Raw genomic sequence first — 72,089 nt, forward strand, 5'->3', positions numbered from 1 at the left:
AAATGTTGGATCAGGTGACGGGGGAGGACGCTGGACAGACCCGGTGCGCCTAAACGTGTAGTGAGGGTGTGCTGGGAACATCTAGTAGAAGCTCCAGTCCATGAGATCTTCAATGCACACCTCCGGCGGAGCTTCAACAGCATTCCGAGGGAGACTGGGGACATTGAGTCCAAATGGACCATGTTCAGCGCCTCCATTGCCGAAGCTGCTGCATTGAGCTGCAGCCACAAGGTGGTTGGTGCCTGCCGTGGTGGTAATCCCCGAACCAAATGGTGGACACCAGAGGTGAAGGGAGCCACCAGGCTGAAGAAGGAGTGCTATCGTGCTTGGTTAGCCTGTGGGACTTTGGAGGCAGCTGACAGGTACCGACAGGCTCGGGCAGTAGCTGAAGCAAAAACTCGGGTGTGGGAGGAGTTCGGAGAGGCCATGGAAAAAGACTTTTGGACCGCCTCGAACAGATTCTGGCAAACCGTCAGGCTTCTCAGGAGGGGAAAGCGGTGCTCTACCTGCACTGTGTATAGTGCTGGCGGAGCGCTGCTGACGTCGACTGAGAAAATTGTCGGGCGGTGGAAGGAATACTTCAAGGACCTCCTTAATCCCACTGACACGTCTTCCGAGGAGGAAGCAGAGTCTGGGAATGAGGGTGATGACCCGCCAATTTCTGGGGGCGAGGTCACTGAGACAGTTAAACAACTCCTTGGTGGCAGAGCCCCTGGTGTTGATGAGGTCCGCCCCGAGTTCCTGAAGGCTCTGGACGTTGTAGGGCTGTTCTGGTTGACACGCCTCTACAGTGTTGCATGGAGATCAGGGGCATTAGTCCAGTGTTTCATGGCCCAGGCAAGACTTTCTTACTGCAATTCGTCCTGTCAGACCTGTAGCTCGAAGTCTTCTCTTCACAGTTGAAACTGACACTTGCTTACTACAATCTTGAAGCTGTGGTCCTGAGCCTCCTATCACGCAAGTTGTTAACTCTCAGAAACTCCTCCTCTGTAGGAAAGACCTACATCTTTAAGTGTTATGGTGGTCTGTCTATCTTCCATTGTTAATTGCTTTTCTCACCATTTTTGTTGATACAAAAAAGCAACACTACTTTCTGCAGTACAATACTGATGCTGATGAGGGTATGGTATCACAGTGTGTTCCAACACTGCTTTTATGCAGACAGAGGGGGTGTAAAAAACACCAGAAAAGTTGAAACAACTGTACGAGTTAGTTGTACCAGCTTCCAAGGCTTCCAAGGATCAAACTCTATTGCTGCAGAAAAGCTTTAGATTGTTTGTGTTCCCTGAAAAAAGGCCTTTTTGTATAACATTCTGAAATGTACATTATTTTTTAGTTTTGGGTGACCTTACCTCTTTTTTTAACATCTGGCAGTTCACCACTTACCTTTGTGCCATTTCTCAAGCTATTCATTGGACTTAAATGACTTGAGACTTAAATGCTTTGCATTATTGAGGCCCCGAGATTTTGATGGATAGTGAAATAAAACTATTGTAGAGTCTGGCTGTCCCGGTCCTGATGTTGCAAAACCTGTTTCCAGGAGAGCAGGTATGAGAGCAGGGTAGTCTTAGATGATATTACAGGTTTTGCTGAGACAGCGTTTCAGCAAACGGTGTCTCAGCAAGGGAAGTGATCTCTTCCATCATCAACTTCTCTTCCTGGGAGAAGGAAGAGAAGTTTATGCAAGGTAGGCCTGGAGGAAGTTAAATACCTTGATTTAAGGAAGATGGTTTGAAACCAGATCAGAGCAAGATAGAGGCAGTAAAAAAATGCCTACACCAGAGTGCAAAAAAGATGTGGAGCGATTTCTGGGTATGGTGACATACCTAGCAAAGTTTATTCCAAACATGTCACAACACACAGAGCCATTACGCGGCCTTACCAGAGATGATGCTGCATGGCAGTGGGAAGGTGAGCATCAGCACGCGTTCAACAAATTGAAAACAATTCTTACTGAAGCTCCTGTGCTCAGATACTATGATGTACAGCTTCCAGTAACACTATCTGTCGATGCTTCTAAAAGTGGACTCGATGCTGTCTTACTACAAGATGGCAAGCCAGTTGCTTATGCATCACGCTCATTAACAGAGACTGAACAGTGTTATGCACAAATAGAAAAAGAGATGTTGCCGATTGTGTTTGGTGCAGAGCATTTCCATCAGTATGTATATGGAAGAGAAGTGAATGTGGAGTCAGATCACAAACCAATAGAAGTGATAATGAAAAAGCCGTTGAGCAGTGCTCCAGCAAGAATACAGAGACTCCTAATGAGACTGCAAAAATATCAGGTACAAGTACAGTACAAGCCAGGAAGTGAAACGTACATCGCAGACACACTATCCAGAGCATATTTGCCAGTGACCAGCTCATCTGATAATGAGATAGAAGACCAGGTGCACATGGTAATTTCCAACTTACCTGCGACAAGTGCAAAACTAGAGGAATTCAGAAGGGAAACAAGGAATGATATAAGACTGACTAAACTTACAGAGACAGTTCTGGATGGTTGGTGACACTGTCAGAATGTGACAACAGGGTGTATGGCATCCAGCTCAGGTGACAGGTTTATCTGAACATCCAAGATCTTATGTCGTTCAGATGCCTGATGGACAGACATATAGAAGGAACAGAAAGTTTCTAAGGCTGGGAAAACAATTGATCCTAATCTGATGACAGCAGTTTTTGGCGTACTCCCAAACCAACACGGGATAACTTCTTATCAAATGAATGCAGTGGCTTTCTCATCTCTCCTGGCACGCAGGCTAATTCTTCTTAAATGGAAGGATTCAGGTCCGCCAGTGTTTGTTCAGTGGGTGAGAGAGGTGATGAGGTGTTTGCAGATAGAGCATCTGAGATACAGTTTGAGAAGGTCTCAAAGTAAATACTACAAAACCTGGTCATCCTTTGTTGAATATGTGGAGAAGTTGTCATTTACTGAAGTATGATGTAATACTGCTTTTATCTGTGTTTGGGTTTTTTTTCTCTTTCTTTCTTTAAAGCCACCTGCTATCTGTAGCAAGCCAAAAAGAACTGCGCACAATGCAGCCCCCCCCCCCTTTTATTTATGTATTTATTTTATTCTATTTTTGTTTGTTTTTGTTTTTTTCTGTTTGTTTGTTTGTTTGTTTTTTGCCTTGTTCACGTGATAGTACTTTTTTTTGTATGTGCCCATAGATTACACATTTTTCTGCATCCAACTGGTTTGCCACTGTGTGGCGTAACCAGTTTCACAATGGCAGTGTTTGTAATCGCAATTCGAGTTATATTTTTCTTTACTTTTGTCATATTGGAAAATTATATATAAAGTTGTCAAAAACAAAAAAGTTTCTAAGGCAGTCAAGGGACAATCAAAACGTGACACAGCAAAATGAGTGTGATAAAACACAGGGACAAAGTGAGATGGACATGCAAAGTAAAAATGTCATTCCTACAGAGTTTCCAAGTTCCCCACCGAAAACAGCGAGTGGACATATTGCTGCCAAGCCCAGAAGGCTTATTGAGAAATAAAATGAACATTATGTTTTGAGTATATGCTTTGACTTTAAAAAAAAAACATGGGAAGAAAAAATATGTTCACAAGAGAGAAATGTGAGTATGCCAAGAAGCATTTTTTTCTCCCTTTCTTTTATTACTGGTCATGGGCCTTGGGTCGTGTTGTGAGTTACTTTGTTGTTTGCACCTGTTGTTAAAAAAAAAAAAAGGGGGGGGGGGTGTCATGATATGCGTGAGCAGTTGTTGTTTAAGGTGCAGTTCATGTGGAAGCCACAGGAGGGTGGTGTTGAGCGCATAATAAATAGTGATGGCAAAACCTAAAAGACGGTGTCATGTCTACTCCCTGAAGTAATATCGTAACACCGTGTACCTCTTTGCAACTGTGAAACGCAACAGCAAGGGGTTTTATGGCCAGATCAAAAAGCCGGGGGCTGAGAGGAAATCCCTGGCATGTGCCTCTGTGAAGTTTGAAAGGTTTTGAGAATTGGAGGTTAGCTCGTATTGTAGCAGGTGGTTGAGAGTAGAGTAATTTAATCCATGAGGTAAATTTTGTTCCAAAGCCAAATCTATCAAGGACTGCAAAGAGATAGTGGAACTCAACTCGATCAAAGGCCTTTTCAGCGTCAAGAGAGACTACACATTCATCAGAATATGTGTGGCTGGAGTAGACTATATTAAATAGCCTCCTTACGTTAAAATATGGTAAATGGACTGGTTCTTATATAGCGCTTTTCTACTCTGTCTGAGCACTCAAAGCACTTTATACAGCTAATTCATTCACCCAATCACACAAGCACTTCTAAGTTTAAGTGCTAAGTATCTAACATTCACACTCCGATGGATGCATCGGAGAGCAACATGGGGTTAGTATCTTGCCCAAGGATATTTGGACTGGAGCAGCCTGGGATTGAACCACCGACCTTCTGGTTAGTGGCTGATCCGCTCTGCCACCTGAGCTACAGCCACAATATGAATGACAATCTTTAATGAAGTCTGTCTGGTCTTTTGAAATAATTTTTGGAAGAACTATTTCTAGTCTACGGGCAAGTATCTTGGCTAGTATTTTAGCATCTGTGTTCATTAGAGAAATGGGTCTATAGGAGGCACATTCCAACGGATCTTTTCCTTTCTTTGTAATAAGTGTAATACAGGCTTCATAGAATGACTGAGGAAGAGATCCCTGTCTGATGCAGTCTGTGAGGGTAATGAAGAGAAGTGTTTGAAAAATTCTGACGGAAAGCCATCTGGACCTGCACACTTCCCAGATTGCATTGAAGCTACAGCTAAGGAAACTTCTAACTGAGAGATGGGTTCATCCAGCCTTGCTCTATGTTCTGGTGGAATTTCAGGAATGTCAAGTTTAGCTAAGAAGTCATTCGTTGAATTGCAGACAGTTTGGGACTCTGAGGTGTAAAAATCCCTGAAGACTTCATTGATTTTTTCATGATCTGTGACTATGTTGCCGTCTTGTTGTCGAATTTTAAGAATACTTTGCCTTACCCTAGAACCTTTTAGAAGGCTCACCAGTAATTTATCAGGTTTGTCACCATGCATATAAAATTTTGATTTCTCATGTAAGAGTAAACGTTCAGTTGAGTACGTTGTGAGTAGGTCAAGTCTTGTTTTAAGTTCAACACGCCTTTTAAATATTTCATGACTCCATTTAAGAGCATACTGTTCATCGGCCTTCTTAATTTGTTGCATTAACTTATTTCTTTCATGGGTGGACTGTTTTTTTAATTCTTGCTAAATAACCAATAATCTGGCCTCTGATATACGCCTTAAAGGCATCCCATACGACAAGGCTGGAAGTCTCTGGGGAAGAGTTGGTGGCAAAGTAAAAGCGTATCTCATCCTGGATAAACTTTACAAAATTTTCATCAGACAGAATGGTTGAATTGAAGCGCCACTGTGCAGCTTTAACAGGAAGATGTGGAAGAGACAGAGACAGAGTAAGAGGGGCGTGATCTGAAATAACTACGCTATTGTAGGCACAGAGTGGACCTGCTGCAGACAATTAGTGTCAATGATAAAGTAATCAATTCTTGAATATGTATGGTGCACATGTGAAAAATAGGAGTAATCTCTTTTATGAGGATTTAGGGTACGCCAAACATCACACATTCCCTATTCTGATAGAAAGGCATGAATGACAGATGCAGATTTGCTTAGAACATTACTCTTAGTGGATGAGCGATCCGGGGCTGGGTCTAACCAGCAGTTAAAATCACCCCCCAGAAAAAGAGAGTAGATGTTTAAGTCGGGTAGAGAGAAGAATAGTTGTTTAAAGAAATTCTCGTCATTTATATTAGGAGCACATTTACACATTTACTAGGGCAACAACTGTTATACAGTTTCCCACTGACTATGACATATCTGCCATATTTGTCTGCTACGACATTGTGGGCCTCAAAGGGAATGTTCTGCCTGACCAATGTAGAGACCCCACGTGCCCTAGCTTGGAAAAGTGAGTGAGAACACTGCCCCCTCCAACTTGACAAGAGACAGACATTATCAGAAGCCCTGACGTGGGTCTCCTGCAGGAAAGCCACGTCAGTGTTATGTTGTTTAACATGTAAGAAAACCTTTCTTCTCTTGACTGGATGATTTAGATCACTAACATTCCAGCTTAGAAAGTTTAACTGCAGACTCGTCTGATTTATAGAGCAAAGACAATATGCACACTGGCATTTAAATGATAAGAACAGAATAACTGTACAGTGGGTGGAAATTCATTCAGAACAGGTGAAAAAAAGGAACCAAGTCAGTGTATGAGGTTTATAGCAGTGGCCCTAACCCTCCCCAAACCCTCCCCTTAACAAAAAAATGGCTGTCAAAAAAAAGAACAAGAACAAGCAGCTTGTTTTTTCCTCAATAGTTTCGTCACGTTTACTGTCTAAGGACAGTGCTAGCAAGCACTCTCTGCTTATGACCAGAAAATGAAAAACAAAACAAAAAACAGCCCGCTGGTGTTGGTGTAAAAATGCACCATGTCGACCAATCAAAAAATGATATGGCAACATGACATTTGGTTGTTTAGGGAGAGGGGGAAGTTTTAGGAGTGACGGCGAGAGAGAGAGAGAGAAAGACTGCAGAAAAAGAGAGAGAGCGAGTTTTAAAATGTGAGAGATTTGTGACGTTTAGCGTGTTTGGAGTGTGTAGTTAATGTGTTGTCTTGTGTGGTTAGTGTGTAGTGTTGTGGATTGTGTGTCAGAACAATGAGGTGACTGCTGTCTCCAGGTAGAAACAGGAGGAGTGATACACCTGGTGCTGTCAGACCTGCAGGTATCAGGCTGTGATGTTCAGTGGCGTGTCTAGAAAATTTTTGTTGGGGGGGCCAGGTAGGGGCACAGATTTGGAGAAGGGTGGCAGATGTAATTGGCAGATAATGTTAAAAGCAATTCTACCAACCGTTAACCATAATTCAATAATAGTTTAATTATTTATAATTCAATAACCCTATAAACCTAATAACCGAATGCGCTTTTAACTCTTATTAGAATGAGATTTTAACCACTACGGTGCAAAGTTTTTAGATACTGCGTCGATAAAGTACAAGAGATACAATCAGTCAGTGTTTATTCAGCCTTCAAGGACAGCAATGTTTGCATAGTATTTTTACTGACATATAGTGCACATATGTTTTGTGCAAAAACATTTTTGAATATTAAAATACGAACATTTTTAACATACAATTGGCAAATTAGCCAATGCAAAACTTTATCTGCCTATTAAAAAAAAGAAGATAATCTTCTCACAAACTGGTGTTTGATTTTGAAACAGGAAAAAAGTGGGGAAACAACTGAAAAGACTAGCATTTGGATGAAACCTGAAAGCAAGTAAATACCTTCTATGCTGCCTTATGGTAAACTTTGGTAATATTGATGTATAAAGAACAACACTGGCTGATGATGAAATGCAGTCAGCTGGCACGGTGACACTGCCAGTATTAACCTATTAACACTTTAGCTAAAGTTATTAAGTTAGCTAAAGAGTTGGGATGCTGTGTAAGACATAAACAAAGCTAAAACACAAAGGTTTGGACACCGTTTTGCATGTTTCCCTACTGTAGGGGTCTCTGCAAGCATACAGGGCTCTGAGAGGGTCCAAGATGACAACTTTGGAATTATAATAGAAACAGTCGATCATATTTGTTTGTCAAAGCTGAATCCAGGGCAAACTATGCTAAATTAGCGTTTTTAGCTAACAGCTACAATAAGCATAAAAGTTACTGTACGGCTATCATTTGTTAACATGGTGCTTGTTCTTATACATGTAATACATTTATTACCAACCTGCGAGTTTATCCGCTGGTCATTCGGCATGACGAATGACTTCTGAAGTCTTAATTCAGCTCAAGACGCTGTAGATTCCCATCAGTAACACTTTTGGTCCGCTAGTAAAACGTAGTTCTATTAATCTGAGCTCGATTAGTCTTGAACCGGAATTTTGGATGGTGAGAAGTGAATCTGAAATTATTCGAGCGCTAAATTGTTAAAGGATAAAATACGATTTAAAAGCAAATGAATTCATTATCAAAATATAAAATTCAATTTCAATTCAGTGATGATCATTTTCAAACCAATAAACTGAATTTCAAATTAGGATAATTCATATTCAGTTTTTAAAAGCATTTATTCAAGTTACAATTCAGATTTAATCCGAGCAATTCAAATTCAGATTTAACTTTTTCAAATTCAGTTTCTGATGGCACAGATTTCTGCCCATAGGAAACATAGGACACGGTACACTTGTTCACTGGTAGCAGTTCACACTTATTGAGGTTTAGGAAGAGGCCCGATGCTCTGGAGAAAGACTCAAGGGTGCTGATTGCAACTGAAACCTGAGAAACATCTTTAAGGAAGAGCACTGTGTCATCTGCCAGCTGACTGATAAAAATCTCTCTTCCTGAGGTCTGAGTCCAGCTTTGCAACTCCAGCCAGGTCACATGACACAGGGGTGTGCTCTGATGTCAGCAGGCAGGTCAGTGGAGCCCTGGTGATGGATATATGGCAGTGAAACAGGAGGAGGCCTGAGAACAGACAGCAGGCTTAACTAGCAGGACAAAGTAGCATGTAGCACTTGAAGGAGTCATCACAGCCAATCAGCTCTCAGGAAAATGGAACATCACATAAATATTTCTCTTCTTTGATTTTCATCAATGTATTTCCTTTGATATATTTTCTGTCAATACTTCTGCCTGATTAGAAGCTCATAGGCAGTTCCTGTCACTACAATAAAATAATGTAAAGGCTGCCCTCTCTGCCCTCCCACTAGCTGACCTAGCTGACACAAGTAAACTGTGCTAAGATACCCTACATGGACTAAGGTTCTTGGCCACATACATATAGATTTGCTTGGCTGTAGAAATCATGCCATGAAGCTCCCAGCGCACATTTTTGATGCTTCTGTTTGTGGTGTGACACACTAATGTGTGATCCCATTAGAAGTAGTACTTGTTATAAAAAAAATGAGAGATTTGCCACCGAAGTGAACTATGTGTAATGAGGTAGTTGCACCCCCCAGCCTCTGGGTGGCGCATTGCTCAGTGAGACAGAATAGCGAGGTCATAGGTCCTCCTCTCCAATATGGCAGAAGCGAGGCAAAGAGAAACTTCACCAGTCGCCTCTGTCTCATCATTTCCCTGTTTTGCAGGAACATTTAATCTGTTTTACCGGCCCAAACTCTGGGTCGGTTACAGATTCTTGGTGGCCCGTATGGGGATTGGTTCCACATCATCAATGGAGCTGATCCTCACACATCCATAAGACCTGCTGCGGAGCTGATGGTCCAAGGAGAGTTGGTGTAAAGCGGAGGAGCTGCTGTCCACTACAGAGGGAAGATCCAGTTTAGAATTGCCCATTGCAGAGCAACGAGGAGGACATCATGGCTGACGGCGTAAGGAAGAGCCTGGTGTGGGACATCAGGAAGGGCCTTTTCGCGCTGACGCCGGATCAGCTTTTTGAGATTGCTGCAAAGGTGGGTCCAGTACCAGGCAAGGATCTGTCAGAGCTGTCAAGTGATGACGCAGAAGGAAGCTTCGAGTACATCAACTCCTTCATCTACAGCGAGGCAATGTTAGAAGCTGAGGACAGTGGGATGGGGGAATTGTTAGCGCTAAAGGACATGGTAGGTGAACTTCTGAATCCTACCGACAACCAGACCAGTGCCGTGGAGACAGATGTGGAAACACGGACGCCAGAGCGTGCACCTCCCCCTACCTCAGAGCCCAGCCAGTTCAATACAGCTCAAGTAAACATGGATCAGTCTAACTCTAGCCTTAACATCCCACAAGAAGAACTCCTTAAAATGATTTCGGACTACGAGAAGGTTGGTAGGACATTGCAAGGTTTAGTAAAAACTCCTGCACTACAACAAGCCCAAGAACAACTCACCCCACAAAGTAATGTTAGACCTCCCCCCAGCCCTGTAGTCTCCCTCAAAGACCTACCTTATCTTCCGAGACGTGAGTTTAAGGTTCAGGGAGGCCAAGTAGGAGATCACATGTCAGACATCAGCTACAACAGTGTGTGTAGACAGATAGAGGAGGGTCTAAAAGAGAATTTTACAGAATCTGAGATTGTTAGAGGGGTGTTAAAAATAATTAAACCAGGCAGTTTCAAGGACATGTTAGTTAATAAAGATGACATGACAGTTGCTGGGTTAAAAGGATTCCTGCAGTCCCATCTTGGAGAAAGGAGTAGTACAGAGCTGTTCCAAGAGCTGATTTGTGCCAAACAGAGAGAAAATGAAACAACACAACAATTTCTCTACCGCATAATTGGCCTAAAACAAAGAGTTCTTTTTGAGTCCAAAAAGACTGATTCTGAGATTAAATATACCCCAGAAACAGTTCAAGGTGTCTTCTTGTACACAGTTTATCAGGGGATCGGACATAAGGACAATGATATTAGAAGAGAGCTGAAGCCCTTGCTGGCGAATCAGTCAGTGACAGATGAGATGATTCTGAAACATGCAATGAAAGTGACCAGTGAAGAATCTGAGCGTCACCGGAGATTAGGTTCCACACCCCGAGCAAAACAGTTCAGTGCTCATGTTGCCCATGTGGATGAAGGGAAAGCCAAACTAACAAAGAGAGAGGTTGCAGACCAAAAGTCAACAGCCGACACAGTAAAGCAACTGGAAGAGAAGATTGATGCACTCACTAGAGTAGTAGATTCACTCGCAGAAAAAATGAAGAAAGAGTCTTCTAGCAGTACAGCTAGACCAGCTGCAACAAAGACTGAGAGACTTTATGCATGTTCTACATGTTCACAGGTGGGCTCTAAAAACTGTAACCACTGCTTCTCATGCGGCGAAGAAGGCCATAGAGCAATTGGCTGCCTCAAACGTCCAAAGCAGCCGGGAAACGAGGGCCGGTTGCTGCGGAGGGACCAGCTGTGACCGGGACAACATCTGAGTCCCACCCTGACACAGAGACTGAATCATGTGACAACACAAAAGTGCACCAAGCTAAACTCAAGAGACAGAAATCCAAGAAGAGCAAAAATGAGCCACTAAAAACCACTGTAAGCAACAGAGAGCCAATAGTAAGACTAATAGGGAAAAAAGCAACAACAAAATGCCTTCTTAATGGGTTAACTGTGACCGCTCTTGTAGATACAGGGGCTCAGGTTAGCTTGATAGACCGAGCTTGGAAAAATAAATACATTCCAGATGTTAATGTTCGTCCGATAGCAGAGCTCATAGAGTTAACTGACTATGGGAAAGTGCCAAAGATTTATGCAGTTAATGGAGAATCTCTTCCATTTGATGGGTGGGTAATATTAACAGTAAATTTACCAGGCAATGAAGACCCAGAGCTTTCCATGAACGTGCCGTTTCTAATTAGCTCAGTGCCCTTAGACACACCACTCATAGGGTTCAATGTGGTGGAAGTGTTAATCCAGGGAAGCCCAGCACAGGCTGCTTCTAACTTAGCTAAGCTACTTGGGGGTGCACTGTCTATTCCAGTCGATGAAGCACAGGGAATGGTACATTTCATCCAGACACACCAGGAGAACACAGCTCAGGGGCGCCTGAGGGTGGGTTACAGAGACACAGTAATTCCTGCTGGCAGCACAACCTGGGTAAAGTGTAAAGTCCCACCACAGCTTGACCCAAGTGAACGTTTAGTCTTGTTTGAGCCTGAAGAAAGTTCTGTCCAGTTGCAGGAGTTAGGACTAGGAGAGGGACTCTTAGAGATCCAGCCCAGTAAACTACCTTATGTAGCTGTGCCTGTAGAAAACCACACTAGACATGACATTGTTCTAACAAGAAAGACTGCTATTGGTAGCATCCAGGCAATTAAGAAGGTGATAGAGACAGATTCACCCATTGAAAGCAACGCTAAAGTAGAGGCAACTACTGTTTGTCAGGCAGAGACAGGTTCCCCTAGAACTTTGTGGCAGCCACCAGTAGATCTAGGCCATCTTGAGAAACAGCAGCAAGACATTGTGGAAAAGATGTTATGGGAGGAGTCAGGAGCTTTCGCTAAAGATGCTCATGACATTGGTTGTATTCCTAGTTTGCACATGTCACTCAACCTCAAAGATGACATCCCAGTGCAGAGAGCCTACTCCTCTGTCCCAAAGCCTTTGTTCTCCGAAGTGAAGGAGTACATTCAGGACCTCCTGGCCAAGGGGTGGATTGTTAAATCCAGGTCCCCGTATGCTGCTCCAGTCGTCTGTGTCCGAAAAAAAGACGGCTCGCTACGCCTTTGAATAGACTACCGTCTGCTGAATCAGAAGACCATTCCGGATAAACACCCTCTTCCTCGGATCCAAGACCTTACCGACACTCTGGGGGGGCATTCATGGTTCAGTATCCTTGATCAGGGAAAGGGGTACCACCAGGGCTTCATGGCGGAGGGCTCACGTCACCTCACAGCCTTCGTCACCCCCTGGGGCCTTTATGAGTGGGTACGAATACCCTTCGGCCTCTCCAATGCACCTGCGGCTTTTCAAAGAAGCATGGAGGAGATGTTAGATTCACTCAGGGACAATTGTTGTATCCCATACCTGGACGACATCTTATGCTATGCACCAACATTTGAAGAGTATGTTGAGGGTGTGAGACAAGTTTTAAGAGCACTTCAGAGGCACGGAGTAAAACTAAGACCCGAAAAATGCGAACTGTTTCGCAAAGAAGTAAGGTATGTTGGCCGCCTTGTATCTGCAGAAGGGGTAAGGATTGACCCAAAGGACTTAGAGGCAGTAGAATCCCTAAAAACTAAGACACCTCAAACAGTTGGTGATATAAGGCGTCTACTTGGCTTCTTAAGCTACTACAGAAGCTACGTCCAAGACTTTTCGAGGATTGCAAAACCTATCTATGAACTGTTAAAAGTTAAACCGGACATGCCAACCTTCCCATCACGCCAACTGAAGACTAAAGGTCCAAAGTTGTCATCCAGGGCCCCCGTTGAATGGACTAGTGAACACCAGCATGTACTTGAACAGCTAATTAACATGCTTACGAGTCCCCCAGTTTTGGCCTACCCAGATTTTAACTCACCGTTCTGCCTCCACACAGATGCCTCAGAACAGGGCCTCGGTGCTGTTCTCTACCAGCGCCAGGATGGAAAATTACGGGTAATAGCGTATGGGTCCAGGACATTGTCACCAGTAGAAAAGAATTATCGTCTCCACAGCGGCAAACTAGAATTTCTGGCACTTAAGTGGGCAGTGTGTGAGCGTTTTAGAGACTATCTGTATTATGCTCCACACTTTACTGTCTATACAGACAATAATCCATTGACCTACGTGATGAGTACTGCCAAGCTTAATGCCATGGGCCATCGCTGGGTCGGGGAACTGTCAGACTTTCACTTTGAGATCAAATGATGCTGACACATTGTCCCGTCTGCCCCTTAACATTGACATGTATGTGGGTGAGTGCACTGAAGAGTTATCACCTGAGGTGGTCCAAGCAGCCTGGGGTGGGGCTAGAGCAGCTCGAGAAAGGGATGTTGCATGGATTGCTGCCCTAACTCTCGCTGAAAATGCAGCCCGGGAGCCACATCCAGTTTTTCCAGCAATTGACCAAGATGAGCTAGCTCAAGCACAAAGAGAAGACAAAACGGTTGGAGAAATAATGAGGCTAAAGGAGAAAATGACAGTCTTAACAAATGACATCAGAAACACAGTGACTAAAACAACAAGGAAAATGTTGCAGGAGTGGAACAAATTACATTTCAAAAACGGACTAATGTATAGACAGACAGGTGAAAGGCAACAACTAATCCTCCCCGCCAAGTACAAAGAGATGGTGTTAAAGCACCTGCATGACAACATGGGACATATTGGCACAGAGAGAGTACTGGCACTGGTGAGAGAGAGGTTCTACTGGCCGTACATGAAACAGGACATAGAAAGCTATGTTACCAGGAAGTGCCGATGTATCATTAGCAAGAAACCAACAACCCAAGTACGTGCTCCAATGGGCACCATCACATCCACCTCGCCTTTGGACCTGGTCTGCATCGACTATCTCCACCTGGACCCCAGCCGGGGGGGATATGAATACATTCTTGTCGTCGTGGACCACTTCACCAGGTTTGCCCAGGCGTACCCAACCAAAAACAAGTCTGGGAAGACAGCAGCTGAGCGAATCTTTGGAGAGTACATTCCGCGCTTTGGGTACCCATCACGACTCCATCACGACCAAGGGCGCGAGTTTGAAAATGAACTTTTCAAGACACTGAGGGAGAAATCAGGTACTGGACACTCGAGAACATCCCCATATCATCCTCAAGGTAATCCTGCCGAGAGGTTTAACAGGACGCTTTTACAAATGTTAAGAACGCTATGTGAAAAATAAAAGGGGAATTGGAAGGATCATTTGCCACACATAGTTCACGCTTACAACTGTATGCGCCATGAATCCACAGGCTTTTCCCCCCCATTTTCTACTGTTTGGCCATCACCCGCGCCTTCCTGTAGACATTTTATTTGGTCTAGTTGGGGAGAAGCAGATAATGTCACACAAAAGCTACACAGACAGGTGGGCAAAAAGAATGACAGAAGCGTACAGGATAGCCAGTGAGAAAAGTAGATTGTCTAGTATCAAAAACAAGTCTTTCTATGATAAAAAGCTGAGGGGTGTAGTTTTACAGCTTGGTGATAGGGTCCTTGTAAGAAACTGCAGTGAACGTGGAGGACCAGGGAAGCTGCGATCTTACTGGGAGAAAACCATTTATTTGGTTAAAGGGCAAATAGGTGATAATCCAGTTTATGCAGTCTATTCGGAGGGCAGTGATGGAAGTAAGACCAGGGTCCTACACCGTAACCTCCTATTACTGGTTAACAACCTCCCAGTTGAGGCTCCGCCTCTGAGATCTGAGCAGGCACCTGAGAAACCAATTAGACAGAGAGAAGCTAAGTTAAGCAAACAAAACAGACAGAAAGGCGATTCTAGTGACTCAGAATCTGATGAGGATGCAGGGGGGTACTGGTTTAGGTTCCCCAGAGAGGCTGGACATGTTGAAAGAGACATCCATTATAGTCAGTCTGGCGTACCCCCGACAAGCCAAAGCCCTGAGGACCAAAGGAACCGCTTCCGGTTACCAACTAGAGACAGGGAAAGAGCGAGAACCTCCAGCGAACATGAACAGACAGAAAGAGACAGTCAGATGCCCCCTGTCCCTGAGGTACAGGCACAGCCGAATTGTCTGGAAGAAGAAGGTGAAAGGTCCACTTTACCCGGGCAAGCGCTACCACAGATACCAGCAGGTGACCCACAGACTGAGTTAAGAAGGTCAGCCCGAGAAAGGAGACCAAGACAAGTGTTTACTTATGAGTCACTGGGAGAACCGGCTCTACAGCCACAAGCCATAGTATCTGCACTAGCTGCGCCATTCTTTCCATACCAGCCATGGACACCAACACCTTTTGTACCATTTAGCCCAGGGTTTGCATCTTGTGTGCCTTATCCAGTTGGGCCATATACCTACCACGATAGGGCGATCGTGGCTCAAGAGTTGGGAGTTTGCCTTGTAATCGGAAGGTTGCCGGTTCGAGCCCCGGCTCGGACAGTCTCGGTCGTTGTGTCCTTGGGCAAGACACTTCACCTACCGCCTACTGGTGTTGGCCAGAAGGGCCGATGGCGCGATATGGCAGCCTCGCTTCTGTCAGTCTGCCCCAGGGCAGCTGTGGCTACAACTGTAGCTTGCCTCCACCAGTGTGTGAATGTGAGAGTGAATGGGTGGATGACTGGACGTGTAAAAGCGCTTTGGGGTCCCTAGGTGGGACTAGTAAAAGCGCTATACAAATACAGGCCATTTACCATTTACCATTTACCCTGTACATATGCCATGTTGAGTATTTGACTGTATTATTTTTGAAAATGTTTGTATTTTTGAATGTCAGGAGCCATTTCCATTTGTCAGGGAGCGTGTGACACACTAATGTGTGATCCCATTAGAAGTAGTACTTGTTATAAAAAAAAAAATGAGAGATTTGTCACCGAAGTGAACTATGTGTAATGATGTGGTTGCACCCCCCAGCCTCCGGGTGGCGCATTGCTCAGTGAGACAGAATAGCGAGGTCATAGGTCCTCCTCTCCAATATGGCAGAAGCGAGGCAAAGAGAAACTTCACCAGTCGCCTCTGTCTCATCATTTCCCTGTTTTGCAGGTTTGTAACCGGTAAAACTATATTAAAACGGTTGTAAAATATTGATAAGGAACACCGCTAAATGTGGGGGTATAAATCAGTGGGTAAACCCTGTTATTTGTTACGTTTTATGAAGTAGAAGGACTGGAAAGATGCTAAAGCCTAGCCAGCCGCGGGCGCCATTTTGGTTTCCTTTTTCCACTTATTTCAGGTCGTTTTAGCTGAATAAGCTCCCTGTTGTGTCCTGATATTGTGAATATGAATGTTAATCGGCTGTTGGCAGTGAAGAACGACTGTTTACTGGTTCTGAAAAGTGATTTTGAGAATGTTAAAGCTAAAGCTAAGCCTGCCAGCATACACATGACTCTTATGTATTTGTGAGCTACTAAGCTAAATTGGTTTAAGACCAAGCACTGGTATGTTGGTTAAAACAATCAGAATACATAGGTATTTCGGTTAAAAGTTAAATAGAGGTAAAAATGTATTTGAACATGCATTTCATATTGTTTTGAATTGTCATTCAGAGAGAATAGCCAAGTAAATGATTTGATGGTCACTACACGTGAAGTATTCTTGTTTCCCATGTAAAGATCGTGGTATTGCAGCTTGAACATACAGATGGTTTTGTTATTTCTGTTGTATATGGAGAATGGTGATGCTGCAAATTAAAAATACATGTGATTGTATAAATAAATATGGCAGAAGCGTGGCAAAGAGAAACTTCACCAGTCGCCTCTGTCTCATCATTTCCCTGTTTTGCAGGAACATTTAATCTGTTTTACCGGCCCAAACGCTGGGTCAGTTACAGTGGCAGAGGAGGTTTGGAGCTCTGCAGAGCCTTGGTGACTTTTACTGACTATGCACCCCTACCCATTTATTATGAACAAACAGCACAACGGTTTTTGCTTTTTTTCTATAATACACATGTATGATTTAGATTTGTACTTATGCGGCTGCTATTTACTGACCTGACAAAGTTATTGGAAATAATTTTATGTCATGAATAACACAAGTTATTTCCCATGAAAACTGAAAGTGGGGAGATTCTCAAAAAATGAATGAGACGTGCATGACCCTCTATGACTCTGTGGTGGCCAGGTCTGGCAATGACGCCACTGTTTATGTTCCTATTTTCTTATTTTAGTTAGAAGACCCAAATGCCATGTTGCAATACTATACTGCTATGGTAGCCAATGTTTCAAATGCAGGTTTGAAAGGTTTGTGAGTGTACACTTTATCCAAAACCTAGTGACGGTTTACTCATCGCTGCCAGTGGATGGCTGTAGCTCAGGAGGTAGAGCAGGTCACCGACTGATTGGAAGGTTAGTGGTTTCATCCCTGACTCCTCCAGTCTACATGTCAAGAGCATGAATGTAGTTAGGCAGCACTCAATTTAGAGAAAGTGTGTGATATCGTGAATGTGGCATGTTGTATAGAGCACTTTGAGTAATCTGGAAGGCTAGAAAAGTGCTATATAAGAATCAGTCTGTTCACTGTCTGAACAGAGGTTTGCATATTCTGGCACATGTTGTTGTTACATGGCTTGATTAAGGTACACATTAGGCTGACATCTAGGGCCAGAGCTGAAACTGTTCTGGGCCAGCACAGGGTCAGGGTGTCTGCAACTGGCCCTGTGCTGCACACAACTTACACATGGCCCACATACCGCAAAGAATGACGGCCCTTTGGTGGCCCTGATCAGTTTTGCCAGAGGTAATCCACACACGGGCCAGTACAGGACCACCAGTGTATCTGCAACCGGCCTTGTGCTGGCCCATGTGTGGGCCACATCTGGCAAACGAGATCTGGGCCACCAAAGGGCCGTCATTCTTTGCGGTATGTGGGCCATGTGTAAGCACATTGTGTGGGCCATATCCGGGCCATACCAATTTTGCTATGTGGGGCACGACCATTAGAAAAGCCCCGACATCGCACAAATATTTTGGTGTTTAAGTGGCTCAGAGGATCAAGGAGCAGTGACAAGAGTTATCCTCTCATCACGGTGAATCGTGTGTGCCTTATACAACAGGACAGCAGGAGACAGCGGGACCATTTTTTGTGCCTAGTTATTTTGTGCAGGTGAAGCAATGAAAAACTCACAACTGCATTTCTTAGTCTGACAGGACAGGATGATCACCCTGAGGCACTTAAGAGAAGAAATCCAGAGCCTTTAACGTTCAAGGAAATTGTGACACATTAGTACAAACAAATAATCGTTAATAAATCAATATCAGTGACTTAAAATCACAGGAGATGCAGGATGAGTTATCCAGATTCATTTAATAATTAACCAACAAATTTAGATTGTCCAATTAATGTTGCTACTAATTCCCTGATTGATACATTTCTTTACATTTGACCCTTTTTTTGTTGATTCAGAAATAATTCATTGATCAAATTAAACTCCAATTCCTGCAAGCTTTGGCAAAGCTGAGCATGTTCGGTCTGTTGTGTATACAGTCGTGGCTCTAAATACAAACTGAAGTGGCAAAGTGCGCAAAAGCAAACTTTGTACCACTGACAAAACATTAGACCACAACTGTATTCATAACTCAGGCTGACTCAGGCTCTGTCAGAGCTTCTGCTCTGTAACCCTGTTTTGCTTGGCATCAATAAGTCATTTCAGCCAGGGATGATTCTGAAGTTCCTCTAGGGTGAGGCGGTCTTCATGGTTCTGACAGTAACAACCCAACAGAAAACACTTGCAGTCTGTTCAGAAATACAACAGAGGGGTTTGAGTTTATACGTTGGTGTTTATATAAGTCTGCGTGTGCATTAGTGATTCAGATAAAGACAGATAACACCGAAAACAGAATTCTCAAGCCTTGTAATGCGACAGATTAAAGAATTAACATTCAGCTTACCCTCTGAAATGTCAGTGTGCATCTCAGATGTGTTGTTGTCATCAGGGATGATGTGACGTACCAGCCAATCCATCACCGCACCCAGCTGCAAAACTGTGATGCAATCTGCTGTGGTGGCATTAAAGTCCTGCCAGTTTACAGCGGCTGATTTGGTCCCTAAAATCCAGAGAGTAATTATTCATGGTAAGGAATTCATGTGGACACTAAGCTTGTGGGCAGGCAAGGACATTTAAACAGTGAGGCTGACGACCTACCATTTCTTCGTGTGACTGCTTCTGGTCTGAAAGGGACTCCAATACCAAAATCGATGAATTTGACACATAGAAATGCTGGATGATCAGGCGATGTGTCAAACACAATGTTTTCTGGCTTAATGTCTCGATGGTAGACACCCTTGGATTGCATTTCAGCGGCTGCATGTACCAGCTGTCTCATTATGACCAGACAGACAAATGAAAAATACGTTCAAATAATCAGATTTACATTATCCATTAAAGTTTGCCATATATGTTATCTTGCCACTCGCTGACCTTAACCTCCCTCTCGTGCACAAAGGTTCTTCTGTTTGCCAGGTAGGCTTCCAAGTCTATGTTTTTTTGGCCTTTCAAAGACCATAATGAGTTCGTCTTCCAAGTCATACCAGTCGTTTTAAGCGGGCGTCACATTGCTGCTCGTAGCCTCTGGTCCTGCCCCCACTTTTATTAGCAATGCCACCTCCTTGGGAATTTCAGTCATTTTACCATTAAGAAGCTTGAGAAACAGAACATCAAGGTCAGTGTTCAAACATTAGGCTGTTTGAGGTACACGTTGGGGGAAAAAAACAGAAAAAGACAAACATTTCTTACCACTGGTAGGTAGCTGACTAAAAATTGAGCAACATGCTTAATCACCACCTGCATTACAGAGAAAATGTGTTTTAGAAAAAGAGAACAGGAGGAACTAGAAGAATTGTAAAGTGCACACATAAGAAGCCATCCTGGGAAATTGTCTTCTCTGCGTTTTCCAAAGAAGACAGTCCCAAAGCCTCCTTCACCCAGCTTATCCTGCTCTTCGTATTTTTCTTCAAAGTCCTCTACAGAGAGACAAAACAAATTGAATTTAACAGGTAAAGGAGACTTTACTCACCTAGATATTTACGCACACCCACAGCACGTGGTGTGGTAAAGGTCGGCCAAGATTTTGACCACATGTCAGAAAGTGGATCAAAATTGGACTAAACTCACTTGAACTCTGACTTTGTCTGCACTTAGAACTATCACAAGACATTAAAACAGAACATCGGGCATTGATGACATCACAGGAATCTAACATTCTAATCTATGCAAACTGTCTCCATGGCTACATAATATCAAATTAAATCATAGCAAAGGAGTAAAAAGCAGGATCAGTCTTAGGGTGTATGTTACATGTTTGCCAGTTTGGATGAGTGAGTGCAATACTTCATCGGCCTGTGTTGTAGCAACCTGTTGAACCTGCTGAGAAACTTTTCTTTGTCCACTCTGCCCCAAACTTCACATGCTCCATAAAAGTCGAGGCCTAGAGACCTCTGCATAGTTATTAGCATTAGGTTATCAGTATCATCTGATATATATGACATTTACAGTACAGTACTCACACATGACATAGGAGGAATAAATATGAACTTTTTGACATAAATTTGATGATATGAAATTGGATATTTTTAAAAATATGAAACTTTTTCCTTCCGTCATACTTCAGAAATATAATATATTAAGTTTTGAACATTTTAAAACATTTAAGTTTGCTCGTTGTATTTACAAGATCCTACATGGACGAGCTCCACAATCATTGGTCAGTCATGTTAAAATCCATTATCAGTGGAAAACAAACCTGATCCTCTACTAGAGGCGATTGTGCAATACCTTTTAGACATAACACTCAGCAAACAGTTATTATCAGTTAAAGTCAGTGAGATTTGGAGTGATACATGACACATGACGGAATAAGACACGCAGACTTAGCATGACGAACCGACGAGGAACACGTACACTGTAAATACATACAGAGGGAAAAGAGGACTAGAGATGAGACATGGACATAACTAAGCACAAACAGAACATGATGGCTGGGGGGAAAACACACGTGACAGAAGGAATGGGTCACAAGGGCAAAACATGTAAACGAGAGGAGGAGACGGGAGAAAAAGACATTACTGAAATACATGAAGGGCCAGGGCTGGGGCAGCCAACCAGTCACAGACAAACAGCCACATTTTTTACTGTGTCACCGCAAAGAGCCACATCATACACCTGGGCACACATGAACATCACCCATCCCTTCCTCTGTCCTGCGTTCAGTTTGGGGTATCAAACTCAGGACCCTAACCCCATCAGGCCGGGGTCTTTGTGTGGAGTCTGCATGTTCTCTCCAGCTTCCTCCCACAGTCTAGAGACATGCAGTCAGTGGGGGTCTTCTCGCCCCGTTCACATTCACACAGAGATGCATTGAAGATCACCTTGTGGTTAGTGCCTTCTATTCGATGTACAGACTGAATAATAACACCTTCTAATTAGTTCTGTCTCCTATTGGTGCTCTTCTACGAGTAATCAGTGCTTGATGGCTTACTAAGCTTAACGTTTTTCACAACATTGATAACAAACACACACAAAACAACAACAACATATATTATCTAAAAAAATCTTGATTGGACCACATTTTGATGTTCATCCTACATGTTTATTGAGATTGTCTAATGTCTGCGACGGTATCTTCTCCCACGTCTGCGGACACCCGAGGCCTTGTGGGCTCTCCTGCGTCTGCGAGCGGGGCGAGAAGCACGTTTGCGTCTATACCTGCGTTGTGGCATCGTCCAAAACGGCGGTACCTGCTCCACGTCACGGGTTCTATTTATGGACTCACCTGGCAAATTTAGTGATGTCACTGCTGATGTTGTGCCTCTACAGAAATAGCATCATAATTTCATATTTTGTCAGCACTTCCTAGCAGTATGTAACTACACAATAAATGTCAGGGTTTGCGTGTTGAGATATGAATGGAGGACCCAAGATGCAGGCACTGCTGATGTGAGTGAGCTTTATTTATGGAGAGTGACATACAAACAAAGGCGAGGGAGGCGAGAAACAAAACTAGGAAAACCTAAACTGGGAAAGCTGAGAACCAAATAAGAAACCTGGACACGAGGGAATGGAGTTAAAACACGATGACAAGCAGGAAAAACAGCATGGAGGAACACAGACGGACCAGTAACGCACACAAGAGGACGAATGCTATAAATTAGTGATGGCCCGCTTGAAGCTGACGCTCCGGCGCGTGTGTCGAAAACACCAACACACCGCTTCAGAAGCACTCTGTCGATGCTCGATTCGTTTGGCCACAGTCACGTGATCAGTGACGTCCAATTGTGAATTGTGAATTCCACTCTGCAGAGTGGGCAATCATAATGAAGCAGTTCAGTTTTTCTGTAGATTCAAGCTGCTCTTCATATTTTTGACCAGCAGATGTCACCACAGAGGACTGTGTTAAAAAGCTTCCAGTAATGAATCGTTTTTCAACACAAGCTTCAGAAAGCTTTGTTTGGCCATCACTACTATAAATACACACAGAGGGAAACGAGGAAACACAGGAGGGGGACACAGCTGAGCCTAATGAATCTGACGAGACGGGTCCTTCATGTACTGTACATGATGCGGGTAGATGCTGTACGTTTATGGGCTGCAGGAGAGACACAGATTTGTGCAGCTGAGGTTGTTTGGGGTGCCTGCGTGTTCGCCTGCTGGGCCTGAGCGAGCCTCTCCACATCTGTGGCCCGGCGGTCTCTTCTCTTGCTGAGGATCTTAACGTAGTTTGCTGGGACGAGCCGGTGGTCTCACCATCCACGCTGGCCAGGAGCCAGCCACGCACACGGGGCTGTAGCTCTAAACACGAGGGAGATAGTTGTAAACATGGGGCACGCTCACACAAAAGAAGAGCCCTCATCTGTTATTTCTAAGATAAGGAAAACAAAAATAGAAGGTTTTGGGTCAAAGCACTCAGAATCAAATGTCCTGCAGCCAGTAAAAAGCTCATCACCTTTAGGAGCGAGGTTGAGCATCTCTCCAGCTTGCATAGAAAGCTCCTCCTGAGAAGCAGCTGTAAAGTCATATTCTCCTCTGGCCACCACGTGGTCGTCCTCCTCGCTCGCCCAGTTAGTGTCTAAACCAAGCAAGGAAACTGAATGAAAGACATTCATCATTTTAACTGGTCTGAACCAAAAACAAGTCCTTCTGCTTTTCCTTACACTTGTAAAGTAACTAATGGCATATGGAGCTATGGTACCCAATTTATTTGCCACTGAGTTACACAAAGGCACATATGATGTCATACAAGCAGACTCATCTTTACACGTGTACTGCAGCCCTGAACATTACCAGCTTCAGATTCTATTATCAAACTTTGCAACAGCAGCCTTAATTACTTTGAACTCAAAACAATCAGCACCTGCAGCCACTGTCCTGTGTTGAGTACACCTCTCAAAACAACTAAATGTACTCATATGAATATGTGAGTGCTTCCTGTTCCATCTCTTCAGCCTGCTGCACAAACCTGCTGGGGGGACGTCCTCAAGGTGAGGTGTGTGTCTGTATCCTCCCAGGCTGTAGCCGCCACCGTAGCTGTAGCTGTAAGGCCTGTAGCCACCACAGATGGAGCTCCCATAGGGGCTGTAAGAGGGGAGAAGGAGCTGTTGGATGGACAGTAGGACTGCTGGACCTTATGAGGGGGCACCAGGGGCGCCATCCTGGGCAGGACAGAAGGGCTAGCAGGGGTAGAGGAGCCTGTAGCTAATCCTAAATCTGTAGATGTGTTTGGTGACAACATAAAGATAGAATATCAGTAAAATCCACCCATAATTCATTGCAACATTAATTGAGCAAAGCATTAGTTCAGAAACGTCATGGAGTCGAGCTAAACCACAAACTGAATGAACAGCTCATAGAGTGGCTCTCTTCCACAGCGTGTCCTTTGTCCTTTCTCCCTCCCCTCAACCCCAACCAGTCCTCAGAGGCTGCCCCTCCCTATACCTGCTTCTACTGGAAGTTTCTTCCAGTTAAAATGGTGTTTTTCCTTCCCACAGTCACCAAGTGCTCGCTCAAAAGGGCTTGTTTTGATCATTTCGTTTCCTCTGTATTACAATAGGGCCTCCACCTTGCAGTATAAAGTGTCTTGAGGTGACTGTTGTTGTGATTAACGCTATATAAATAAACTGAAATTGAATTGAGTCAACTCTTCCTCCTGCCTCATCTCCAGCTCTGCTACTCTTCATCTGTACAGACGGTGGAAACACACAATAAATTCACCATCAACCAGCAGCTAGCGGCAACTTTTAGCATGGGATGTTTTCTCACATGAGCTGACGTTATGAACCAGTCAACACACCTTAAATATCCTTAAATATCATTATCACAGCTCTGATTGTTCAGCTTCTCCAATCTGATGACCATATTCTCTTAACCTTAAAAAGATATGTTGATATGTCCAAAAAAGATAAAGATGTGTCAGATTTAATTCCATTTCCTCACTTAAAGTGGAAAAAAGTGTCAGGGTGGGGGGACTGATTGAACTGTGATTGTGGAATTTGCCTCACACAGGTGCGTTCACTGTTGCTTGTTTGAGAATACTGCTGTATATATACAAATGCTGACTGCATAAACAAACTGTTGTACAGATATTTTTAGAATGATCTGAATATATTAAGAAAAAGACAATAAAAAACAATGACTTGCAGCATCAAGCGGAGGACTTTAATCTTCTCTTGTTTACGAGTTTGGGGACAGGTGAGCAGAGGACTGACAGATGAAAAACACGAGCTTTCTCTAAGGGTGTTGCCTCTCCCTTAAAGACAGGCTGAGGAGTTCAGTTACTCAAAAGGGGCTCAGAGTAGAGCTGCTATTCCTACACGTTGAAGAGAGGCTGATGAGAAAAGGAGAAAGAGGCCCAGGGCAGACCTAGGACACTCTGGAGAGGCTATATCTCTCAGCTGGCCTGAGGATGTCTTGGTGTTATCCCAGAAGAAGTGGAGGAGGTGGCTGGGGAGAGGGAGATGTGGGCTTCTCTGCTTAGGCTGCTGCCCGGGTAAACCAGTCCTTGATAAGCAGAAGAAAATGGATGGATAACAATAATAAGCAGAAGAAGCTAAAAGACACAAATTTAAAATAAAACATTATCAGTTATGAATTGAAAGATATAATTATTCAGCTATATAATAACTCAGCTTATAAATATATATGTAGGCATTTTTTTGAAGTAAATTATCGGGCAAAGGAACTGAGTTTGTTGGCAAACAGCAGCTACATTTTCTTCTGAACTGACAGTTAGCAAGTACAGAACAAACAGAAATGCAATGAAAATATTTCTGCGGCTTTTATTAATTTCACTTATTAACCAGAACTGCACAAAACAAACAAAAAGGCTCAATTAACAGAAGAGAGAGAAATCTAGCGAGACACACTGACTAGGACACGGCCTCAGAGGAACAAACTAGCAGTCAGCCACTTGTACGGCTGTGCAGATAAATAATTAGTTGCTTTTTTATTCCTGGGACTTCTGATCCTCTCCAAATACACAGGGAAGTACCTGATGCAGCTAGTTTTGGGTACTACCATCACCAAGCATTTAAAAAATCTATTAGAGGATAATAAAGTGTTTTCACCAACCAGAAGAAAAACATATTTTAGCGTATAAAATAGCAGTCTCTTCCAAACAAGTCCTTTAGCATGCTGATGTTAAAAAAGATCATGTAGAGTAAGACAGGCATAGAGAACAGCACTGACTGGGAGAGGCTTTGAACAGATGACATACTCAGATCAATTCAACATATAAGACTTTAACAATGCACAAGCATCTATCAAAAACCTATTTAATCTATCATCTGTGATATTATTATATACAATTATAATGTATTGTTCATCTCCCTTAAATAAACAGGCAGCCTTAAGGTATGAAATATTCATTTGTCTACTGTTTCAGTGGCTGATAGTGCCCCACAGGCCTCAATGTGAGTTTGAAGCCATTATAATCTTCAAGTTGTTTAACGATAAACTGATTTTGAATGAAAGCCACGGAACTTCGGTAGCACAAAAAAGTCTATATTCTTTGTGTCCATATGGATCAGTCATATTACCATTATTTCCCCCTAAGGTTGCCAAAAGCACCAAGTTAATACTTGAAAAAACTGCAGCAATACACCAAAATAGAATCAATATTCTGTTTACTTGGTGACAACGCTGCTTTTAGCCTTCAATCAGAAAGCTTGAGTTGGCTAGTTTAGCATCGGGCTAACGTTTAAAGCTTTCACTTTGGGGAAGTAACTCGCATTACTGCTACTGCTGTGTAATCTTGGTTAAATTCACAGCATATTCCAGAAATTACCCTGCAATAACTAACTGTTAGAATAGCGGCACCGTATTGCATCACACTGAGTGCATTTCAATCATTTATCCCGCGAGTTTGCTAGCTAGCAAAATAATAAAAACGATTTTAAAAATTAGCATGTGTAACGTCCACACTGGAGAAAATGATTTACTAGGACTTACGCAAACTCCTCCACAGTGAAAACGTACAAATCCTTCTTGCAGACTCCTTCTTGTATTTTTCGTTTTCCAGCAAACACTCATTAAAACGGCCTCCAGCACGTTAGTGCGCTCACCCCCGACTTTTCGGGGAGGGGGGGTCACACATTGAAACAGACTGACGTGCAGAGGTACAAGGCAGCCCAGGCAGAGAAATGTTGCTTTTAGACTTTGCCATTTTATTTCTCTATCTGATAAGAAAACTATTCAATCAGATAGTTATTTGTGGTGAATGAAATACAGTTTCAAGACGTTTTAAGCACCAAATCCGAAATAGAAGCACTACAATATATCCAAGATTTTTCAAGGATTTCAAGCACCCGTACGAAACCTGCATATGCAGTTGATGATTGTTAAAATAAAATAGAACATTTTCATCAATTTCTTGTTTGCTCCGAAATCTACGACATGGCTATATACAGAAAAGCTCGACATGTTATGCAAAAGAAAAAAATACACGAACAAAAATTCTCGTAATTGTCAGTTTCGTAATTTCAAAATTCTCCAAAACTAACATTTTCTTTGATTGACTCATATTAAATTGACTACGGTCAAATTTAGTGTGAACAATATTACACAAACAAACATGTGTGTGTGCGCCTGCGCATACATCAGAATCACTTTGATCCCTTGTGACGCGGTAGCTTTGCTTCGATCCTTCATGACGTGGTAGCTTTGCTTTGATCCCAAAACCCATAATACGAGCGCTCACCCATCATACTTTATGGCATAACGGACGTTGACCTGACACCAACCCAAACCCTTTCCAGATGTTTTCAGAGCATTTTACAAAAGAAACCAAAACAAGTTCAGTTTTGTTTCTAACCAATTCACAGAGCAAACAGACACATCGTGGCTATTAAAGTCAACAAGAGCGACCCTGAAATTCTGCAACAGGTAAAACTGACCAAAGAACAATTTCAATACGAGACAGATTATCAATCCAAGGAAACTGGATATATAAAACCTAAGCGTTTCAATGACCTCGAACAACTACTGAAGGTTAGGCGAGCACCTGAAAATGGTCAACCATTATTTGTTAGTCTAATCAAACAGATGTTGGCCATGTTTCTGAGGTCGTTTTCTCCTTTTTTATGTTGTTCTTTCAGTTTTTCTCCTGAGATGAGGTATGAAGTGTCTGTGGTGCAGCTGGTCTGGTCTGTCTCGAGACAGTCCAGGCCGCACTCACCTGCAACAGGTGGAGACTCACCAGAACATTCAGACCTCACAAATTGTGTCTTTCTCAACTCTTCTATAAAGGGTTTCTCTCAGGAGGGGAAGGCAGTGAGGCCTGGAGGAGGTCCACCCCATCACGAGGGCTGGCTAGGCTTTCGCAGCCTGTGTAAGTGTATGTGTCTGCACGACCGTGTTTATTGTTTTATATATTTCAAAAAGACGCATGTCCTCACATCTGCAGTTTCTTTGGTGGATCTGGTCTCGTCTGTCTTGAGACGGTCCAGGTTGCATCCACCTGTAACAGGTGGAGACTCACCAGTACATTATGAACTCTGAATGTGTGTGCAGTGTGCGCAAAAGTTTCCATGTTCGGATTTCTTTGGGGGAGTTTTTCTCTGAATGTGTGCAGATGTATGTCCATTAATGTGTGCCTGCATGGAGATCTGACGTTGGCTGCTAGGATGGACCTCTGCGCATAATCACAAGTGTGTGAAAGCATTTCTGTGTTTGGATTTCTTTGGGGCGGTCCATTAATGTAAAGAGCGGTGAAGCGGCCCGCTCCCGGTTTTTCCTGCTTTCTTTCCCGCACCTGGAGGGCGTCGCAACCTCCTCATGAGGGCTGGCTAGTTTTTGGGAGTGTGTGTATGTGTCTGTACAACTGTGCTTATTGTTTTGTGTATTCCAAACTAACAGGATTATGACATCACATATATTTAGAATCTTACCACCAATTTGATCCTTTGATCCTTGAATCCATAAATAGGGGTGAGAAGCGATGACTTTTAGTCCATTAATCACAGCATTTATGTTCGCAGAATTGAAACGTTCACCAGAGAAGTATTTTGAAACATCTGGATCCTTTTCGGAGTAACTGTTTACAGATTCCAACATGTCTCAGAGAAAACAACCCTACAGATTTTTAAGGTAAGTTTTCTTACTGCTGGTCACGTGATGGTGTCAGACTGAGCGGAGGTCTTTCCCGTTGTCAGAGAAAAAGACAAAGATGAGACTGTTGCTGAGCATGCACCTGCAGCTAGCCCCTCACCGAATCATTTTGTCCCACACACACCCTCGACAATACCGAACAATCACAGAAACTTTAAAAGGAGTGGGGTTCGCTGCCGTAACTGTCAAGGTTGGGGCCATGTCCAAAAGCAGTGCCCTTCCCCTCACAAAACCACCAAGGCCTTAACATTGAACAGTAGCCCTTGGGACAGCCCAAAACCCACCGTGCTCCACCTTAAGTGCCAAAGCCAAGAAATGAGTATCCCCATGCGCCTCTACGAAGTGGAGGCATGTGCTGTTTTGGACAGTGGGGCCCGGAGGAGCGTGCTGCCGCTGCCCTACTACAACTCCATCCACCCAGACGTGAGGCCACCACTACAGCCCTCAGTTGTTGAGACCTTGCTTGGGACCTGGGGACGTGCCGGTGCTAGGTGAAGCCCAGATATCTGTCAATATCAACAATCGACAGGTGGATGTTGATTTCCTGGTGGCAGATATAGCAGAAAATGAGGTGCTGCTTGGGCATCCCTTTCTCACTCAAGCTGAAGCACGTCTTGATTTCGGCAAACGCTGCATCATCCCGTTCGGTGAAGAGGTGCTCTACTACCAAACCGAAGCCAGTACAAAGTCACACGCAGTGAGAATAGCTAGAACTGTGGTGGTGGAACCGGGGCAAGAGTATATGGTGAAAGGCAATGTGCATCCTGGTGCAGCAGCTCAAGGTGACATGATGCTTAGTCCCACCAAAGGTTTTGTTGAGAAGCACAAAGTACTTATCGCCAGAGTCCTAGTCAACGTGCAGCCTTCTAAAGCTGTCCCACTTTGCCTTTTTAACCTCGGCAATAAAGCAGTAACAATTACGGAAGCCCATTGCCGGGCTCCTCCAGCCAGCTGAGGCCGTGGAACCCTCCATGGTCTCTCCAGCTGCAGACTCACTGACCAGCCCTCCTGTGGTTCCGCTGCACCTGCAGGAGCTCTATGCCCAGAGCTCCACAGACCTCAATGACTATGAACAGGTCCAACTGAAACGCTTGCTTAGCACTTAGGGGGGGCGATCGTGGCTCAAGAGCTGGGAGTTCGCCTTGTAATCGGATGGTTGCCGGTTCGAGCCCCGGCTTGGACAGTCTCGGTCGTTGTGTCCTTGGGCAAGACACTTCACCTACCGCCTACTGGTGGTGGTCAGAGGGCCCGGTGGCGCCAGTGTCCGGCAGCCTCGCCTCTTTCAGTGCACCCCAGGGTGGCTGTGGCTACAATGTAGCTGCCATCACCAGTGTGTGAATGTGTGTGTGAATGGATGGATGACTGGTTGTGTAAAGCGCTTTGGGGTCCTTAGGGACTAGTAAAGCGCTATACAAATACAGGCCATTTACCATTTCACTTATGGACATGTGTTTTCTACAGGGCCTGCTGACCTGGACCGAACCAGCCTTGTGCAGCATGACATCATAACCCGTCCTGGTGCCCCAGTCAAACAACATCCACGAAGAATGGCAGGGGAAAAGCTGCAAGATGCTGATCAGCAGATCTACGACAGCCTACAGAGCGGTCTCGCCCAACGCAGCTGCAGCAGCTGGGCCTTGCCCATCGTTATGGTGCGGAAGAAAGATGGGACATACCGTCTCTGCATTGACTACAGGGCTCTCAACGACCGCACCATAACAGACGCCTACCCGCTGCCCCGCATCCAGGACACGCTGGACACACTCTCAACTGCCAGATGGTTCAGCACATTAGACCTCGCATCAGGCTCCTGGCAGGTTGAGCTGACGCCTAGAGCACGCAGGGCCGCCGCTTTCTGCACTAGGACAGGCCTCTTTGAGTGGAACGTCATGCCATTTGGACTATGCAATGCCCCGGCGACGTTCCAGCGGCTGATGGACCGCGTCCTGGCTGGCATGCAGTGGGAGACCTGCCTGGTCTACTTGGACGACATCATCGTGCTGGCTAAGGACGTATCTGGGATGTTGCAACGGCTTGGCCAGGTATTCTATAGACTTCAACAAGCTAACTTGAAACTGAAACTTGAAACCCTGCACAACCTGACCAAGAAGAACGCACATTTTCAGTGGTATGCTGAGCACCAAGCAGCTTTCAACAAGCTGAAGTGTCGACTCACCTCTGCCCCTGTTCTTGGCTATCCACTTGACCATGGAGAAATGACACTAGACACTGATGCCAGCGACACTGGCATCGGTGCGGTGCTGTCACAGATGCAACAGGGCGTGGAACATGTGCTGGCATATGGCAGTCGTAAGCTATCAAGAACTGAACAAAACTACTGCACCACACGACGTGAACTACTAGCCGTCGTGGATTTCATGTCCCATTTTCGCCAGTACCTCCTTGGACGGCCTTTCAAAGTGCACACAGACCACAGCAGCCTGCGCTGGCTAACAAAAATGAAAGAGCCAGAGGGACAGTTAGCTCGATGGCTCGAGAAGCTTGCTGAGTTTCAACTTTCATCCACCGTCCAGGTCCACTACACCAGAAACAAAGACTTTAGATCAAACTGCTCTTACTATTTCAGACATTTTATGTCAAAACACTCCTACTAACACAGACATCTCAGAACAGATAATTCACACTAGAACAGACATATCACATCAGAACATTTCCACTAATACACACACTGTAAAGCTGTCTGAGAAAGTATATGTGGCTAAAACCCTTGATACTGCTTCTCTGTTTCACGGCTGGACCATGGGGGAGCTGAGCCAAGCCCAGGACGCTGATGCAGACATTGCACCCATATGCGCCTGGATGGAGGCCAGCAGTGAGCGCCCCCCATGGACTATTGTCTCACCATGCAGGCCAGCCACTAAGACATAGAGGGCTCAATGGAAACGGCTCTACTTCAGAGATGGAGTTCTGGTCCGTCGCTTCTACTGCCTTGACGAAACCCAGTTCTATCCCCAAATCGTACAGCCACACAAGCTACAACCAGAAGTGATGGGCCAGATGCACGAAGGGCCAGTGGGTGGACATTTTGGTGTCGAGAGGACTGTGGCCAGACTACAAACCCGATTCTATTGGTATCACATGAGGGAAGACGTCGCTCTTTGGTGCCGTACTTGTACCAGCTGTGCATCCAGGGCCCGACCCCAGAAGACACTGCAAGCTCCGATGGGAACTGTCCGGGTAGGAGCCCCAATGGAGCCCGTTGCGCTGGACATTATGGGACCACTGAATGAGACGGAGCGCAGAAACCGATATGTCCTTGTGATACAAGACTACTTTACAAAGTGGACTGAAGCCTTTCCTATCCCAGATGAACGGGCTGCAACCATTGCCGAGGTCGTTGCATCTGAGTGGGTGTGCCGCTACCGGATACCTCAAGCACCGCACAGTGACCAGGGACGCAATTTTGAATCTGATGTGTTCCAGGGGATGTGCAGTTTGTTTGGCATAGACAAGACTCATACAACGCCATTCCAACCCCAGTCAGATGGCCAGGTTGAATGTTTCAATGCCACTCTCCAGAAGATCCTGGCCTCCACAGCAGAGCGTTGCCATTGGGACTGGGACCTGATGATCCCGTACGCTGTTATGGCCTACAGGGCGACCAAACACGGTGCTACAGGTTGCACCGGTTGCACTTCATGATGTTTGGCCGAGAACTGAGTGAGCCAGTGGACCTTGTCGCAGGTCTACCTCCTGATCCAGACAACCAACCCTCAGCTCCAGAGTATGTGCAGCAAATGCGTGAGCGGATGGATCTGGCCCACCTCATCGTCAGGGAAGCCCTGTGTGAGTCAGTCACGTGCGCAAAAAGGCAATATGACAAGAACTGTTGCCACACACAGTGTAAGACTGGAGATCCTGTGTGGTATCTCATCAAAGGAACATGTCACATCAAGAACAAGGTCAGAAAGTTCCTCCCATCGTATGAAGGATCATTCTTTGTCCTGGTGCAATTGGATGACCTAGTTTATCGGATCCAGAAGAACCCAAGGTCTAAAGTGAAAGTTGTCCACCATGACCAGCTAAAGCATTATCGCTGCTGCGAGCCCCTGGACAATACCTGGGTCCTTGATCAAGCTCATCAGTGGTCCCCTACAGAGGTCCCACCACCAGCTTTAGAGGATGACCCAGCAGACCGTGATCTGGGTCTGCACAGTCTGTTCTCTACTGCAACTGGCAATGGCCCCAGCTCCTCTCAGCCATCTGTCTCAGTTGCAGCTGATCCCGCTCCAGTTGTGGTTATCCCATCGTCCCCTTCCCATGTAGACCATGAGAATGGTGGGGGTGTGGTGGGTGAGCCAGACCACCTGGGCCAGCAGTTTCAGCGACCAACTCGTCGGCGCAGTGCTCCAGACCGGTATGGAGTGTGGATCACTTAGCTTGGTTTACCTACCATGGACAGTTCAAAGTAGGACTGAAGATTCAGTTCAAGTTTAAATCGTTTCAGCCTCCTACACTGTTAGCTACAATGGTTTAAGAGAGCTATATTTTTCATTGTTCGAGTGTTTACATTTGAAAAAAAAAAAGGGAGTAAAATATGTGAAGGACCTACGGGGTTATCTACATGCACTTATCCATTTGTATTTGTGCCTTCCTAGATGCTAGGATAAGTTAGTTATTCCTGGTCGCCATGTAATAGTTACAATTGTGTAATTTCTTTTCTACTTAACAGCACTTGAAATGCTTTATTTTGCACATGTATGTACACCTTACTTGAGTCAACGTCTTTGTCACTGAAGTGCACTAGTTGATACTATACCTCACCTTATATGCGGTAATGGCTAACACTTTTATCTCCTGTGGGCTCCAAGTGGTAAAGGGGATTGTGTACCAGTTTTATGCATTACAATGCTGGAGTGGAATTATTGTTTAATTGCCATCCAGAGTGGGGGTAGTGTTGCGGGAATTGCCGTCTTGTGTGTGGCTGGGTGCAGTAAGGAGTGTATGTGATGTGTGTGTGAGCATGCGCGTGAAGGAAACGCAGGGAGCGGAAGAGGAAAAAAAGAGAGAGAGAGTGTGTCCTGGGTAGAGAGGGCGACCGGGAGCAGCGTTCTAACGGGCTACAGCCTATGCAGTGTGTTTTCAAAGTGTGCAGTACTGTTATTAAAGCCTCATCTCTTCAGTACTCTCCGGTGTCCCGGCTGATTTCTGTCTGCCTCACTACTCCACAAAAGTGAAGGGAGTTAACCCCGAAGGAGGACAAACTTTGGCCCTGGAGGAAGCATCTCCCCTCGCGTCTCCCGACCACGGTCAGGGGACTGACGGCGAGGAATGGTTAACACTGAGCTCCCGCCGCCACTGAGCATATCTTGCTTTATTATCGATACATTCTGCACAACCTTGAGGGATAAAAACTTTAAACAAGAGTCTGTTAAAATGCCCCCTACAAGAGCTGCAAAATCTGCATCCAACAAATCTCCTGAAGAGTCACAAGCGAAAGAGGGTATGTCGACGACCACAGCTACCACACCAAGTACACCTGTGGACGCCGACGCGCTCGCTGTGGAAATATCAAAGACAGTCGTGGACCAAATATCTACTGTAGAAGCCTACATGCAGTTTAATTTGAAATGTACGCTTTTATTTTGATAGTGCAGAAAAAACAGGAAGTTGGGCGAGAGGAGAGTGGAGCCACATGGTTTTTTGACCTCGCAATCTCTCTTCATCCATTTTGAATTGAGCTTTATAAGTTTTCGTAATTTGGAATTCCGTTGCTGTGTACCTGTTTGGACTTTTGAAGTAAATATTGAGAAACTATCAAGGACTGTTGTTTTGTTTTTTGTTTTTTGGATATGGAAAGAGGGACTAAGCGGAGCGTCAAGCTAAGGCTCCATTCGAATGAAACCTACATTAGTCAAAAAACCAGCTCTTCATGGATTAATGGAGTTTGAAAACGCCTGACTATAAAGAAAGAAGAAAATACCGAACCGAGGAAAAACTGAAGATGGAAAACCGTAAGTTTTAAATTGCCTTGCCCTTTTTTCAATTTGCTGAGGTGCATGTTTATTGATTGAGTTTGGAATTTTGCTACCCATGGATGAACAAAACAGTGGAAAAAGGATTGTAAATATGACTGAGAAGGCTATGGAAGACTGCAAGACTAGAAATGTCAACACACATGGACATAAGCTCTCTCAATTAACAGGCATGAAAAAAGAAATTGAGCAATTAATGGAAGATGATGCAAATGTTGACCTCGTTAAAAATAAATTACGAGTTGACTTTAGCTCTTTGCAGCAAGACTTTGTTAGCCTAAATTCTAAACTGCAAAAACTTATGAGTGAAGATGAATTTTTGGAAGATCAAAATAGTTGGTTTGATCCAAAGAACAAGTCCCTGAATGATTTCTTTAGGAAATGTGAAGGGTGGATGAAAGAAGTCATGAAACGCTCTGAACAGAACAGAGAGGACGACATAGGAAAGCAGGCAGATAATAGGTCCATATCATCAAAGTTGGCAAGAAAACGCTCAAGTAGATCTGGATCACAACGTGGAAGCATTTCCTCTACATCTTCCTCTATTAGATTGAAGGTAGAAATGGAGCGTGCTGCATTAAAGGCAAAGGCTGCAGCTCTGGAGAAGAGTTTGGCAATAGAAAAGGAAGAAGCGGATTGGTATGCAGAAATGAAAGGAAAGGAGGCTCAATTGCAGGCAGAAGAAAAACAAAGAGAGGCTGCAATAAAGGCTAAAAGGGAAATGCATGCTATGCAGACTGCCCTTGCTGAGTCAGATGCAAAACTGGAAGTTTTGCAAAAATATGAAGATACACAGCCAGACATGAGCATTTTTGCAGATGATGATCAGAATGGCAAAACTGAGATTAAAACCACATTCCACTCAACATCGCAATACGTCTCATCTGCACCCTACGACAACGACGATGTGCAGACACCAATGCAAGAAAGGACAATGCCTGCGCCAAGCACTGAAAGGGCTGGTGAACCTGTGCTCGATAGTTTGTGTCAAGCCATTTCTCAGCAAGTTAATGTCACTGAGTACCTGGTAAAGAATCACAAAGCATCTCTATTACCTGACATCTCCATTCCAACTTTCAACGGAGATCCACTTGAATACAACTCTTTTATCGGTTCCATTGAACATGGAATTGAAAACCGTACTGATAATAATCGTGATCGTGTACAGTATTTGCTGCAGTACACGAGTGGACAACCCTGCTGGTAGCAAAACAGCAAAAGTCAGAGGGCATTAATGACGACATTTATCAAATGTGGAGCGTAGTTTGGATCTTCTTCTGCTGCTTCAGTGAATTTTGGTTAGAGAGATAAAACCTGCAGCTCAGAATCGAGCGCAAAAAAGACGGAAACACAAAGCGCGGACGCGCCGACGCATCAGAGTCAGCGAGCTGTCGGCTTTCAGCCCCGACGGCGTGTCCGTGTGAGAAAGCTGATTGTGATGCGTCGGGTCTGTGTTTACGTTTTTGAACAGCTGGTCACACCGGTGCGACCAAAGATCTTTTTTAGTCGCATCATTGAAAAATATGGTCGCACTCTAGAGCCCTGAATACCATTATATTACAACAAAATCACACTTCCTGCACAGCTCTCTCTCTCTCTGTACTTCAAGAACAGTTTCCCGTCTCAAATCTCTGTTTCCTGCATCATTCATTCACTTATCACCCACCAGTCTACCGTTGTTTACAGCGCTGTCGGCCGCTCGGACAAGAAAGCCTAATTTCTGCTGTTCAATACTGAAGAAATGTAAACTTTTTAAAACGATGCAATAAAGTGTATCTGCTATAGAAAGAGAGATCCACTTGAATACAACTCTTTTATCGGTTCCATTGAACATGGAATTGAAAACCGTACTGATAATAATCGTGATCGTCTACAGTATTTGCTGCAGTACACGAGTGGACAACCCCATCAGTTGGTTAAAAGTTGCATCCACATGGAACCTTCAGTGGGTTATACAAAGGCGAAACAAATGCTCAAAGAGTTTTTTGGAGATGACTTTAAGATAGCTGAAGCCTACATAAAGGAGGCCCTGGATTGGCAGACAATTAAGCCAGAAGACGGCATTGCACTACAGTCCTTTGCATTGTTTCTCACCGGCTGCTACAATGCAATGACAGATGTTAACTACATGGAAGACTTGGATAATACGTCTAACCTAAGGGCATTAGCTAACAAGCTTCCTTACAAACTTAAAGAATCGTGGCAAAAGTATGTTTGTGACCTGCAAGACAAAACGAAGAAAAGAGTCAAGTTCAAGGATTTTGTCAACTTTATCAATCAGCAAGTTAGGTACGTGCTACACCCACTTTATGGAAATATAAGGGAAACTACAACAGGTGTGAAGGACTCATTCAGACAAAGAGCAAAGCCACAATACGCAGAGACATTCAAACCAAAGAAAGTGTTTACAACAACAATCACTGACCCTCAAATGGAAAACAAGACAGAAAGTGCCAAACAAGTGGCATCAAAAACATGGACTGTCCCAGTGGATTCAAGCAGCAAACCTTGTGTTTATTGCAAGGGAGAGCAACACAACCTCCAAATCTGCAGAAAGCTCAAGGACAAGCCTCATAAGGACAAGATTGAGTTTTTAAGGAGCATAGGACTGTGTTTTGCCTGTTTGAAACATGGTCACATGAGTAGCAGCTGCAAAGACAAGCTCCATTGTCAAGAATGCTCTCGACTGCATCCTACCCTGCTGCACATCACCAATAGGGACTCACAAGAAGAAACAGCAAGGGAGGCTGCTCAACAGTTCGTATCAAGTGCTCTTGTACAAACAACAGCAACTTTCAGCATGACTGGGGCCGGTAAGGAAGATTGTATTCTTCCAATCGTTCCAGTACGTGTCAAGGCCCAGAAAGGAACCAAGACAGTAACAACATATGCATTCTTGGATCAAGGCAGCTCAGCCACCTTTGTGACAGAGTCACTGATAAAACAACTGAACCTGAACGGACGAACTATGAAAATCTCACTCCGAACGATGGGAAATGAATCTGTTGTGAACACCTGCATTGTGACTGGACTGGAAGTCAGTGGTCTGGATGGTAGCCAGTTTATTAAACTTTCAGAGGTGTATGCACAAAACCACATTCCTGTAAGTAAAAACAATATCCCATGCCAGGAGGATGTTGACAGGTGGTCTCACCTGACGGAAGTGAAACTTCCCACTATCCAAGCGGATGTTGGATTACTCATAGGAGTGAATGTTCCCAAAGCCATGGAACCGCTTAAGGTGGTAAACAGCGTGGACAATGGACCCTACGCAGTGAGAACAATATTAGGTTGGACAGTAAATGGACCACTTAGGAGTGGAGGCGACATGAGTGGGAGAAACAGATTGGCACAAGTGACTGTGAATAGGATATCAGTAGCCAGGTTGGAAGAGCTCTGGCAGCTACAGTTTAAGCAGGACTTTCCTGATGCGGGACAAGACGAAAATCTTGAAATGTCCAAGAAAGATCGTCAGTTTCTGAACATGGTGTCTCAGTCTGCAAAACTAGAGGATGGCCATTGTAGTATTTGTCTTCCAGTGAGAAGCAAGGCGCTGTGCTTGCCAAGAAACAGAGAAGTCGCAGTGCAACGTGCGCTGAACTTACAGAAAAGATTCACCAGAGATGTCAAGTTTTATGAGGAATATGTTGCATATATGGATGATATCCTAAAAAAGGGTTACGCGATCAAACTGAACAATGCTGAATGTAAGTCACTAGAGGGACGAACGTGGTATTTGCCTCATCATGGAGTGAGACATCCAGTCAAGCAAAAGTTACGTGTTGTTTTCGACTGCGGGGCAAGCTTTCAAGGAACATCGCTGAACCAGCATCTGTTGCAGGGACCAGATTTGACAAGCTCACTGGTGGGAGTCCTCCTGAGGTTTCGACAGGAAACTGTGGCAGTAATGGCTGACGTGGAGGCCATGTTCCACCAGGTCAGAGTCAGCAAGGAAGATACAGATCTCCTCAGGTTTCTTTGGTGGTCTGATGGGAATTACAAGGAGAAGCTTGCAGAACACAAAATGTTGGTCCACATCTTTGGTGCCACCTCTTCGCCAAGTGTTGCATCTTTTGCACTTCAGAAATGTGCTACTGATTTCGAAAGGGAATTTGGTCAAGAAGCTGCAAGGACAGTCAAGAAAAATTTTTATGTGGACGACTGTCTTAAGTCAATTGCAGAGGAAGACGCAGCAATCAACCTGTGTTCTGACTTGAGGAACATGTTGGCAAAAGGCGGATTTCGACTAACAAAATGGTCAAGCAACAGCAGAAAGTTGCTCAACTCAATTCCTGATGAAGAAAGAGCACAAGGATTTAAAGTTCTGAATCTGGACGAGAGTAATTTGCCGATGGAAAGAGCATTGGGAATTCAGTGGTGTGCTGAATCAGATCAGTTCAAGTTCAAGATCAACCTTAAAAACAGACCGAACACTAGAAGAGGACTGCTTTCCCTTCTCAGCTCCATCTTTGATCCACTGGGATTTGTTGCTCCGGTGATTCTGTGTGCAAAAAAAATCTTGCACGATTTATGTCAGAGGAAATACGGCTGGGATGAATCCCTACCAGAGGATGTCATTAAGAGCTGGAATAAGTGGGTTGCAGATTTGCAAAGGCTTGATGACTTTGGAGTTGACAGGAGTATCAAGTCAAAGCATTTTGGTGCACCAGTCTTTGTGCAGCTGCATCATTTTGCTGACGCAAGATGGAACAGCAAGCTACCTGTTGCTGCGCAATGCAAGTGGCGAGACTCAGTCCACGTTGGTAATGGCAAAGGCAAGGGTTGCACCTTTGAAGTGTCCAACCATCCCACGAATAGAATTAATTGCCGCAACAGTTGCAGTGAAGATAGATAAACTTCTAAAGAAGGAACTAGAAGTAGAACTGCATGAATCTGTTTTTTGGACAGATAGCACGGCTGTGCTAAAGTACTTGAATAGTGAAGGCACAAGATTCAAGACCTTTGTTTCTAATAGGATCTCAGTAATCTTGAGCCATTCTCACATTCGGCAGTGGAGATATGTCAATACCACTTTGAATCCAGCAGATCATGTCTCTAGAGGACAGACTGTTGCAGCATTCTTAAAATGTGGCGATTGGCTTTCGGGACCAAGTTTCCTATTCTGCTCAGAAGATCAGTGGCCCAAGAATCCAGATCCCAGAATGCTGGATTTTGATGACTTAGAGGTCAAAAGAGAAGCTCAGACACATGTCATTCAGATGCAAGGGCTCAAAGACTCAGTAGACCAGCTGATGAATCACTACTCATCCTGGACAAAGCTAAAGCGTGCTGTAGCCTGGTTCATGAAACTGAAGAGTTTGCTTAAGGAATTAATAGCAAAGAGAAAGGAAGCAAGCACAATGAGTGAGGAAATCAGGATGAGCCAATTCAAGAAAGCTTTCAAGGGAAAAAATCTAACCTGTGATGATTTGTCTGAAGCAGAAATGGAAATTGTGAAGTACTGTCAGAAGCAAAGTTTTGAACAGGACTTGGCAATGCTGAAAGAACATCAAAGGGTGAAGAAAAATAGCTCTCTCTACAAGTTGACTCCAGTACTTCAAGATGGAGTCATAAGAGTTGGAGGAAGGTTGAGTCGAGCAGCGATGCCAGATGATGCTAAGCAGCAAGTCATCTTGCCAAAGGAGTCACATATCACACAGCTTGTGTTAAGACATATCCATGATGTTACAGCTCACGCCGGACGGAATCACATGTTGGCTCATCTGCGTCAAAAATTTTGGATCCCTGGAGCAAATGGAGCCATTAGAAGGTTATTGTCAAAATGTGTCACCTGTAAAAGGCTACACGGAAGTACTGGCAAACAAATAATGGCAGATTTACCAAAATGCAGGATCCTGCCTGATGACCCTCCGTTCACCAAAGTAGGTGTTGACTACTTTGGTCCATTCCTGGTAAAAAGGGGAAGAAGTCAAGTAAAGAGATATGGTGTCATTTTCACATGTCTTACCACACGAGCTGTACATCTGGAGGTTGCATCTTCACTTGACACTGATGCGTGTCTCAACGCCATCAGAAGATTCCTTGCCAGAAGAGGACAAGTTAAAGAGATGTACTCAGATAATGGAACCAACTTCCGATCAGCTAACAGTGAGTTAAAGAAAGCAATTAAAGAATGGAACTCCAGTATGATCATAAAATCATTGTAGGAAAGGGGGATCCAATGGCATTTCAATCCACCAGCAGGATCTCACCATGGAGGAAGCTGGGAGAGACTCATCCGCTCAGTGAGAAAATTTTGAATGTCACAGTAAAAGAACAACTGTTGGATGAAGAAGGTCTCCACAGCTTGCTGTGTGAAGCTGAGGCTATTATAAACAGCAGGCCTATTACAAAGGAATCTTCAGATCCCAATGACCTGGAGGCTTTAACACCCAACCATCTCCTGTTGCTGAAGGTTAAGCCAGAATTACCTCCAGGAATCTTCAACAAGGATGCCCAGTATGTAAATCGCAGGTGGAGACAAATCCAATATCTTGCAGACATTTTTTGGAAACGCTGGTGCAAGGAATACCTCATGCAGCTCCAAGAGCGTCAACGATGGACTACACCTAAGAGAAATTTCCATGTTGGTGATGTTGTGCTAATCGTAGATGACACAGCACCCAGAAATTCATGGCCACTAGGAAGAATCGTAGAGATCTTTCCAGACCAGAAAGGTCTGGTGCGTCAGGTGAAAGTAAAGACCAAGACCAATGAGCTTTGTCGACCAGTTACAAAGCTGTGCCTTTTGCAAGAAGCCGAAGATAATTGATGCCCTCTTCGAAAGTCAAGAACTAGTTTCCTCTGAGGGGAGGAAAGTGAAAAAAGATTTCTTTAAGATAGTTGAAATTCAGTTAAGTAATGTAGCCATAGACCTTTTCATTTAAGTTAAAGATTTTGAAGTAATTGTTTCAAAGACATTGATAACAATTAGGGGCCGGTAATGTAGAAGCCTACATGCAGTTTAATTTGAAATGTACGCTTTTATTTTGATAGTGCAGAAAAAACAGGAAGTTGGGCGAGAGGAGAGTGGAGCCACATGGTTTTTTGACCTCGCAATCTCTCTTCATCCTTTTTTAATTGAGCTTTATAAGTTTTCGTAATTTGGAATTCTGTTGCTGTATACCTGTTTGGACTTTTGAAGTAGATATTGAGAAACTATCAAGGACTGTTGTTTTGTTTTTTGTTTTTTGGATATGGAAAGAGGGACTAAGCGGAGCGTCAAGCTAAGGCTCCATTCGAATGAAACCTACATCTACTATGATGGAGAATAAATTCGGTGAGCTCTCATTATCACTAAAAAATATATCAGCACAACTGGAATTAAATTCTCAACGGATCTCTGACACGGAGAATCGCATTTCAACTGCAGAAGACTCCCTGTCAGGTATGGAAACTAGACTGGCTGATATGGAGACTAAAGTGAATATTCTTACGGAAAAATGTCTAGACTTGGAGGGCCGGAGCTGAAGAGACAACTATGTAATTCTGAACTTAAAGGAAGGCACTGAAGGTCGTGAACCGGTGAAATTCCTCGAAGGCTGGCTACCGACTTTGCTGAGTATTCAAACTAAACAGGGGAAAATCAAAATCGACAGAGCCCATCGGTCCATTGGATTATCGAGACCTAATCACCCTCGTGCAATGATTATTAAGGATTAGGATCCTCACTGCAGCTAAAGATAATGGCCCCCTGACTTATGATGGACAGATCATTCATATTCGACAAGATTTGGCAACAGGAGTAAAAGAGATGCGACGTGCGTTTAACGGAGTGTGCCAAAAACTTGTCCAGAAAAATATGCACTTTTATATGCGCTATCCTGCTACACTAAACTTTTCCCACGGAGGGAAAAATTACTCCTTCCATAAATCTGAAGATGCTCTTGCTCTTTTGGACAATTTGAGTTAAATTGAAGTACACCGACAGCAATTGATTGAATATGATTAGTTCTATTCAGGCACTTAAATATTAGACATACTCTTAATTTAAGGATACCCAGCCCATGCTAAGGTGTATTGGAACTGGATGTTGTACACTTATTAAGGAATGACTCAATTGTCCCCTCCCTTCTTATTTGTCTTTTCTTACGGATTTTATAAAGTAAAACGAGTTCAACTTAGAAATATAAATGAGGTTGGCTGGTTTTTTCGGTGGCATGCGGGAGTTTGGAGGGGAGTTTTTGTTTCTTTTTTCTTTTCTTTTTGCCTCTCTGTCAGTGACACTTGCTCGGTTTCACGAGACCCAGTTTTCTATTTTGATGGATCGTAGGATCGTTTTTTGGGGGGAGGGAAGGGGGGTTTTAGGGGTTGTCTTTCTCCTTTGTTTTTATCATTAATATGGTTGTGTCTATATAATGTATCTAAAATTACCCACATTCCCTTTTATGGAAACATCTGTTTGCTTATTTGCAGTAGCGCACTCCGAGAATGGTTTCCCACACATCAAGTTATAATAGGGGGGTGGCGGCGGGAATTTTAACAAAAAAAAAAAAAAAAGCTGAGCTGATATGACTGATTTTAAAATAATTTCTTTAAGGGCTGAATAATGTTGTTAAATGACAGAAAACTCTTTCATTTTTGAAGAAGGAAGAAACACAAATTGCCTTAGTTTCAGAAAGTCATTTAAATGATTTAGAACACTCAAAACTAAAAAGAAGTTGGGTTGGCCAAGCTTTTTACTCATCCTATAATACAAAAAGTAGAGGAGTAGCCATCCTTATCCATCGTAATTTGCCTCTAACCATAAAAAGTCATAAAAGATAAGGAAGGACGCTACATTTTTATATCTGGTTTCTTATTTAGAGAATCTATTTTTATAGGATGTGTTTATGGTCCAAATTCAGAAGATGTCTCTTTTTTTCTCAATCTCTTAACCCATGTTTCAGCCATAGCTTCCCCATATTTGGTTTTGGGAGGTGATTTTAATTGTGTTCCTGATCCTAGGGTTGATAAATCTCCACCAGGGGGTGAATGGTCCCCAAAAAGTATTAGATTGAAAGAGTTTTGTTCTGATCTAGAAATTTTTGATTCCTGGCGAGTAGCTCACCCCACAGATAGGGATTTCACTTTTTTTTCTTGCCCCCATCAGAGTTTCTCAAGAATAGATTTGCTCCTGTCATCCAGGATGGTCTTGGATAGGATGGAACAGTGCTCAATAAGGTCTTGTGTCATGGTCCTGGGTCCTTTTGACCCAGCGTTTTGTGTTTTCTATTGGTGTGATTATTGGTTCTGTTCTTCCTCTGTTTAGTGTTTACTCTGTTCTGCCCGTGTGTTCCTGTATCTAGTCCACGTTTCTTAGTTTGTGTCCTTTCATGTGTTTTCTTAGCTCTGCCCAGTTTAGGTTTTCCAGTTTCATGTTCACCCACCACTGCTGTTTGTACCCACTCCTGTAAATAAACACTCACCTGCACCAGAGCTGCCGCCTTTTGGGTCCTTTCTACAAACCCCACACGTCTGCCGACTTATTGCCGGCAATGTGAACCAAGCTCTTGCAACGGTTGTATAGGGATCGAATGGACAGGATTTCTAGGCGCAGCCAAGTGGCGGAGGGCTTTCGCTTTGGTGGCCTCAGAATCTCATCTCTGATCTTTGCGGATGATGTGGTTCTGTTGGCTTCATCGGGTGAGGGCCTCCAGCTTGCACTGGAGCGGTTCGCAGCCGAGTGTGAAGCAGCGGGAATGAGGATCAGCACCTCCAAATCTGAGGCCTTGGTTCTCAGCCGGAAAAGGGTGGAGTGCCCACTCCGGGTCGGGGATGAGTTCCTGCCCCAAGTGGAGGAGTTCAAGTATCTCGGGGTCTTGTTCGCGAGTGATGGGAGAAGGGAGCCGGAGATCGACAGACGGATTGGGGCTGCAGCTGCAGTAATGCGGACGCTGCACCGGTCCGTCGTGGTGAAGAGGGAGCTGAGTGTAAAAGCGAAGCTCTCAATTTACCGGTCAATCTACGTCCCTACCCTCACCTATGGCCACGAGCTGTGGGTAGTGACCGAAAGGACGAGATCGCGGATACAAGCGGCGGAAATGAGCTTCCTCCGAAGGGTGGCTGGCCTCTCCCTTAGAAATAGGGTGAGAAGTTCGGCCATCCGGGAGGGGCTCAGAGTAGAGCCGCTGCTGCTCCACATCGAAAGGAGCCAGCTGAGGTGGTTTGGGCATCTGACAAGGATGCCCCCTGGGCGCCTCCTGGGTGAGGTGTTCAAGGCATGTCCCACCGGGAGGAGGCCCCGGGGCAGACCCAGGACACGCTGGAGAGATTATATCTCTCGGCTGGCCTGGGAACGCCTTGGTGTTCCCCCGGACGAGCTGGAGGAGGTGGCTGGGGAGAGGGAGGTCTGGGCCTCTTTGCTTAGGCTGCTGCCCCCGCGACCCAGCCCCGGATAAAGCGGATGAAGATGGATGGATGGATGGATGGTTCTTGTCTTTTCGAGAAGCAACCTGTCACTGAACAGACTCGTCTGGTTGTTTATGGCCGTGTGCAGAGGATGCCCAGCATTGTCCATAATGTCCAGCAGTTTCTTTAGTGTCCTTTTCTCTGCCACTGACACCAGAGTGTCCAGCTTCATGCCGACCACAGAGTCAGCCTTCCTGATCAATTTTTCCAGCCTGGATGAGTCCTTCTTTGCTGTGCTGCTCCCCCAGCACACCACTGCATAGAAAAGTACTCCAGCAACCACCGACTGGTAAAACATCCTCAGGAGCTTCCTGCAGATGTTAAAAGACCTCAGCCTCCTGAGGAAGTACAGTCGGCTTTGGGCTTTTTTGTACAGGTGCTCTGTGTTGCATGACCAGTCCAGTTTGTTGTCCACCCACAGCCCGAGGTACTTGTACTTGTTGACCACCTCCACCTCCTCCCCCTCTATCTGAACCGGCAGTGGACCTGCTCTGGACCTCCCAAAGTCCACAACCAGTTCCTTGGCTAGAGAACCCTCCGGAGGAGCTTCGCCGCACCGTGGAAAGCCGGCTACAACGGCTCTTTTCTGGCCTGCCATGGCTTCTGAAGTCGCTTCCTCCGACCATGCAGGCATTTCTCCGGCACACACCTCACCTTCTCTCAGCCACTCCTGCCTCGCTGCCCGACTCGCCGGATGTGATCTTGCCCGGCCCGTTGGAGCTGTCTGTGGGGAGGAAACGCCGATCGCGCCGCCGGTCGACAACCAGTTCCTTAGTCTTTGAGATGTTGAGTTGCAGGTGGTTTGTGTGACTCCATGCGACAAAGTTCCTCACCAGACTTCTATACTCCTCTTCCTGGTCATCCCAGATACACCCCATGATGGCTGTGTCGTCTGCAAACTTCTGAATGTGGCATAATTCAGAGTTGTAGCAGAAGTCAGAGGTGTACAGGGTGAAGAGAAGAGGGGACAGCACAGTTCCCTGTGGTGCTCCTGTGCTGCTGACCACAGTGTCCGACGTGATGTCCTTCAGCCTGACGTATTGTGGCCTGTCAGTGAGGTAGTCGGAGATCCAAGCGACCAGGCAGGGGTCCACCTGCATCCTGTTCAGTTTTTCCTGAAGCAGACAGGGCCGGATTGTATTAAAGGCACTGGAAAAGTCAAGAAACAGGATCCTGACCGTGCCTTTTCCCCCATCCAGGTGTGAGTGGGCTCTATGCAGGAGGTACAGGGTGGCATACTCCACTCTGACACCCGCCTTGTAGACGAACTGTAGTGGGTCCTGGGCATGTTGTACCTGTGGTCGGAGGAGGTTGAGGAAGAGCCGCTCTAGAGTCTTCATAAGATGTGATGTCAGTGCCACCGGTCGGAAGTCATTCAGCTCATTGGGCCGGTTCCTTTTGGGGAAGGGGGCGATGCAGGATGTCTTCCATAGGGCGGAACAGTAACTTTGGTTTTTTTGTGTTTTAATGAAGAAAGTACTTCTGTTAAGGTACTTGATCATGTTAGGTGTCTATTTATAGTTCTATCAGGGTCACATGATGATATAAACTTCTGAATTGGTCACCAAGATCACAGCAACATGAGCACTTAAGTGAATTCTGAAAGCATCAAGTGCTAATTGTTGTTGTAATGCTGTTGTCCACAACAAACCATGAACTGACTGAAAACAGTAGGATTAGGTTGAGTTCTGAAAGAGTAAGTGTGTATGTAAATGATTTGCTAAACTATATTCCTAGCCCATAATGTTGAATTGTGACTCGAGATACAATTAAGCTTTATTTATTTATTTATTTATTTAAAGAAAAGGTTGAATTTGTTTTGCACAAAAAAATCACAGACCACACTTTTTTAATTAAAGTGCTTTGCTAAATTAAGTCACCAACATCACAACAACATAAGCACTTATTTGAATTCTGAATACAGTAAGTGCTCATTGTTGTTGTGTTGTTGATGTCTTCTACAGCCAAAAATCACTGTAAAATTACTTTTGCATTATGAATTGTAGCTGACTTTGTCCAACAGAAATCTTTGTTGCAAATCTTTCCTTTTTTTTTTTTTTTTTCTTTCTTGCCTGTCCCGTTTGGCTCTTTTGCCATCAGAATTATTGTCTAAAGGCGAAGAAAGATGCCCAATCTTTACCAAATTGACCATCCCAGCTTTGCCGTAATGGTCCATTTGATTCACCTTTTATTCTTTATTTTATTTTCACTTGCTGAATACGGGACAGACTTGACTGGGGGAAAGAAAAGGGAGAAAGAAAGAGGGAAAGAAAAACAGTTGAGAAGAGGGACGGGGGAGAAGGGCAAAAAACAAAAACCAACAGAATAAGCAGAAAAAAAAAAAATACATATATCGATCACCTGGATCACCTGTTGAGAAAGAAAAAAGAAAACAAGCAGAAGAAAACGAGAGTAATACAATAAACAACATCACAATGATATATGGGAATATGACAGTAAATACTAAATATTAAACATTATTGTGCAGCATGTAAGATCGACAGCACAGTGTGCATTGAGGTAGGAGCCAAAAAGGGTGTAGTTTGTGTGTGTGATCACCCGTGTGTACACCTGTGAGCATGGACGCGCTTGTTTTCTTAAAAGGTTCCCTCATGTAATGATCTGCTAGAGGGTGTGGGGGGCCACTGCCCCGTCCTTCAGGGCATGAAGCAGGTATGGAGGAGATCAAAACTCCAGACATCCAGAGGCCCTCAGAACACAAGAGACCAAGGAAGACCAACAGAGGGGCAGCCGTGCCACTGTCCCAGAAAGAGCTGAGGAGAGTCCCAGATGAGGGGTCACCCAGCAGCCACGGAGCAGAAGCCAGGGGGGGTTGCAGTGACGTGCCCGTGAGCTCCGCCGGCAGCCAGCTGTGCCTGAGTGACCGAGCCCCAGGCCGAGAGGCCGGGGGCACCCCACCTCCGAAGTGGCCCAAGCGAGCCCCAGGCTCCAGGCCCCGATAAGCAGCCGCCAAGGAGTGAGCCGGTGTGTACCCGGACGCCCACCCCCGGACACAAAGAACCACCAACGCACCGATGTCTGAGGGAGTCCGCCCCCGGCAGGGGAAGTGGTGGGGGGAGATAGGCCTCCAAACCTTGGAGGGCCTGAGCTGTCCTCAGAGAGGTGGCGTCTGATACCCAACCTGACATATGGACACAGACATACAGGCACACACAGATACAAACATCCATTCCCACCCTCATGCTCTCATATGCACTTACTCCACACTCAACCAACGTGGAGACAGACATAAAGAGACGCTGTACACACAATCACACTCCCCAAGCGTACTCTACGAACCGGGTCTAGGTACCCTTTCCCCTGGAGGGGGGAACTGCACCCAGACCCAGGTTGTGTTACCCTTTTCCCTGCGGTGGGGAGAAGCAGACCGCCCCGACTCCGCAGCAGCAGGGAGGCCCCACATTCCGGACCCCAGTCGGACGGCCAACTCCTCCTCCTAGCCCCCTTGCTCCAGCAGACCGCAGAGAACGAGGGCGAGAGAAGACTCCTAACCTCCCTCCACCCGCTCATTGTAGTGTTGATGTATGTGTGTTCTAAGGTGCATTTAAAACCCAGGAGGGCATGGAGCTACCTGCCAGAGAGCAGCAGGTAAGCGCATAGTCCCTCCTGCTAGCCCTCAATGTCTACGTGTATTTAAAATTGAGAGGTGGGCAACGACGCCAGGGGTGAGGTGTACACCCTGATGGTAATTGGGATTCCGTGTAGCGTGCCCACCCCCAAGATCCTATATGTATGTGTAATGAGAGTGTGAGTAATGTGAATGTCTAAGTTGCGGGATAAAATTGAGGCAGAGGCAGCCAGAAGGGGACAGAGGGGGGGGGGGGTTACCTCCTCTGCACCCTGGTGACACACCCCTACTCCAAGGCCCTGCATGTGTGGGTGGTTGTGGTGGAGCGGGAAGAGGGAGGCAGCTGGAGATGGGGAGGGAAGGAAGGGAGGGGCAAGTGACCCCTCCCTGGGGCCAGCTCCCCCGCTGACCCCAGTAGGCACCCCCATACTCCGCGACCCGCCAGGGAAGGGGGGCCCAGGCCCATCCGAACCGGGGCCCAGTGCAGCGGCGCCGCCCGGCCCCACAGAGCCCGGGGCAGTCCACCCAACCCCACCACAGAGAAAACTGCACCCACCCCATCATCCACTCATCTTCCAGACTACATAAGACAATAGACGCCCAGGCTGAGATCTTCCTCCACCTCTCCTGTATCTCCCCCTCTTGCAAAGAGAGTTCCTGAGAGAGGAAAGCTCCTGCAAGATGTGACAACCCCCCCCCCCCCCCCCCCCACCAGTTGAAGATGTTGCAAATCTTTCCTCTTTGCCAAGGTTGCAGGACTTGATATAAAGATGCATGTTAACTTAAGCTGACTTTAGATTTTCAGGACGTATCACATTAAGATCACCTCGAACGGAGACACTAATGGTTCATGTTTTCCTAAGTGCTTCCTTTCAAAGTAATCTTGATTGTGTTACATCAGGATCACACAGCCAGGTTATTTCAGGACTTGTTCACCATCATTAAAAACAACTGTCACCAAATGGAATTCAAACTACAGTAAGTGCAAGTTTTGGATTGGACTCTTGGATTTTGATTTATATTGTATTTTGACATTCCGAAATCTTTATGTCCTGTTAAAAATGAAATTCCTTATTACAACTTGAGCGTAATACTTTCCTTTTTTCTAAAGCATATAGTTAGGGCTGGATCAGGTGACCCTGAGTCCTCCCGTAGTTATGCTGCAATAGGTGTAGACTGTTGGGGGATTCCCATGATGCACTATTTCCTTCTAGTCACCTATCTCACTCAACATGTGTTAATAGATCTCTCTGCATTTAATCACACTCGTTATTAATCTCTGGCTCTCTTCCACAGCAGGGAGTTTTTCCTTCCCACTATCACCAAAGTTCTTTCTCGTAGGGGGTCATATGATGTTGGGTTTTTCTCTGAATTTTTTATTGTAAGGTCTACATACAATATAAAGTGCCTTGAGACGTCTGTTGTTGTGATTTGGTGATGTATAAATACAGTTGAATTGAACTGAGTTGTCAAGATTTCATGGAATGAAAATGGAATGATTCTTTTTTCCCCCAAGTGCTTCCTTTGAGATAATCTTGGATTGGGTTCACATCAGGATGAAACAATGACATAATTTAAGGAATTATTCACCATCATAACAAAAAGACTATTACCAACTGGAATTTTAGGTTCTGTAAGTGTTAGCAATTAGACTCCTGATCTCAGCAACAAAGTATTACATTCAATACATCAGCTTTTTCACTGATACCCTTGTTATATATGTATTCAATAAGCATAAGATTGATCATGAACATTACAGAGACTTAAGCACTTACTTGGATTCTGAGTACATTACGTGCTAATTATTGTTGTACTCATTAGGTCTAATATAGTAATGATGGATTAGAGCTATACATAAGAAATTCATAAATATTTGAAGCTACATGTCCTGTGCTTCATATCAATGGTGGTTCTTTTCCTAAGTGCACCCAATCAAAGTGAACTTGCATATGAGTTTATAGCAATTAGACACTTTGAAGCAAACTTCAAATAGAGCACCAAATAGAAGAAAATTCTATGTGGCTTTACTGTATATGTTTCACTTAAAGAATATATCAAGTAGAGACCCCTCAAATGGAAACACTTGTGGTTTTCCTCTTTACTTAGTGCTCCAATTTTGGGAATTCTTTATTTTGAATAGTTCAGACAAAATACGAAACCAAAATACAATGGGCAGCTACTCTTTGAACAGAGGCGGTGGTTTACGACACCAACTCTCTGCCATCTATAATCCAGTTTTGAGATCCCTTCCCAGACGCCTTAACGCCCACTCACATCCTGGGCCATCTGACCTCAGCAATTCGCATGATAAGGTGGGGCCAGGTTTCACAATGAACTCACCCAAAACTCTGGCTGATTGGGACCCACACCCAGTTTCACACCTTGGCTCAGGCGATTAGAGGATCATCAGGGGGTTCTTTTGTCCCTCTGTGGGGGGATACTCCCACTAGGTTTATATCTGGGACTCTCCACCATTTGACCTTAGAACTGAAGAAGCTTCTCGGATGAGAGGTGAAACATCTTCAAGTAACTTAAAGAAGTCCAGACGCTTTTCTTTGCAAGCTCCTTTGACTACGATGACCTGGATGACTGAGAACCTTCACAGACATACTACAGTCGTTAGCCAACCATTGGTTTCATGACTGAATGTCATTGACTTAAATGTGGGTGGGACTGCAAGAGGAGTCTTGAGTTCATATAAAAGGAGACTCATGTTCAAGCATCTCTCGTGGATTTGGAAACACAGACAACACAGGATATTCCAAAAGAGCTTCGGGATTTACTGGTAAGGAAGAGCGTTCATTACAAGTCTGTATTGTTGGTCCAACTCATGGAAGAACTTGTCTCTTGAATTCAGTAAGTGCATCTGCTTGGACCAGTTGTACACAACAACTGCTACAAATTCTACCTGATTACATCTAAAAAATTGAGTTCTATGTTTCATATCAAGATCACTTTGAATGGAGACACTGATGGTGGTTGTATTCCTAAGTGCACCCACTCAAAGTGACCTTGAATGTGAGTTTACAACAATTAGACACTTTGAAGCAAACTTTAGATAACACGGTTCACTTACAGAACATCTCAAATAGAGACCCCTCAAATGGAAATACTTGTGGTTTTCCTCTTTACTTAGTGCTCCAATTTTGGGAATTCTTTATTTTGAATAGTTCGGGAAATCGTTGATTTATGTGTTAATAAGATGGCTCTGATTGAAATCGCACAAATCCTTCAACAGCTACTGGAGACAAAAGATGACAACAAAATACAATGGGGTGCTACTACAGTCGTTAGCCAACCATTAGTCTCATGACTGAATGTCATTGACTTAAATGTGGGTGGGACCACAAGAGGAGTATTGAGTTCATATAAAAGGAGACTCATGTTCAAGCATCTCTCATGGATTTGGAAACACAGACAACACAGGATATTCCAAAAGAGCTTCGGGACTCACTGGTAAGGAAGAGCATTCATTACAAGTCTGTATTGTTGGTCCAACTCATGCAAGAACTTGTCTCTTGAATTCAGTAAGTGCATCTGCTTGGACCAGTTGTACACAACAACTGCTACAAATTCTACCTGACCCTTCAAGTTATGTCTATCAAATTGAGTTCTATGATTCATATCAAGATCACTTTGAATGGAGACACTGATGGTGGTTTTATTCCTAAGTGCACCCACTCAAAGTGACCTTGCATATGAGTTTACAGCAATTAGACACTTTGAAGCAAACTTTAGATAACACGATTCACTTACAGAACATTTCAAGTAGAGACCCCTCAAATGGAAATACTTGTGGTTTTCCTCTTTACTTAGTTCTCCAATTTTGGGAATTCTTTATTTTGAATAGTTCGGGGAATCGTTGATTTATGTGTTAATAAGATGCCTCTGATTGAAATCGCACAAATCCTTCAACAGCTACTGGAGACAAAAGATGACAACAAAATACAATGGGGTGCTACGACAGTCGTTTGCCAACCATTAGGTTCATGATTGAATGTCAATAATTTAAATGTGGGTGGGACTGCAAGAGGAGTATTGAGTTCATATAAAAGGAGACTCATGTCTAGGTAACCCTAATGGATTTGGAAACATAGACAACACAGGATATTCTAAAAGATCTTCCGGACTCACTGGTAAGGAAGAGCGTTCATTACAAGTCTGTATTATTGGTTCAACTCATGCAAGAACTTGTCTCTTGAATTCAGTAAGTGCATCTGCTTGGACCAGTTGTACACAACAACTGCTACAAATTCTACCTGATTACATCTAAAAAATTGAGTTCTATGTTTCATATCAAGATCACTTTGAATGGAGACACTGATGGTGGTTTTATTCCTAAGTGCACCCACTCAAAGTGACCTTGCGTATGAGTTTACAACAATTAGACACTTTGAAGCAAACTTTAGATAACACGGTTCACTTACAGAACATTTCAAGTAGAGACCCCTCAAATGGAAATACTTGTGGTTTTCCTCTTTACTTAGTGCTCCAATTTTGGGAATTCTTTATTTTGAATAGTTCGGGGAATCGTTGATTTATGTGTTAATAAGATGCCTCTGATTGAAATCGCACAAATCCTTCAACAGCTACTGGAGACAAAAGATGACAACAAAATACAATGGGGTGCTACGACAGTCGTTTGCCAACCATTAGGTTCATGATTGAATGTCAATAATTTAAATGTGGGTGGGACTGCAAGAGGAGTATTGAGTTCATATAAAAGGAGACTCATGTCTAGGTAACCCTAATGGATTTGGAAACATAGACAACACAGGATATTCTAAAAGATCTTCCGGACTCACTGGTAAGGAAGAGCGTTCATTACAAGTCTGTATTATTGGTTCAACTCATGCAAGAACTTGTCTCTTGAATTCAGTAAGTGCATCTGCTTGGACCAGTTGTACACAACAACTGCTACAAATTCTACCTGATTACATCTAAAAAATTGAGTTCTATGTTTCATATCAAGATCACTTTGAATGGAGACACTGATGGTGGTTTTATTCCTAAGTGCACCCACTCAAAGTGACCTTGCGTATGAGTTTACAACAATTAGACACTTTGAAGCAAACTTTAGATAACACGGTTCACTTACAGAACATTTCAAGTAGAGACCCCTCAAATGGAAATACTTGTGGTTTTCCTCTTTACTTAGTGCTCCAATTTTGGGAATTCTTTATTTTGAATAGTTCGGGAAATCGTTGATTTATGTGTTAATAAGATGGCTCTGATTGAAATCGCACAAATCCTTCAACAGCTACTGGAGACAAAAGATGACAACAAAATACAATGGGGTGCTACTACAGTCGTTAGCCAACCATTAGTCTCATGACTGAATGTCATTGATTTAAATGTGGGTGGGACCACAAGAGGAGTATTGAATTCATATAAAAGGAGACTCATGTTCAAGCATCTCTCATGGATTTGGAAACACAGACAACACAGGATATTCCAAAAGAGCTTCGGGACTCACTGGTAAGGAAGAGCATTCATTACAAGTCTGTATTGTTGGTCCAACTCATGCAAGAACTTGTCTCTTGAATTCAGTAAGTGCATCTGCTTGGACCAGTTGTACACAACAACTGCTACAAATTCTACCTGATTACATCTAAAAAATTGAGTTCTATGTTTCATATCAAGATCACTTTGAATGGAGACACTGATGGTGGTTGTATTCCTAAGTGCACCCACTCAAAGTGACCTTGCATAGGAGTTTACAACAATTAGACACTTTGAAGCAAACTTTAGATAACACGGTTCACTTACAGAACATCTAAAATAGAGACCCCTCAAATGGAAACACTTGTGGTTTTCCTCTTTACTTAGTGCTCCAATTTTGGGAATTCTTTATTTTGAATAGTTCAGGGAAATCGTTGATTTATGTGTTAATAAGATGCCTCTGATTGAAATCGCACGAATCCTTCAACAGCTACTGGAGACAAAAGAGGAAACCAAAATACAATGGGCCGCTACAAAAGTCGTTAGCCAACCATTGGTTTCATGACTGAATGTCATTGACTTAAATGTGGGTGGGACTGCAAGAGGAGTCTTGAGTTCATATAAAAGGAGACTCATGTCTAGGTAACCCTCATGGATTTGGAAACAAAGACAACACAGGATATTCCAAAAGATCTTCAGGACTCACTGGTAAGGAAGAGCATTCATTACAAGTGTGTATTATTGGTCCAACTCATGCAAGAACTTGTCTCTTGAATTCAGTAAGTGCATCTGCTTGGACCAGTTGTACACAACAACTGCTACAAAGCCGAGTGGTAAATTAATAATAATATTTTCCATTTCAGTTAACCAAATGTCCATTTAAGGTTCAAAAAGGGGTCTTAAAATGTTGTGTCTTTGTTTCCATGTATGGTAACACAAGAATGTTATTGGGTAATTTAATGTTATTGCTTGTGCTATTTCTTTGGCTATCTGCATGTTGCGTGCACTTGAAGCTGTTAATTTTATAGGTTTGTGTAGTTGCATATTGTGGTCACGGGGGGGGGGGGGGGGGGGGCAGTGCTTAAGGGTTAACTGCAGTTTTCCAAAAAACGACTTAACAAGAACTGCATCTCGGGACTTTTCTTCTTGTTGTGGATGTGGAACGGGAATGTTGTGGAGGAGTTAAATTGTTGGTAAGGAATTGTTAAATGTGCACATAACTCATTGAAACATATTGGTATAATTGTAGTGCAGTGGCAAGACGTCAGTATTTTAACAAGATGATGTATTTCTGAAATGTATGATGCAAAGGACCTGTATGTGCAGCGTGGAGCGCCATTTTCTCCATGCAAGGGATAAGTTGCAAGATCGTCTCTGTGCTCCAGTATCTGAGTGAGCTGAGATTTCTGTGGAATGTAAGTGTTTATAAAAATGTATGTAACACTTCCACAGGTTTTAAAGGAGCCTTGTGTGATTTAGCTCTTTGTATTTTGTTCTGCACAGACAGAGGTCACTCCCGTATTTTTGTGTTTTGTATTTCATTTCATTTCCTTTATTCCTCGTATTGTATTGGCGCATCTTCGTTTAGTCGGTTATTCTGTTACTTTGCCACGTTACCTCTCGTGCTGTCGATGTTCAGTACAAGTCCATATGGCCACTGTTTGACAAAAGTAAAGGTCAAAGGACATTTTTTTTGTTTATTCAGTCGGGTTTGACAATACAACTGCACATTAAGAACCCAGTAATTGTGTCCTGTGTGGCTAACCGTTTCCCAGGCTTGAGTATGATGTCATATAGGCATACAGCATGATGTCATATAGGCATACAGTATGATGTCATATAGGCATACAGCTTCATGTCATATAGGCATACAGTATGATGTCATATAGGCATACAGTATGATGTCATATATGCATACAGTATGATGTCATATAGGCATACAGCTTCATGTCATATAGGCATACAGTATGATGTCATATAGGCATACATGTGTGACCTCTGTGTAGTTTCTTCTCTGGTCTGCATTCACAACAAAAAGGCAATGGTTAGAATGCTCTCTTTTTAATGTCGTGGGCAATCAGCACAAAATCTCGCAGGAATCCTCCATTATTCTGAGGATTACATTTCCACTTGCAGTGTGATCGTATAGTGGTAAATTTATACAACCAAAATAGAAAAACTTCAACACCATTAACATTGCATGTTAAATTTCGCAAATGAAAGGAATATAGAAATATATTTTAAAGCTGTACATGAAACAATGTGAATTCGCTAAACAGTGTGGCACAGTCACATACCTGCATTCACAACAAAAAGGCAATGGTTAGAATGCTCTCTTTTTAATGTCGTGGGCAATCAGCACAAAATCTAAACGGGAAAGCAACAACAGAGTTAGCTAACTATGCTCCCATTTTGTTTCCTCTCTTCCCAATAAAGAAATCTCACATAAACGTGCACTCAGTTCAACATAAAGACTGGAGAAATGACCCGCAACAAATGATGTATAAACAACAAAAATAATCGGGTCAGACTGTATTACTTTAACAGCCTGCGATATGATTTTTCCTCCCCACGACATTTGCGCATTCCTTACCTCGCAGGAATCCTCCATTATTCTGAGGATTACCCAGAATCCCTTGCCCTTTGTGAATATTGCAGGGTGACTTTTTCAACAGTAGGTGGCGCCAATGTCCCATTTAGCGGGATTTAACTTCAACTCTATTTAACTATGTTACACACACCCCCCTTAAATCCTGCTAAATTGGGGCATGACAGCAGAAAAACAGAAACTTCCAATGCATAAAACATAACAGTGTGACCATGGGAGCACAATACAGTTCAAGTCAGTTAAAAAAACTTTCCATATGGAATAAGGCGAGCAAGAGAGTGGCCAATTCCCCTGCCAACCCAGATATGAAAGATGCCGTATACACCTCCCATGATGTGAACATTGCTCCAAGCAGGTAGTACCCAAAACGTTCTGAGTAACAGCACATTTGCAAAACGGCTAGTAATCTATCCTGAAAACATATTTCGCACAAATGAAAACAAGGAGTCAACTGTCGACACTGAATCATCAACCTGTTGTTCATTGATCTCACAAATGAGACATGTTGGAGGTTTCACAGGTCTTCCCGATCTAGTACAAAGAGGTGGTGGCTGTGTACGCACTACATGGGCCTCTGTACTCAGGTGTGTGTCAGTCACAAGATCAGAGGAAATGACATGTTGAGCATCTCCCGCCAGAAGCTGAGAGGAGGCACTCCGGGACACAACAGATTCAATAGAGGGGGCAGGGGAGGGCAACCGGGAAACCAACGGGTCACACACAGCAGGCGGAGCCACAGTCGATTCTGCCTCAGAGGTTGGGACGCTCAAATCCGCACCAAGAGAACAACCAGGTTGACCAACCGCAGAGTCCCTGTCACTTGCTTGGTCCATCTGCATGAGCCAGCGAACCGTCTTCATCTCACCATCCTGCACATCACCTGGAAGTTCTGGTTCACCTTGTCCACTATCTGCAACCGAGGGGCAGGTTGACACTGGTATGCACTCGTTTCCTGCAGGAATGAAACTCACAGGAAGTAGTAGGTTTCGGTGAACAACTTTTTCCCTGAGTGTCACAGGGTCTCTGATGTGGTACACATTGATGTCAGGTTTCACAGATGCCACCTCAAAAACTGTGGATTCCCATTTGTCAGCGATCTTTCTCTTTCCTCTCTCACCACGATTAGCGAGCAAGACTCTGTCGCCGACTGAGAGGGGCGCACCTTTAGCCTTGCGGTCATAATTCTTCGCCTGGCGAGCCTGGGCAATACGGCTGTTCTGCCTGGCAATGCGGGCAGCCTCAGAAAGGTCACGCTTCAAATGGGCGACAAATTCACCATGGTCAACAACAGCACCATCAGGGAGAACATGCTGGAAAACAACATCAACAGGCAGACGAGGAATTCTCCCAAATATGAGAAAAAAACGTGCGAAACCTGTTGTTTCATGTTCAGTGCAATTGTAGCAGAACGTCAACATCTGAAGCATTTGCGGCCACCTGGCTTTGGATTGAGGGGGCAAAGCCCGTATCATGTTCCCCAAGGTCCTGTTGTATCGCTCGACAATACCATTCCCCATTGGGTGGTAAGGAGTGGTGTGTGATTTCTGGATGCCAGCCATGTCCAGGAGCTCCTTAATGAGTTGACTCTCAAAGTTGGCTCCTTGATCAGAGTGTATACGTCTGGGAAAGCCGTACACACAGAAAAAGTCATTCCACAAGCGGCGAGCATCCTGCTTGGCAGACTGATTCTTACAAGGGAATGCATGCGCTAATTTGGAAAAATGGTCTGTGACAACCAAAACATCAACGCACTTCTTGTCAGTCTGTTCAGCAGTCCAGAAGTCAATGCAAACTAACTCCATTGGTTCAGTGGTACAAATGCTCTCCAGTGTGGCACGGTCATTCGGCTCCTGGGTTTTCCCAACCACACAACGAAAACAGCTTTTCACATGATTGATGATGTCACCCTCCATCCCTCCATTCTGCCTTGCAAGAGACAGGGTGCGGACTTGGCCCTGATGACCTGCCGTATCATGGATGCCTCGGAGAACTTCAGTGTCTGGGACAACAAACTGGTAAATCGTCACGTTCATGTTCCTGTCTTTCTTCACCTTATACAACATACCATCTTTAATCAAGAGTCTGGACCAATGTCTGAGTAATTTCATTACACCCCGTACTCGCCAGCACGTTCATGCCTGGTGGGCCTCTTGTGACGCCGGACATAAAAGGAAACTCTGCTCAAAACCTCATCTTGTTCCTGCAGGTTAGCGAGTTCACTTCTCGGTGTACAGGCAGGACGGGCAATAGTTGGGACCTGAGGGATATCAGATCCCACACCTCTCACATGGCTGATACCACCAGTGTCATGTGCAGCCAACACAGCAGAAACATCCTGTGATGAGAGACAACTCTGAGGGTTAGCTAGGATAGTGGTAGCTTCCTCCTCAGACTGATCCACGACCAACTGGCAGTTTGCAGCACACCGAAACATATCTTGCACAGTCCCATCCACCAGACCATGCATTTGGTTCAATAGGGCAGCATAAGGTTCAGTGACTAGCCTGTGGCCTATGCACGACTGGACAAATGGCTCTCTACTCAATGCATCCGCGACAACATTTTTGGTGCCAGGGACATACTTCAGTTCAAAACTGTGTGCTGCAAGCTTTGAAACCCATCGTTGCTCACATGCATCTAACCTAGGCTTGGTTAAGATGTATGTCAGCGGGTTATTGTCCATCCACACTGTGAAGTGGCTCCCTTTCAGCCAATGGCTAAACTTGTCACAGACTGCCCACTTCAGAGCAAGAAACTCCAAACGATGTGCTGGATAGTTTAGCTGAGAGTGTGACAGGGTCTTACTGGCGAATGCCACTGGTCTGGTGATCCTACCATCAGGGGGCAACTGTGAGAGGACGGCTCCAAGGCCGTCAAAGGAAGCATCAACTGCAAGGAGAAAGGGCACAGTAAAATCTGGATGGGCTAATGTGACACTATGCACATGATCATGTTTTAGGGCCTTGAATGCTTCCCTGCACTCATCAGTCCAGTCAGCTGGAGACAGCTTCACGTGGCCCCTTTTAAATTTAGGCTTATGGCCTCTACCTCTCTTGCGTAGCGCAGCTGGTTCAGCCACAAGATCAAACAGTGGTTTAGCTTTTGCAGAGCACCGCTCGATAAAATGGTGGTAGTAGAGAACCATCCCCAGGAAGGATCTGATTTTCCTTGCACATGGTGTCACCCCGTCAGACTCCCATCAGGTCTGCTTCCTGCACATTGTCTATAGCCTGCACTTTACTTGGGTCTGTTTTCACACCCTCACCACATATGATGTGTCCCAGGAACTTCACAGACCGCTGAAGAAAGTGGCATTTCTTAGGTGAGAGCTTCAGATTGTTGGCAGAAAGTCGTGAGAAAACCATCTGCAGACGTTCAAGAGCCACCTGTTCGGATGGGGCATGAACCATAAGGTCATCCAGATAACACAACAAACTCGTGAAGTTCTCATCACCAAAAATGGACATCATCATTCGCATAAAAGTAGCAGGACTATTTGTCAGGCCTTGAGGCATCCTGTTATATTCATGAAGGCCAAATGGGGAGGAGAATGCCGTGTATTTTTTGTCGTCCTCGTGGAGTCTGACATTGTAAAACCCCGATGTGAGATCCATTGTAGAAAAAAAAAAAACATTCCCCCCAAGTGCTGCGAGGGTGTCTGACTGATGAGGCAATGGGTGTGCATCTTTAACTGTTCTTGCATTTAACCATCTAAAGTCATTGCATATGCGCAGGTCACCATTTGGCTTAACAACTAAGACAAGGGGGGATGAGAATTCACTCTGGGACTTACGGATTATTCCTGACTCCTCCATCTCATCTAGGGCAGTGCAAAGCTTCTTGTAATGGCATGGTGGGACCCGTCTGTATGGCAGTCTGAAGGGCTTGTCATCCACCAGGCGGATTCTGTGGACAAAGTCAGCAGCCTCACCGCAGTCCATTTTGTGCCTTGAAAAGATGGACTCATACTGCTCAATGAGTCGCAGCAGCCTATCTCTCCATTCTGGGGAAACTTCACAGGACGTGAGGTCCAGGTCCTGCAGGCCCAAATCACACAAGCGCTGTGACATCTCCGCTTCTGATCTCGGTGCGGGCGACGAGTTCTGTGTGTATTGTGCACTGGATTGAATTTGAACAGGTTCAGGTAAGTCCTGCACAGAAAGACAGTGGGACACATCAACAACCTTAGCATTTCTCCTGAGAGTGAGGGGCTTGTCGGAGGGATTCACCACTTTAACAGGGACCCAGCCATCCCAAACAAGGAAGTGACAACTCGCCCCACTAGGATCTGTGCAGATCTGGATTGAGATTGAGTGGGTTCAATAATGACAGCACTTCCCACCACCGAGGCATCAGGAGCAGGCAGCTTAGCCCACACTAAATGTTCAGACAAGGGCTGTAATGTGATGCGTCTCTTAAGTTTTGCAGTGCCAAAACTTGGAGGCATTGCTCTGCCACCACAACATTTACCTCGTGCCGCTGGGCCGTGACAGATGTCATATAGGCATACAGTATGATGTCATATAGGCATACAGTATGATGTCATATAGGCATACAGTATGATGTCATATAGGCATACAGTATGATGTCATTTAGGCATACAGTATGATGTCATCCTGTTCCTCTGACCTGCTACCACTGAAAGGCAGTGTTAGAGGGACACTTGGGCATTTATCGCAGCATATAATGTGTTTTCTGGACACACTGCTGCTTTTTCAGCGCCCACAGATTGATGGCTCTGTGTCAGAGCTGGCTATGAATTTCAGAAGGATCAGGCCTTAACTTAACAAAAAAGTTATCAGTAGTTCTTGCCACCTTTTTACCCACAGCTACATCCACTTCTGTCGGGCCGAGGCTGCTCACTACGGCTGGTATCATCACTGATTTCTGTAATCCATTCGATTCACGAGGTCCTGATTCCATTCAATTTGATTTTGCCTCAGACAGTCAGAAATATTATAATTCTGATGATTTATCAGCGCTGACACATGTGAGACTTCATCAGAGGTGTGAGCATCACAGCAGAGGCCTTTGTGTCAAAGTAACTGAGGATAAAACAGAAACACATGAAGGAGATTTTCCTGCCCTGTTTTCTGTAGCAGATACACTTTATTGCATCGTTTTAAAAAGTTTACATTTCTTCAGTATTGAACAGCAGAAATTAGGCTTTCTTGTCTGAGCGGCCGACAGCGCTGTAAACAACGGTAGACTGGTGATAAGCGAATGAATGATGCAGGAAACAGAGATTTGAGACGGGAAACTGTTCTTGAAGTACAGAGAGAGAGAGAGCTGTGCAGGAAGTGTGATTTTATCTGCTGGTAGCAAAACAGCAAAAGTCAGAGGGCATTAATGACGACATTGATCAAATGTGGAGCGTAGTTTGGATCTTCTGCTGCTGCTTCAGTGAATTTTGGTTAGAGAGATAAAACCTGCAGCTCAGAATCGAGCGCAAAAAAGACGGAAACACAAAGCGCCGACGCGCCGACGCATCAGAGTCAGCGAGCTGTCGGCTTTCAGCCCCGACGGCGTGTCCGTGTGAGAAAGCTGATTGTGATGCGTCGGGTCTGTGTTTACGTTTTTGAACAGCTGGTCACACCGGTGCGACCAAAGATCTTTTTTAGTCGCATCATTGAAAAATATGGTCGCACTCTAGAGCCCTGAATACCATTATATTACAACGTTGTGACTCATTGGGATTTGGCTTTTACACTGATGTTATTTTGACAAACAACACCTAAACATGAGCCAAAGAAAGTAAAGGCAGTCGTACCTCTCTCAGAGCTTCAGCGTAGGAACTCATGTCAGTGAGGATGACCAGCACATGTTTCTCACACTGGTAGGCCAGGTACTCTGCTGTAGTCAGCGCCAGGCGGGGAGTGATGATACGGGAGTGATACGGAGACTTTCAGATCACAGAGACTTTGTTTTAATGTACTGAACGGCTGGTCGCTGGTGCGATCTAGGATTTTATTAGTCGCACCAGTGAGAAATTTGGCCGCAAATGTGACCAAATTGGTCAGACTCTAGAGCCCAGAGATCAGCTGCTGTCTGAACTGCACACTTACACTTGGGTTTTGTATTTTTTGGCTTTTTCTCTGCTCTTTTGTGAATTATAAATTCAAGAGGATTTGGATTTCTGTCGATTTCCTGCAGGATTACAACTTCTGAGAGTTTCCATTTTATTTTATTTTGTTTTATTTTGAATTATAACTTTGAGAGGATTTGGATTTCAACTGAATCCCTGGAGTGTTGAAGTTGCAGGGATGCAAAACAGAGATAAGGGCCTCTTCAGGCATGGATGTGCCCGTTCTCTCCTCAATCTCTCTCCTCAAAAGATCAACATTAGCTAAGAGTGGGTTAATTAGATGAGTATTAAGTGATTTCATTATGTGATCATAGTATGTGAGCTGGCTTTTCCCCCCTCCTGCTAAATTGCTTTAATAAAATATCCTGCATTCAAAAGGTTTAAATAGTGGACATTCATTTTTTAACTCTTTCTAAAACAGCAACAAGGCATAAAGCTGTGGATAAGTTTACACCTTTAAAAATATCACTTACACATTTAATTTACAGTTACAAGTTACAAAGTCACTTTCATCTACGCAGGACTGTAAGCTGTCGTCTGTGAGGCGTCAGCTGTGTTTGTTTGTAACACAGTTCATGGTGGAGAACAGCTGCTCACATACGTATGTGGATCTGAAGATCGTCAGGACTCCAAATGCATATTTCTTCATGTTTATGTGTCGGGATGGCATTCCATGTTTCAAACAAGGTTCTCAGTATCACCTGAAAATCCAGTCACATTTAACAGGGATGGATCGATGGTCAGGGCAGTGATGGGGAAGGATAATGTGGGTTTTTCCTCTCTGAACTCGTGGAATTATTTCCCAAATAACTGTGGTGATTGCAGACTGCAAATGCTCTGAATTTATTAACTGTCAGTTTGCACTCAAACGCTAACACCTCCTCCAGCATGTGTAACGCTGTGCCTCCTCTCCCCTGAAGACTTGTATTCAGCTTCTTCTGGTTCGCTGTAATGTCCACAAAGTGCAGCTTTTTCAGCCACTCTGGCTGTTCCAGCGCAGAAAAGGCGAGCCCTTTGCTGCTCATGAAAACTTTCACCTCTCCCAGACATTTTCCAATTTCATTGTACTACTGTACTATGTATGACTGTGCAATGACAATAAAGAGTTATCTTATCTTACATGCAGCAAAGCGTTTCAGCACCTCTCCTCTGGACAGCAGGACTCTGTCATACAGCAGGAGATCAGGGTAAATGCTCTCCACCTCATCCAGTAATGAGGTGGAGAGCATTTAAACCTTTTGCCATTATTTTATTGATGATCTGGATGACAACATTTATGACCTCTGTGCATTCTAGAGGAAAGGTTTGCGCACACAATGCCTCTTGGTGCAGGATGCAGTGAAACGTCAGCAGCTTTCTATCCAGTGACTTCTGCAGCCAGGCCACAAAGCCCCTGTGCAGTCATACTTACCATACTTTTATTTTTATATTTCAATATCACAATAATCTTCTAATTTAGAACTACAAGTTAAAAAAGAACTAATATAAGTTGCTGATTTGGTCCCTAAAATCCAGAGAGTAATTATTCATGGTAAGGAATTCATGTGGACTCTAAGCGTGTGGGCAGGCAAGGACATTTAAACAGTGAGGCTGACGACCTACCATTTCTTCATGTGACTGCTTCTGGTCTAAAAGGGACTCCAATACCAAAATCGATGAATTTAGGCTGTTTGAGGTACACGTTGGGGGAAAACAACAGAAAAAGACAAACATTTCTTACCACTGGTAGGTAGCTGACTAAAAACTGAGCAACATGCTTAATCACCACCTGCATTACAGAGAAAATGTGTTTTAGAAAAAGAGAACAGGAGGAACTAGAAGAATTGTAAAGTGCACACATAAGAAGCCATACTGGGAAATTGTCTTCTCTGCGTTTTCCAAAGAAGACAGTCCCAAAGCCTCCTTCACCCAGCTTATCCTGCTCCTCGAATTTTTCTTCAAAGTCCTCTACAGAGAGACAAAACAAATTGAATTTAACAGGTAAAGGAGACTTTACTCACCTAGATATTTACGCACACCCACAGCACGTGGTGTGGTAAAGGTCGGCCAAGATTTTGACCACATGTCAGAAACTGGATCAAAATTGGACTAAACTCACTTGAACTCTGACCTTGTCTGCACTTAGAACTATCACAAGACATTAAAACAGAACATCGGGCATTGATGACATCACAGGAATCTAACATTCTAATCTATGCAAACTGTCTCCAAGGCTACATAATATCAAATTAAATCATAGCAAAGGAGTAAAAAGCAGGATCAGTCTTAGGGTGTATGTTACATGTTTGCCAGTTTGGATGAGTGAGTGCAATACTTCATCGGCCTGTGTTGTAGCAACCTGTTGAACCTGCTGAGAAACTTTTCTTTGTCCACTCTGCCCCAAACTTCACATGCTCCATAAAAGTCGAGGCCTAGAGACCTCTGCATAGTTATTAGCATTAGGTTATCAGTATCATCTGATATATATGACATTTACAGTACAGTACTCACACATGACATAGGAGGAATAAATATGAACTTTTTGACATAAATTTGATCATATGAAATTGGATTTTTTTAAAATATGAAACTTTTTCCTTCCGTCATACTTCAGAAATATAATATATTAAGTTTTGAACATTTTAAAACATTTAAGTTTGCTCGTTGTATTTACAAGATCCTACATGGACGTGCTCCACAATCATTGGTCAGTCATGTTAAAATCCATTATCAGTGGAAAACAAACCTGATCCTCTACTAGAGGCGATTGTGCAATACCTTTTAGACATAACACTCAGCAAACAGTTATTATCAGTTAAAGTCAGTGAGATTTGGAGTGATACATGACACATGACGGAATAAGACACGCAGACTTAGCATGACGAACCGACGAGGAACACGTACACTGTAAATACATACAGAGGGAAAAGAGGACTAGAGATGAGACATGGACATAACTAAGCACAAACAGAACATGATGGCTGGGGGGAAAACACACGTGACAGAAGGAATGGGTCACAAGGGCAAAACATGTAAACGAGAGGAGGAGACGGGAGAAAAAGACATTACTGAAATACATGAAGGGCCAGGTCTGGGGCAGCCAACCAGTCACAGACGAACAGCCACATTTTTTACTGTGTCACTGCAAAGAGCCACATCATACACCTGGGCACACATGAACATCACCCATCCCTTCCTCTGTCCTGCGTTCAGTTTGGGGTATCAAACTCAGGACCCTAACCCCATCAGGCCGGGGTCTTTGTGTGGAGTCTGCATGTTCTCTCCAGCTTCCTCACACAGTCTAAAGACATGCAGTCAGTGGGGGTCTTCTTGCCCCGTTCACATTCACACAGAGATGCATTGAAGATCACCTTGTGGTTAGTGCCTTCTATTCGATGTACAGACTGAATAATAACACCTTCTAATTAGTTCTGTCTCCTATTGGTGCTCTTCTACGAGTAATCAGTGCTTGATGGCTTACTAAGCTTAACGTTTTTCACAACATTGATAACAAACACACACAAAACAACAACAACATATATTATCTAAAAAAAACTTGATTGGACCACATTTTGATGTTCATCCTACATGTTTATTGAGATTGTCTAATGTCTGCGACGGTATCTTCTCCCACGTCTGCGGACACCCGAGGCCTTGTGGGCTCTCCTGCGTCTGCGAGCGGGGCGAGAAGCACGTTTGCGTCTATACCTGCGTTGTGGCATCGTCCAAAACGGCGGTACCTGCTCCACGTCACGGGTTCTATTTATGGACTCACCTGGCAACTTTAGTGATGTCACTGCTGATGTTGTCACTGTTGGTGTGACCTCATGACTAATTCATCCCATCTGAACTGTGGTGTAATTATGAGGTCACAGGGGGACGTGAATTTATTCACAAAGTTGAAACAGAGTTTGGGTCATAACTCAAAGACACAATGATGCAGTCAAATCATTGGAATTAAATATCTGTAAATTAAACGATTAAGAGGGTTCTGACATCACATCCAGTCTCTCTGTTGTGATGTAAAATATCAATGTCAGACTCGCTTCTCTGTTGTGATGTCAAATATCAATGCCAGACTCGCTTCTCTGTTGTGATGTCAAATGTCAATGCCAGACTCGCTTCTCTGTTGTGATGTCAAAAATCAATGCCAAACTCGCTTCTCTGTTGTGATGTAAAATATCAATGCCAAACTCGCTTCTCTGTTGTGATGTCAAATATCAATGCCAAACTCGCTTCTCTGTTGTGATGTCAAATGTCAATGCCAGACTCGCTTCTCTGTTGTGATGTAAAATATCAATGCCAAACTCGCTTCTCTGTTGTGATGTCAAATATCAATGCCAAACTCGCTTCTCTGTTGTGATGTCAAATATCAATGACAGACTCGCTTCTCTGTTGTGATGTCAAATATCAATGACAGACTCGCTTCTCTGTTGTGATGTCAAATATCAATGACAGACTCGCTTCTCTGTTGTGATGTCAAATAACAATGCGAAACTCGCTTCTCTGTTGTGATGTCAAATATCAATCCCAAATTCGCTTCTCTGTTGTCATGTCAAATATCAATGCGAAACTCGCTTCTCTGTTGTGATGTCAAATATCAATGCAAAACTCGCTTCTCTGTTGTGATGTCAAATATCAATCCCAGATTCGCTTCTCTGTTGTGATGTCAAATGTCAATGACAGACTCGCTTCTCTGTTGTGATGTCAAATATCAATGCCAAATTCGCTTCTCTGTTGTGATGTCAAATATCAATCCCAGATTCGCTTCTCTGTTGTGATGTCAAATATCAATCCCAAATTCGCTTCTCTGTTGTAATGTCAAATATCAATCCCAGATTCGCTTCTCTGTTGTGATTTCAAATATCAATGCGAAACTCGCTTCTCTGCTGTGATGTCAAATGTCAATGCCAGATTTATCTCTTTTGGGATGTCAAATATCTGTAACGTGAGGGTTCACTAGATGGTCTGGAATCTCTCTGAATAATTAGAAACAGCAAGATGGAGACGGATAACTTTTTAGCATCATCTTTACTGTCAGCACACGGCAACAACAACCCACACTTCCTGTGTGCCGCCCTCATGAATACTTCACTGGCCTCTCAGAAACCAGGAAATCTTATACTCAGATCTAAACAGGAAAACAACCAGGTAGATATAACACATACTTATTACTGGTTTGAACATGCATGTCTAAACATTCAAACGTGTAAACATGTAAATATCAAAACTTAAAACGGATTTAAATTTACTTCTACACTTTACATTTTCCTCCCCCCCTCACATAAGAAACGTCCCCGTTTCCCTACAGAAAAGGAAAAAAAACGAAACAACATACTGCGAGCAAAGGGGACAACGATAAAACAACAGCAAAACCAAAAACAAGTTCAGTTCAAAACATAGTCCTTGAGGTATCTGGGAGGCACAACTTGACGTCTCCCACATCGCCGTGAAACACCAGATACTCGATGAGGAGTTGAAGGGACAATGTCTGATTGGTGTATCACCACATGGCCAAAGGGGGGAGTTGTTACAGTCTCAGACCGAGGAGGAGGGGACAAAGGAGAGTGGGAATGGGATCGTGACTGGTTTAGAAGTGGTGGCTGACAAACCTGAGGGTCTGATGAGGTTGCAGGTCTGCGGCCCTGAACATTCCAGCTCCCTTTAGCTGCAGATTTTGAAGCTGTGAAGGGCAAAGCACCTGATAATGCAGTCAATTGTGGAATCTGGGGCTGTGCAGGTATGTCACCAGCAGGCGAGTTGGTTCCACCTTTAGGGACAGGTGCTTTGTAAGGCCTGAGACGATTGTAGTGAACAATTTGAGTCTTGTCTGATTGGTCCAGGAGGTAGCGAATCCTGTACGTGACACCAGGGTTTTCTCCATCTGTTCCAAGGCACTCCAATATCTCAAAGGGGCCCTTCCAATGTGGAGCAAGTTTCTGCTTTGCTGTAGTGGGGTCATTTAACCACACCAAGTCACCCGGACCATAAGGAGTGTGTTTGATGCCCCTATCATACAGTTGTTTCTGCTGGGTGTGGGCACAATCTCTGTTCCATGCAGCAGTGCTGAAGGCAGACTGAAGTCTCTGAGTCAACTGGGTGACGTAGTCAGCAGGAGAAGCAGAGGTAGATGATGCTGGCATGTTGGTAGGCAACAGCATATTAGCAGGCATCCGTGCCTCATGTCCATGTGTGAGATAAAATGGCGTAAACCCCGTGGTAGAGTGAGGACTGGTGTTGTAAGCCAAAGCAACTTGATTGAGGCAGTCATCCCATTCGCCAGGCTGCTGAAGGAGTAACTTAGCTAACTGGTCAATAAGTGTTCGGTTGAACCTCTCAACCATACCGTCGCATTGAGGGTGATATGGGCTGGTCCGTGTCTTCTGGATGCCTAGCAGCTGACACAGATGTTTCACCAGGTCAGATTCAAATTGACGTCCTTGGTCTGTGTGTAGCATTTCAGGGACGCCGTGCTGACAGATGAAGTTGTCAAACAGGCATTTTGCAACTGTTGTGGCACGTTGGTCTGGGATAGCATAGAGATTGACATATTTCGAGAAATAGTCTTGAACAACGAGCACATATCTGTTGCCACGACTCGTAATGGGGAGTTCAAGTATGTCAGCTGCCACCTTTTGAAATGGCTCCGTAGCAACAATTGTTTTCATTGGAGCTCTGTGATGAGGTGTGGGATTCCGTCTGGCATCACATGGAGTGCATTGTGTGCACCATATTCTGATGTCACGTGACATGAATGGCCAGTAATATAGCTGCTGAGCACGTTTCAGGACCTTATCTGCTGATAGATGACCGGACACTGGGTTGCCATGCAGCAGCTGTAGAAGAGTGTCTTTTAAAGATTCAGGAACAACCAACTGATGCAACACTGACTTTTGGGACGGGTTGAAAGCTTTACGACAGAGTAAGCCATTGTGGAAGGTAAGTCTAGAGTACTCATGCCATAGCACTTTTTCCTGAGGTGGGCATTTTTTCATACGCCAGTAGGGTGGTTTCCGACCCTTAGCTTTCCAGCCAATGACTTCTGACAGTACAGGATCTTTTTGTTGTTCGCTTTTGAGATCATCTTCAGGCAGCTCAAGCACAAATGTGGATGAAACAGCGCTGCACACTGCAGTCGTGGATCAGAAAAGTCATTGCATGGAATGTGTTTTTGGTCAGTACTGCAGGGACTATGGTTGGGCGGGCCTGCAGGACCCATGCACCTCTCTTCAGGTCTCAAGGTAGCAGAAGCAGTGCAGACTGTGTCCTGCTCTACGGTGTCACCAGTGACAGGGCGACGTGAGAGTGCGTCCGCATTGAGGTGGCGGTGGCCATCTTTATGAATCACAGTCCATTCAAAAGGATCGAGTTCAAGAGCCCAGCGAGCACGGCGACCAGTTCTATCACTGTCAATGGGTATTTTCCGAAGACCCAGGAGGGGCTTGTGATCCGTGACAATAACAAATGGCTGCTTGTAGAGATAGTGACGAAAATGTCTAACTGCCCAAACAATGGCCCAGAGTTCTCGATCATAAGTCGACCACTTTCTTTCTGCCTTTGTAAGCGCATGGCTAGCATAGGCAATGACTTTCTCTTGCTGTCCCTGTTTTTGAGCTAGTACACTGCCAATCGCTGTGCTTGAAGCATCAGTATACAGAGAAAATGGCAATGTGAAGTCAGGGAATGAAACCACTGGAGGGTTTGAGAGGGCATGTTTCAGATACATGAATGCATCCTGGCACTGAGAAGTCCATTGAAAAGTTGCATGCTTTTCAGTGAGAGCATATAGGGGGACACTCTGGTGCGCAAAGTTTTGAATGAACTTGCGATAATATGAACAAAGTCCAAGGAATGACCTCACTTCTGTCGCTGTTCGTGGAATAGGCCAGGCTTGCACACTGTTCACATTTCTGGGGTCAGGCTGAATGCCATTTTTTGATACAATGTGGCCCAGAAATTGTACCTGATCTTTGGCAAAACAGCATTTTGAGGGGTTTAGCTTCAAACCACTTGCCTGGAATCTGCCGAAGATTTCTTCCAGGTGCTGGAGATGTTCTGCGAAAGAGCGGCTGTAAATGAGGACATCATCCAAATACACTAAGCAGGTTTTCCAGGGAAGGCCACGAAGTACCATCTCCATTAACCGCTGACATGTGGCTGGAGCGTTTGTGAGTCCCATGGGCATAACAGTGAAGTGGTAAAGTCCACTGCCATTTGTGAAAGCAGTTTTCTCACGATCCTTCTCTTCCAGTTCAACCTGCCAATAGCCATGTTGAAGGTCCATTGTGGAGAACCAGGCAGAACCTGACAGAGCATCCAGTGCATCATCAACCCTTGGAAGAGGATAAGAGTCTTTGATTGTCACTGCATTGAGTTTCCTATAGTCGAGACAGAAACGCCACGTACCATTTTTCTTTCGCACCAAAACAACTGGGGCGGCCCATGGGCTGTAGCTTTCTTCGATGACACCTGCCTTTAAAAGGTTGTCAACTTGAGTCTGTATTTCAGCTCTCTGTTCGGGTGTCACTCTATAGGCTCTTTGTTTAATCGGTGTAGCATCACCTGTGTGAATATAAGGCTTAATTATGCCTGTGTGACCTCTGTCCTCTGAGTGCTTACTGAAGATTCCTGAATACTTCTGGAGAAGTGATTTCAGGGACTGAACCTGGGAGTGTGACAAGTTTGTTTCATCAATTTCTACCTGCAGAGTCGAATCATACACAGGTGAAGTAGCACAACATGTCTGCTCCAGAGGGATGATATCAACAGATGAGCCTGAATGAAACTCACCAAGATGCTGTCCAGGGTACAGTTCGATTTCATCGCTGGAGGGATTAAGCATTCGAACCACTGTAGTACCATTCTGAACTTCACTGAGAGTGTGAGCCACAACGATGTCACATGTTGGATTAGGGATCAAGACACCATAGTAGTCTGTTGGAACAGGAGAAGCCGGTGTGGCTGCTGACACACAGGCTGTGATCAGAGTTTCGCTCATAGCTGGGATTTTGGTTGGCGCTAACACAGAAACATTACAGCAGGCAGCCACCTCATGTCCTTTGGGCAACAGGGGAATTTTCATGTCCCACAGTTGCAGTACTTTGTTTTTGAGGTCGAGAAGAGCATGGTGCCTCTGCAGAAAATCCCAACCTAGAATGACTGGCTGGTAAGCACCCCTGAGGACTTAAAATTCCTGCTGCCATACCTGAGTCCCAAGCCTAATACCAACAGTTAACTTGCCTAAGATTTCCAGACGTTCTCCATTGACCGAACGAGCTGGCACAGAGGATGCTACCATAGGCCGTTTTTTTAAAGCTGGATGAGA

General features: G+C 44.3%; 1 long non-coding RNA gene across 3 annotated transcripts; it reads right to left on the minus strand.

Annotated features, from left to right (window-relative positions):
• Positions 1 to 21,644: 21,644 nt before the first annotated feature.
• LOC146504828 (uncharacterized) lies at positions 21,645 to 27,024 on the minus strand. Of its 3 annotated transcripts, XR_014877652.1 has the most exons (4): positions 26,520 to 27,020; positions 23,533 to 25,070; positions 23,020 to 23,142; positions 21,645 to 22,865 (listed from the first exon to the last, which is right to left on the minus strand). It is a non-coding gene; the product is annotated as an uncharacterized LOC146504828 (long non-coding RNA). The 3 variants fall into 3 exon arrangements; XR_014877651.1 differs by having other exon boundaries at positions 21,645 to 22,935; positions 23,533 to 27,024; XR_014877650.1 differs by having other exon boundaries at positions 23,533 to 27,022.
• Between the last annotated feature and the right edge of the window lie 45,065 nt (positions 27,025 to 72,089).

This window comes from Neolamprologus multifasciatus, chromosome 13 (assembly GCF_963576455.1).
Source record: "Neolamprologus multifasciatus chromosome 13, fNeoMul1.2, whole genome shotgun sequence".
Classification (NCBI taxonomy): Eukaryota; Metazoa; Chordata; class Actinopteri; order Cichliformes; family Cichlidae; genus Neolamprologus; species Neolamprologus multifasciatus.